Source organism: Lissotriton vulgaris, chromosome 5 (genome assembly GCF_964263255.1).
Source record: "Lissotriton vulgaris chromosome 5, aLisVul1.2, whole genome shotgun sequence".
Taxonomy (NCBI): domain Eukaryota; kingdom Metazoa; phylum Chordata; class Amphibia; order Caudata; family Salamandridae; genus Lissotriton; species Lissotriton vulgaris.
The window spans coordinates 1,930,191,075-1,930,263,163 of NC_141693.1; the positions used below are offsets into that span (position 1 = coordinate 1,930,191,075).

General features: G+C 45.5%; 1 protein-coding gene across 1 annotated transcript; it reads right to left on the reverse strand.

The window, feature by feature from the left end:
* Positions 1–6,527: 6,527 nt before the first annotated feature.
* LOC147717762 (uncharacterized) lies at positions 6,528–35,931 on the reverse strand. Its single transcript, XM_086924552.1, has 2 exons — positions 35,193–35,931; positions 6,528–12,020 (listed from the first exon to the last, which is right to left on the reverse strand). The coding sequence occupies exons 1-2, from the start codon at positions 35,733–35,735 to the stop codon at positions 11,445–11,447; spliced, it is 1,119 nt and encodes a 372-aa protein (XP_086780678.1). The 5' UTR covers positions 35,736–35,931; the 3' UTR covers positions 6,528–11,444.
* Positions 35,932–72,089: the final 36,158 nt, after the last annotated feature.

Here is a 72,089-nt window from a genome sequence, read left to right on the forward strand (position 1 = left end):
GGCACAATTCATTTTAAAACAATAAATAGTGAACAAATCAGTATTAAAGATAAAAATTGAATAAACTCAGCAGTTATCAAGAACCAAGTAATATAAAATTCATGATTGATCACAGGCATTATAAAAAGTTTTTCCTTCTGCGCCACATACCAAATAAAAAACGAGATACAGCAAAAACTATGGGGGAAGAGGTATCATACATTAGGACCCTGCAGGCCTGCGTACAATGTCTAAACCCCAGGTTCCTACATAATGGGATCAGCCAGCATTTCCTTATTGTTACGTACGCTGGACAGAAAAACATAACATGAGGAACATCTTCTCGTTTATAATTACATGCCGGGCAGGCTCCATTCTCAGATTTTGCCCATTTAGAGGTAAATTCCCTAATTGGTAGGCTGCCATGCCTTAGTTGAGTGTATAACTTCCTCGCAAGAGGTGGTTGGATTACACCTAGGAATTACTCTAGTCGTAGTTCCGATTTTACTAAGAGGAACTCTACGGACAGCCTACCCAGGGTAGCTGATCTCTGTAGGGCTAATAGATTTTGCTACTTCAGCAGATTTTGGAGTTCCGATCTGGATATCCTCAAGCAACTCAACTCAGGGGTCTCCCAAAGCTCAGGCAAACCTATCCGGGCGCTAAGAACCTTAATGTGAAGCAACCACGGGATATTTTTGCTTTTTAGAAGACCCCAAACCTCCAAACATTCCGCTCTATAGGGGGCCAGCGCAGGAACTGACCAGAACCTCTTCCAATGGAGCATAGGCCGTGCATCTACCAACTCCTCTGTTGACTCCAGGCCAAAATCAAATCGTAGAGGGATGAGTGGTGTACTTTGTGGTAAACCCACCAAATTCCTCATGAAACACTGTTCCGCCCTCAAAAGATTGGATGTATTCTTATGGCCCCAAAGTTCAGCACCATATGTTCTCGCGAGGCGAGGCTGTTCTCGCCTGGAGTCGATATATTTCAAGAACCGGTGCTCCCGGTTTGAAGTCTGATGTTCTATGGAGCTTGCTAATAACCCCTGCTATTTGTGTTAGCCTGAGAGCTATATAATAATTAATAATAGTTTTAAATATAGCTTGTTATGTTAAGTGATATAATAATAAATTATATTGTCAAAGCAGGTTGCTAGGTTTGTATGGGTGTAGGTTGACAAGTTAATTAAGTATCAGTAATTAATCATTCATTAATAATTTATTAATAATTATTTAATTTATTATTTATTATGTAAAGTATGTAATAATTATATTTGTACGTTATTTGTTAGGTGCAGGTTGCTCGGATTGCAGGGCTATAGGGTGGGACGTTAATTAAGTAATAATTATTAAACAATTAATTAGAAATGTACTAATTTTGTTTTGATTGATTATTAATTATGTACAGTTTGTAATAATTATATTTATTTATTTGTTAGATGCAGGTTGGTCGGTTGTAGGAGTTTAGGGTGGGAAGCTAATTATTAATTAATAAATAAGTATTCATTGATTAATGAATTAATAGTAATAAATAATTGATCGATTAATTAATGAATGGTTAAATCTTCATTGATGTTTGGTTAGTTATTAGTTATGTAAATTGCGTTACATTTATTTCTTTTAGTTTTTAAGTCTTTAAGTGTTGGCTGCTAGATTTGTGGTGGCATAGTGTGCTAAGTTAATTAAGTAATAAATAATGGCCATTTTTTTAAATTGATCATTAATTATTCAATAGTTTACTACTTATGTTAATTGTTTGTTTTTTACATATAATAGTTTTTTAAGTTCATTTATAAAGTTTATATTAAGAGTTTAATATTTGTATTAAATTAATAGGGTTACGTTTTATATATGTTATGTGTTTGAAGTCAAATACTTTCCTTACTGTTGCAAAGACTGGAGTAGGAAAAAGTAAATTATACTGCTCCAGAGTGCAATGCTTTCCCTACGGTTGCACAGATGCAGTGGGAATAGTAATTAATATTATTTTTTTTATGTTACTTCTCCAGAGTCCAACGCTTTCCCTACTGTTGCACAGACTGGACAGATTGAAGTGGGAATAATAAATTTAACATCTGTGAAGTCCAGTGCTTTCCCTACTTTTGCACAGACTGGAGTAGGAATAGTAAAAAAAGAAATTTCGAAGTTCAATACTTACCCTACTGCTGCACAGGCTAGAGTAGGATTAGTAAATGTTACCCCTTCAACACTTTTGCTACTGTTGCAAAGATAGGAGTGGCAATAGTAAATGTTACCCGTCTGAAGTCCAGCGCTTTCCCTACTGTTGCATAGACTGGAGTGGGAATAATATATATATTATTCTGGGACTTCAATACTTTTTAAATATTGTTTAAATATATTAAATATTATAATTAGTTTTTGTTTAATTTTACATTATTTGTTTATATATACATTTTGTATCATTTATAAGTAACTGTCTTTATTGTGTTTTTTCAATGTAATTAATTTGGTAATTTATAGCACGTTTTCCATTTGATTTCTTATTTTTTTTTATGTTTGTATATAAATATATACATATATTTATATATGCTTTTTATAATAGTAAATTAGAAAACAATTAATATGTCATATTTTTTATAATAGTATTATATTATATTATATATATGTATATATCAACATAGTCGCATATACAGGTGTATGTTAATATTTGCTTAAAAGTATATATAGTATTAAATATTATTTACATGTATTTAATTTACATTAAATAATTGTTACGTATTAAAATATTTAAAGTTTTACTATTTAAAACTAAATATCTATTAATAAATTATATTTTGTATGTTTTTTAACAATATTAGTGTGAAACGATATTTTTGAAAAATATTTTTGCACTTACCTTTATGAGCATAGAAAAATGAAATTGTTGTGACCAATATTGCTGACACAATATTTATGTATCATGATATTGTTGTGGTCAATATTATGTCAGTGATCGATTTCTGATGTGTTGCCTGGAGAGTTGACCATTAAAAAAGGGATACCAATTGATTTTATTTGATGGAGATTGGATTTGAGAGGAGAGTGGATAATTGTCAAAAAGAGTTTTGAATTTTTGGTATTCTGTTCTGTTGATTTGTGATTCGTGATTGAAACAGGTTTTTTCTGTTAATGGCACAGGGCCAGTTGGAGTTACAGTGGCCGAGACATCAAGAAGCAGTGGAGACGCATTGTTTGGACCTTGTATGATGACACTTTCATCAAACATATCTGTCTATGTGATTTGTTAAGCACAAACCTTGCATCGTACCGGTTCAACTGCAGATACATAGGGTCTCATTTATGAGGTTTTGCCGTAGGGCAGCGCCGCAGGGCTTCCTGTAGCGCTGCCCTATGGCAAAAGAAAAGGGCAGGAATGTGCTGTATCTATCATATAAGGTGCATTCCTGTCCTTTTGCCCTGTGCCGGCTCACAATGGGCTGGAGTGCACCAATGCAGGCACCTTTGCACCATGGTGCAAGGGTGCCTTGATATGCGGGAATGATTATTTTTGTACAGGAAGGGAAGCCTTCCTGTACAAAAACAATCACAAGAGGCCTCTTTCTATGTGAACTGCATAATGCAGCATACAGAGAAAAAGGAAAAACAAGGAGAAATAAAGATATTTCTCCTTGTTGTCCCTTACGCCTCCCCCGGGGAGGCATAGGTTTTTGACGCTGCTTTCTCGTAAATCTGGGACAGTGTAAAAAATCCATGGATGTTGCTGGGAACGCCCCCAGCAACACCCATTGCAAGCCCCTTTAGCGCAGAAAACTGTGTTAAAGGGAACAGTATTTCCGAGGCAGCATTAAGCCAAAAAAAGGGGCTTAGTGCTGCCTCATAAATATCGAGCAGGTTCCTGCGCCATGGAACGGCAACAAGGGGCCTCATAAATGAGGGCCATGGAGTCAACAAGTGATTGCAGGGGCAGCTGGGATCTCTGAAGTGGAGATGGATCAGGCACTCCTGATAGATTTGGTGATATTATTCCAGATCCTGCGTGCAGAGATGGAGCGCGCCTGTTGTCTTATCAAATAACCCATGCCAAGCTTCCTTGATGCCTCATGAGAAATTGTACATGACTTGGTACTGTTTTATCACTGAACACAGGGCTGCATGCAGAATGCCCCATTGTTGCCTAAAGAGTCTTACGGTAGAAAGGAATAAGACAGAGCATCCGTTAGGTACGTAGTGGGTAAATGCAAACATCTTGTTTGAGGAACTGTCATTGTTATAGACATAGGGCCTTGTTCTAAGACTATGCTTTAGGGTATGTAGTGTTATGAAGTGGAAAGTTCACTGTCTTTAAACAAAGCAAAGGTGCACCACCCAGAAATTCTATCAGCAAAAGCAATTCAATTGTCCATAACCAAAAAATAGAGAAGTCTTTGGTGTTTCTTTTATCTTTTCCTTTTTTCTTTTTTTTATTCCAGGAAAAACACAGCGTACAACACAACGGACAGCTGACGCATTTCGGCAATTTACATGACTTCTTCAGGGCGTAATGGTGTGCGGAACTGCTGTTCTTGCTGTTTAGTTCCGCAGTGACCGTCTGCATTACCATGCCCGTATTCTGGCTGGTTTTGAGATGCCATTGGGAATAACATCCGACAAGCTGATTTGTATAGGGACGCCCACTTTGTATGCAATAATTTTAGGTGCTATACGATACTGACAATATTAGGCTCACATCATGTACAAAAGGAATCTCCCTAAGAGCGCTACTAGGGGAGCAATCTGAATCGTTTTTGAAAGGTGTGATATGGTTCCCATTATTCTAGGCACACATCCTGCATTAAGGGATCGTTATATGGACTTTGTGTGCAATAATTTTAGGTGCTATACGATACTGACAATATTAGGCTCACATCATGTACAAAAGGAATCTCCCTAAGAACGCTACGGGACACAATCTGAATCGTTTTTGAAAGGCGTAATATGGTTCCCATTATTCTAGGCACACATCCTGCATTAAGGGATCGTTATATGGACTTTGTGTGCAATAATTTTAGGTGCTATACGATACTGACAATATTAGGCTCACATCATGTACAAAAGGAATCTCCCTAAGAACGCTACGGGACACAATCTGAATCGTTTTTGAAAGGCGTAATATGGTTCCCATTATTCTAGGCACACATCCTGCATTAAGGGATCGTTATATGGATGTAACAGGATGTTCAATGTACTGTCTTAGTAAGATATTTCTCGCCGCTGTCCCATTTATTGAACCTTGTTTGAGCTTGGCTGATTAAGACGCCTGTAAACCTGGATGTGGCCCTGCTGGTCATTTTTAACATTTATTGAGATATATATTCAGGGTAACATCTCTTAACCCTTTCCATGCTCATGACGAGCTCAGCTCGTCATGATGCACGGTTGAGCTGTGCTGATGACGAGCTGAGCTCGTCATGAATAGTAGGAATGACGAAAAGTTAGCATAGGAGGGGAAAACACCTAGCAGCCAAGGTGTTAATACAATACCTTTTTATGTCGGGGAACGACTTGGACGTGGCCCTGCTGATCAATGTTACCTCTTATCAAGATACGTACAGGGTTACTACTCTGAATACAATACTACCTTTGACGAGGAACGATATCCAGTAAGAAATCCCCCGCTCTTCCCAAAATACCTTGAAGGGCTTGACCCTATCATACCATTACGCCCTAGATAAATCCTGTAAATGGATGAAACGGGTCGGCTGTCTGTTGTGTTGTACGCTGTGTTTTTCCTAGAATAAAAATAAAGAAAAAAGAAACACTGAAGACTTCTCTATTTTTTGGTTATGGACAATTGAATTGCTTTTGCTGACAGAATTTCTGGGTGGTGCACCTTTGCTTTGTTTAAAAATGGTTATGGTTCCGGTTGCGAACTAGTACTGTGGCGGTGGGTACCGAACAGTGTGCACACAGCTCCCACCTTAAATAGTGGGTAATTCACTAATAGATGAGAAAGATCAGGTTAGGTGCTGCTAGACAAGAGGCTCCACTGTCAGTGCTTCTTCATCTACTGGAAGGTTCACTGTGTCTGAGTCTAAGAATGTAAAACAAATTGGTAGAGCTGCTGGAGAAAATATTACCATGGAGTCCCAGTGGCCGCCATTTCATCCCTGGGCCAGTGCGCCATATTTAGTGGTGCCCACCTTCCTGATAGGGATCTCTGTGATGAAAGTGCATCTGCCTTACCATCACACTTGAACACTGAGTGCAACCCCATGCTGCTGCGGCTCACCCGGCATTCTCTTTTTGCGTTTGAGCATCGGAGCTCCAAACCAGGGCTTGGTTCAAAAGCAAAAAAGACAAATGTCCCTTATGCATCAGAGACAATGATTGTTTAATTGTTTCCTTTACCTGCCTGGGAGTCTCATGCCTCACAAGATAGTTCAGACTGGCCTAAGCCAGTCAGTCAGACCGGCCGGTTTACACTCCTACCGCCTTCATTGTAATGAGGCGGTCGGACTGTAAATCTTAGATCTGGCTTTCCGACCGACATCATAATAGGGCCCATAGGGTTTAATGCCTGATGCCTAGGCCAGTAATCAGCTTTCATTCTTTTTATTAGATTGTATTGTATATGGATTTATATAGTGCTCTGTCACACGACGGGTATCCTGGTGCTTAAGATTATCCTGCAGACGCTGTGCAACCTGCAACTATACAGCAGAGAAGACAAAGGCACTACGATTAAGCCATGTTAGTCCCTGGGAAAGAGCCACGTTTTCAGCTTTTTTCTGAAGCTCCGCAGATTCTCGGTTTGTCTGAGATCAAGCAGTATTTTGTTCCACAGACAAGAGGCTGCAGAGCTAAAAGATCTACCCCCCCCCCCCCATCCGGGTCTACTGGGACATACCAGGAGAATTTGCTCTGCAGTGGTATAGGTCCCAATCTGTGTACTGCACTGTGGACAATGCACAGCGATTTAAACTGTACTCTCTGCAGGATCGGCAGCCAATGGGGATTCTTCAGTGATGAGGACGCCGAGGACCTAAAATGTCTCTTTACGGCTAGTTTGGCTACTATTATTTGGATTCTCTGCAATTTGTTAATCGGAAAAATTGGTGCTTCAAGTAGCAAGGTCTTGCAGTAATCTAGCCTGCTCATGATGACACTCCTCCCCGCCTGTGTCCTGGCGGATGGTGGCAGCAGCGGAATTGTTTTCCGTAGGGCTCTAAACAAAAACATGCAAGTGCCAATTGTTATGTTTATTTGCGAGTCTAGTTGTAAATTACTATCAAATAGTGCCCCCCGGATTACGTACTGTCTTTGATCGAATCAGCTGGTTATCTGTTGGAAGAGGCCAGAAATCAGCTGGGAGAGGGCAAGGTATCATATTCGCTGGGCAATGTACAATCTGTTTTACCCCCATTCAATTGCAGAGAGTTGTCCCCAAGCCATTTTGAGGTTTTTTGCATACATTCATAACATCTTTCCAGAGATACTGCTTTAGAGCATTCTTGTGAAAAAATAAGCTGTGTGTCATCAGCATAATTCACTGCTTCGATTCTGAAGGATTCAATAATGGAGATGAGAGGGCGCAAATAAATATTGAATAGGATCGAGCTTATTGCTGATCCTTGAGGACTCCATGCCTCATAGAATTGTTTTTAGAGACAAACGGAGGAATGGCCACAACTTGCTGTCTGTCTGACAGGTATGACTGAAGCCAGTTAAGCGCCGTACCTCGAATCCCAAATTCCCTAAGGCTTTCGAGTAGAATCTAATGATTCACTGTATTGAATGCAGCTGACATGTCCAGTAATATCAGTATAACCGTTTGACCGGTGTCAGCACGCATTCTGATCTCATCCAGGACAGTCACCAATGCTGTCTCCGTACCGTGTGCGGGCCGAAACCCGAATTGGACTTCATCTAATAGATGATTTTCTTCTAAGAATTGTGGAAAGAGCTTTACTAACTAGTCTTTCCACAATACTTACTGGATAAGGCAACAGAGAAATTGGTCTGTAGTTGGCTGGGCATAGGGGGTCCAGTGTGGCTTTTTTCAATAAAGGGGTCACCACCGTCTTCTTCCAACACCCAGGGGCCGTACCACTACTCAGTGACTGACATCAGATTTGGTAAAGCAGAGGAAATAGCTCAAGATTGAATTCTTTCCCCAGTCTATGCGGAAGGGGGTCCATTGGCAATCCAGATGAGACACTTAAAGCTGTTTTTTTTATTCTTCCTATGTGGGGATCTGAAACTGACCCATAGTTACCTGTGTATCTTTGTCTATTCCATCATTCTGCTTCTCTAACATTACTGATTCCAATGAATCATTTGAATTATTCATCCCGGCCGCCCTATTATGTTCCAGGCCATCAATGATTTTGTTCATTTTCTCCTCAAAGAACACTGCCAGGCCATCGCATATCTCTTGTGTGGCTACAGTCTTATTTTTCGTACTGTCGGGTTTGGACAGATCCTTCACTATATTAAAGGTTGTCCTGACCCTATCGGGTGCCTGTAGGATGAGTTTCTCATAGTACTCAGCTTTGGTTTTCGCAATTGTTCCTTTGTAAATGTACAGTTTTTTCTTAAGACTATTTTGTCCTTTTCCTCAAACAGTTTCTGCCATTTTCTCTCTGCCTATTTACAAATGTTCCTTTGTACTTTTAGTTCCTCGCTATACCATGGGGCTGAAGGTTTATCCCTATTTTTTAGCTTTTTTTATAGGTACCAAATGGTCAAGCGTGTGATTGATTTGCCCACAGAGGCTGAGGTAATTTTCTTCCACTGTTTTGTTGATATCAAAAGAGTCCCCTCCAGAGCATAACGGGGGGTGTTTCATTTTCACTAGCTTGGCCCATTCCTTTCCCTGGCGATAATTGCCAGATTGAGTAGTTTTATTACTCACTTTAGGAGGTGTTAGCAGAAAGTGAATTAAGAAATGATCAGTCCAACACATTGGCAATATTTCTCCTATCATTACCTCCGTGTGGTTCGCAAATATTAGATCTAAAATATGGCCACCCTGATGTGTTGGTTGTTGCACCAATTGTTGCATGCTCATATTTTCACATGCTTGTAGTAGTTCTTTCAGAGCTGAGTCAAGATTCCCGTTATCCCAAAGATTAAAATCTCCCTAAATAATCATTCTAGAGTGGGTGAGTGACATATTGTATGTAGTGTCATTCAAGGCTTGGTTATGGGGGCTTGATCCTCCTGGGAGTCTGTTACATACTATGCCAGAGAGCAATTGTCCTTTCGCCTCCTTGAGGGAGAATCCTAGTGTTTCAATACCTTCCACTTCTTCAATGTTTATAGACGCAAAGTTCCACTTCTCTTTGTGTGTCACTCCCGCCCCTCCTCCCCTCCCGCTTAGCCTGGATTTGTGGCATAATTTATAACTCGGGGCAGGCTAGCCTCAGTTCGACTTCCGAGTCAGGCCGTGTTCAAGTTTCAGTAAAAACAATGTGTCAAAATCATGGCCTTCCAGTAGCATATAGATCTCCTGATGGTGTTTTACATGGGATCTTACATTGATTAGACCACATTTGAGACTGATGTGGACTGTGATGAGGAGTCCCTGCCTTCTGTCTGTTCCTCATCTTTATGGCCCATGACACCCTGCTTACCTATTGTCAGTAGTTCCTCCCTCAAATAGCAAAATCTAGTATTTTCAAGTATATGGTGTTCTTATTTGGCAGCGTGGCTGGTGCTGTGCGCAGACGGGCACGGATGGGATTGCCTTAGGCGCGCCTGCGTGCTTGCATAGCCTCTCCTTAAATGGGGAGGAGCGTTAGGGGATTCCAATTGGAGCGCTAGACCGCTAACCAAGATGGCGTATGCTCGGTGACCCGCTCTAACAGGCGGAAGTACACCAGCTCACCTTGGCCAATCAGCGTGCTTTAAAGTGCTAGTGCAGGGCTCTCAATAGGTTTTCAATACTACAAAATCCGTTTAAAAACACAAAGTAAGAGAGAACACGATCACAGTTTTAAAACAAATTGGTGAGTGCGTGCAATGTGCTAAAGCTGATTCGCACTGTGTCAATGTCCGCATTCAGGGACGCGCCGAGTGTAATCTTGGATTCCTTGTGCTTGCATAGCCTCTCCTTAAATAGGGAGGAGCGTTAGAGGATTCCAAATGGAGCGCTAGACTGCTGACCAAGATGGCGTGTGCTCGGTGACCCGCTCTAACAGGCGGGAGTACACCAGCTCACCTTGGCCAATCAGCGTGCGTTAAAGTGCTAGTACAGGGCTCTCAATAGGTTTTCAATACTATAAAATCTATTTAAAAACAAAAAGTCATAGAGAACACAATCACAGTTTTAAAACAAATTGGCGAGCGCGTGCAAAGTGCTAAAGCTGAGTCGCGCTGTGTCAATGTCTGTATTCAGAGACGTGCAGAGGGTGATCAAAATCGTACAGCAACTTTTAGCATTAATTTGTTATCGCAGAGAGCTCGATGCTGCTTATACAATCTTTGTTGGTACGTGAGCTGCTAAGGCCTGAGGAACTTAGGTAAATTGTCCAACATTTAACATTGGGAAACATCCATTACAACTAAGGCATTACGACACAATGACTTTAAAAGGCAGCCAGTACAACGCACGTTTCATTACAACTCATGCTATTACAACGCATTCCATTACAACGCTGACCAGCACCTTCTCTGAGGTAAGCATCCGGCTGTGTTATAATAGTAAATTATGTTGTAATGGTGCATGCATTGTAATGACTTGCGTTGTATTAGCATGTGTAGTAATGATGCTTGCATTGTAAAAAACACGTTGTAAAAGCATGTGTTGGAAAATTTTGCTTTGTAACGTCGTACATCCTTTAACATTGCATCCAGAAGTGCCCAAGCTGTGAGCATGTTTATAAGAAAGGATCTCTGTGATCTTCATGCACCTCCATTTGTTGTGGGTCTGCCCTAACACAAGGCAGAGTTTTTAGCCCCTCAAGTTAGCTGGGAGATCCAACATTCAGAAGTTCTTTGAGTTCATGTTGGGGCAGCAGGAAGGCTGGGATTGTCCATATCAAGTTCACTGTAACACTCCCAACCGGTCATCCTTGGAGACCACTGCTGGACAGTCGACCCCTACTTTCAGCTTAGCACCCAAAAGTTACTCCGGTGAACCTGAAACTGAGCTGTTACTCCATGACGACATATAGTGACTACATCAAGAGTCCGTATGGAGCAGGGGGCTCTCATTCTTTCTGCCAATGGAAATTCGAGATGCACTGAAAATCTACAGTGCAACATCTGCAAGATACCCTGCCAAAACCATGTCGAGTTTGTACCCTGATGAGATATAGAAGATTCCAAATACCAACCCACAGGACAACTGGGAGAACCAATGGCATTTTGACTCAAGAACATGAGTCTGCTTTTGATTGACTCCTTGACATGTGCAGTGTCCGGGTGGCTATATTTGCTCCCTCTTTTGTTGCTAAATGTAATCCTAAAGAAAAACCTGGATTGACCTGGAAGCCTCGAGAAGGCAGAGCTCCTCACTCAGCTGTCCCACCAGCGCCACGGGATGCACTGCTGCTGGTGCAGAGTCTGGATTTCCAGGACATTGTGTTTCAAGATGACTGCTGAGGCTTTCTGTCTGCTGGCCTCCTGCCCTGTCAGCAGAGCCTCTTTAAGTATGGTGGCTGCTAGCTCGGTGGGTGTTGGAGGATTATGGCTGATGTCCTCAAGCTGCCTCTGTAGTGCTTTTTGCAGTATGGTGGCTGTCCGCTTGGTGGTTGTGGCAGGTTCTATGTTGGTGTCATCTTGTTCTGTGAGCAAAGCCTTCTTGAGTATGTTGATTGTCTGTTTGGTGGTTACTGACGATTCACCCCTGATGTCTATCAACAGTGCTAGTCTGGCCTCCTGCAGGAGGGCACCCATCAGGTGTGTGGATGAAGGAGCCTCTCGGCCAGTGCAATCCTGCCCTGTCAGCAACTCCTTCCAGAGTAAGGTGGGAGCTGGACCGCCCTGCGGAGTTCTATCCGGTTCTGCCATCAGACGCTTGTAGCGATGAGAGCCCTCTTCTTGTTCTTCTTTGAGGGAGCCATCTTCACTGCTTGAGCCTGCAACAAGTTCCTTGGAAAGAAGCACAGAAGAAATGTTTCAGGTATGTTAAGTTCAGCAGTCATTGCATTACATACATTCGGTATTCATTCTACCTATAGGGGTGACTTGATGTCTGTAGGACCCCACTCTGTGTGGTGAGTGGAAGAGTATGTGTAGCAGGTCAGCGTATGTTTCGTGGATGAATGGTATATGTTTTTGCACTTGGTGGTACTTAGTAGGTCCATCCAGGAGCTTTAAAGCAGCTGTATTAACTCTGAGTGCTCACAATACCTGGTATCAGTCGTTGGAGGTTCACCTTCATTTTACTTGGTGACTTTAATGATGCATCTATATGATCTACCCTCCTTTCTTCTTCTGATCTACAATTACTACCCTCTCCTTCCTTGCATTGTGAGAGGCTGTGTTGGACTTCATCTATTTGCTTTTCAAGTATTGCTAGTATTTCTACACTGGGTTCCATGGAGTCTATCTCGCCTGGACCTCCCAAAATTCCTTCATGTCTTTAAAAACTCCTTCAAGCTTTGACTCTGTGGTAAGGGAGACAGTGGCAGTGTCGACCGAGCTACTTGACGCCTGCCAGTGCTACAAGCATAATTGTAAATTTTAACAGAGAACTGTGAAATTTTCACTTTTAAAAATCGTACTTGATAAAATTGTACTCGCTCATTTTTAAATTGGTGTTTACCTGCTGCACACTACCTGAACTAAAACAGCCTGTTTTGCTGCTACCTGTACACATTTGTTGGGGGAACACTGGGTCGCGTTTTACCGGGACTACACCACTTCCGCTTTCCACATTAGCGGAGTGGTTAGCGCTCTAGCCTGCTGTTAGGAGGGGCTACTTAGGCAGCGAGGAGCCGGCCGCCGACGGTGGTAAGGGAGACAGTGGCAGTGTCGACCGAGCTACTTGACGCCTGCCAGTGCTACAAGCATAATTGTAAATTTTAACAGAGAACTGTGAAATTTTCACTTTTAAAAATCGTACTTGATAAAATTGTACTCGCTCATTTTTAAATTGGTGTTTACCTGCTGCACACTACCTGAACTAAAACAGCCTGTTTTGCTGCTACCTGCACACATTTGTTGGGGGAACACTGGGTCGCGTTTTACCGGGACTACACCACTTCCGCTTTCCACATTAGCGGAGTGGTTAGCGCTCTAGCCTGCTGTTAGGAGGGGCTACTTAGCCCTCTCGTCGCCCTGAGCGCGCAGCGATCGCGCGCAGGGAAGCGCCAGTGACGCGCCTGAGACAAGCCAGAGAGAGGCCCGTCTGCGCCCGTCCGCGACAGGACGTGGCCGGGGGCCGGCAACCATGTCCGATCAACGAGCACACCGACTACGATATACCTCACAGGTACTACTAAATATATTGCGTACCTCCGCCAGCGACTGCTCTAACAGGATGATAGACAATATTGAGGGTCCATTTTCCTGTTGTCACTGTAAAACTCAATTCGAGGCCCCCACGAGCATAGCACATATTTCCAATCCTCGCTTTCACATTGATCAACATGATACAAGGCATCCATCTGATGACTCTACCAATATTAAGATTAAGACCACCAGTAAAAACATACTTTGCAATATCAGGTCACTATCAAAACATGGGATCTGATCTCCAGTAGGGAGCCGGACCTATGCTTCTTGACAGAAACCTGGCTTAAACCCCATTTAACACCCGTTATAACACTGGGAATCCCTATAGGCTACAAAATAGCCAGGATGGATCGGCCATTGAAAATCGGTGGCGGGATAGCGATAGTACACAAGGAGGAAATCAATGTTAACATTCTGGATGAAATATGTACCCCTGAGCTAGAACTTATGATTTTTAATCTTAACTTTTCTACAAAATCTAGCAGGAAAGGAGCGTTAATATACCGCCCCCCTGGTCCGTGTAAAAACACCTCTGTGACATTAATGGAAGCTCTGGCGCCCTATGTATGTGACAACTCAGACTTCCTTCTCTTAGGGGACTTCAACATTCACAGTGAGGTCGTAAACAGCTCCGAAGTTAAAACTTTTGTTAGTGATCTAAGCTCACTAGGTTTAAAACAGATCAACAACGGGCCCACCCACAGGGCGGGACACACGTTGGACCTAATTTTTACTAACTCTTTATCTATTGAATGCTCCCTCCCTTACCAAGTAGACTGGACAGATCACTACGTTCTGGAATTCTCCACCCCCTTTCCCACCCCTCACACCCAAAAACATCAGACCTTACCCTGTAAAAGAAGACCCTGGCACAGATTAACTCAGGAAAACTTCTGTAAAGCATTTGGGAAGCCCACAATGAGTGGAAATGACAACATAGATAAAGCCTTACAAGAATATGAAGAAATGCTGTCACACACAATTGATAAGACCATCCCTCTGAGAACTTTTAAACCTAAACCCACTCCTAAACAGGAGATATGGTTCTCGGAAAGCCTGAGACTATCCAAACAAGCCACACGGAAGTTAGAAAAGAAATGGAGGGTCTCCCGCCTAGACAGCGACAAACATATCTACAAAGAGTCTTTGAAAGCCTACCACAAAGAAATCCGATCAGCACGGAAGAGCCATATAGCCTCACAGCTTTTGGCGGCCGGTAATAACTCTAAGACTCTGTATCAGATTTTACTGACCTTCACTAAACCTACTGCTTGTGAAAGTCCGGAAGTGGCATCGCAACAATTATGCGACAATATTTCCCACTTCTTTACAAATAAAATCGATGCCATTTATGAAAAAATTCTACTTTCCAACTTGATATACAGTGCTACAAACAACCTCATAATAAACCCTGCTAGCCCTCTCCCTTCTGAGAACTCCCTCTCTGTATTCCCCCCTATCCAGATTGAGGAAGTACTGGCGCTTACGTCCCAGATAAAGAGTGGCTCCCCCACAGACACCATCCCAGCACGTATTATGCCCACTCTAGCCAAAGCCCTAGGACCTACCATCCAGAGATTAATAAATCTCTCACTTAGTACGGGGCAGGTCCCACTTGGATGGAAAAAGGCATTGGTTAAACCTCTCAGGAAAAATACCACCATTTCCTGGAGTGAGCTTAACAATCTCAGACCAATATCCTTACTCCCCTTCTTGGGCAAAATCACAGAAAAACATGTGAATAAACATCTGTCGAGATACATTGAGTCTGCAGGAGTACTGGATCCATCGCAATCGGGCTTCAGGCCCAAACACAGTACGGAGACCGCTTTAATGTCAGTCGCAGACGATTTGCATATGTACCAGGATGGGGGGTTCTCCGTCATCCTGGTACTACTAGATCTGTCTGCGGCGTTTGACACCGTATCTCACCCCATTCTCATGACCAGGCTGGAAAACATCGGCCTAAAAGATGAAGCCCTCGAATGGGTAAGGAGTTTCCTAACCAATCGGACCCAACAGGTAATCATGGGCAATTTTCGGTCAGAGGAAGTTGAGATCACCAAGGGGGTGCCACAGGGCTCATGCTTGAGCCCAACTCTTTTCAACATATATGTGGCACCCCTGGCTAACATCTTGAGAGCATATGGATTTGTTCCTATATCCTATGCTGATGATACTCAACTCCTCTTTCCCTTTAAAACCTTAACACCCGAAGTCAGGAACTCCTTCTCCTTGGGAATGAAAGCGGTAGCATACTGGATGTCTTCCAACTTTTTACAATGCAATGTTGGAAAGACGGAAGTCATGTTGTTTGGGGGGGTAAAACAACTCTGGACTCCGGACTGGTGGCCACAAGACCTTGGCCCAGTACCAGAACCGAAACCATCTGTAAAATATCTGGGGGTCCGGCTGGACCAGGAACTTTCCCTCAAGCAACACGCCAACCAGGTGGTGGGATCCTGCCTCCACATAATTGGTATGCTACGCAAAATCTTCCCCCTCCTGCCAGATGCCAGCAGAAGAACATTGGTACAGGCACTAGTCATAAGTCGCCTTGACTATTGTAACGGCCTGTTGCTAGCTGCCAATGAGGGAGTCATGGCAAGACTGCAGGTAGTCCAGAATACGGCTGCCCGGCTAGTCCTAAATGCGCCCCCTCGCTCCCCTTCTAAGCCCCTACTGGAAAAGCTTCATTGGCTACCCATCAGACAGAGGGCTAAATTTAAGGTATGCTGTACCATACATAAGAGTCTCAATGGTATGGGTCCGACATACCTGGCCACCAAATTTGTCCCCTATCAGCCCTCCCGCCCTCTTCGCTCGAGCGAACAAGGCCTTCTAGTAGTGCCTAGGGCAAGGAAGGCAAGACAGGGCAGTAAAGCTCTCTCAATAGCTGGACCGTCTCTTTGGAACAGCCTTCCTAACTCCTTAAGGCTTTGCACAGAATACCTTCCTTTTAGGAAGATGCTAAAGACCTTCCTTTTCAGCTCCTAGACAGCTCACGTTCTCCCGATCGCACTGTGGCAGATGTCAAAAGCGCGGAGATGCTCCCATGGGAGTCGATACCAGCGCTATACAAGCCAGTAAATAAATAAAATAAATAAAATAAATATTACTGACTCTTCTGCTAACATGTTATTCTCTACCAGTCTTCAGTCATTACATTCACCCTGTCCTTGCCAACCCCATAAGCTCACGCAGAAACCTTGACTTACTCCAACTTTTGTTGCTCAGCTTTACTCTGTAAAACAGAACACCAGTAGCAAAAGTGTAAATCTCTATTACTTCTATTCTTCACTGTCACAGTTCTTATTGTCAGTCTCTCAAAAATGCCAAGGAGGGTAATTTTAGGTCTCTTATTTCTTGTTAGCACTTTTCTCAACTAAACTGGCTTCTTACCCCTGTTCTCTGATCCACTGTTCCCAATCTAAACTAATCTAATCTTTCTGCAAACAATTTGCCTAGTTTCCAAAATCCTGATGATTCAGGTGATTGATGCTTCTTTATTCATGATGCCACTGAGCCTAAAGTTGTTAACATTATTTCTTGTGCTAATCCCACTGACTCATCTGCCAGCTGATCCTCTTCCTACTGTTCCTATTAATTCTGTCTACCCTCTGCAGTTATTTCATCATTTATGTTCTTTAATCTAACCCTTTCGTCTGTATCCAAGGTTAAATGCTGAGAAGGTCTGTTGAGTACCTTTCTAGATCGCCTGAGGAATGAGCAACTCCTCCAAGTTGCCACAGTGTGAGATGATGAGCGAGAGGTGACAAATGCCTACTTCAGAGTGTCACAGTTAGGAGGAAAATCTCACAAGGGGTAAAGACTTCTTTGGCATCTTGTAGTCTTTGACTGCTGATGAAAATAGAAGAATTCAGAAAGGGAGCTAGACTATGTCAAGAGATGAAGCCAAAAGAAAAATATTTAACCTGCTGCAAGCAAACATCTGTGACAATGATGGAAGCTAGTAGTGAAGATTGCGATGAAAAATATGGAAACGAAATGCAGTGTGTAGTATCTTCCTCTTATACAGCCTCCATCATACATCACTTTAAACAGGAGTTGACATCATAGGAAAGGATGCTGCAACATCTTGGATTAGGAAACTCAGACATCCTCCAATGCCAGACCACCATCTTGGAAAGGGCTGTTAATATGGTTTATGTCTGCCCTTTCCAAGACCTGATGGTATTCATTTGACTATAAGATAGGTTGGGTTTTTATAAAGAGCACTAAAACCAAAAGGTATCAAGGCGCTGGGCGGGACGAAAGAGAGACTAGCACAAACCAACTACGAGGCAAAGAGCCAGGTCTTTTGGATCTTCTTAAAGGGCTCGAGTGAGTTTGCTGTGGTGATAAAGGGAGGCCAAGTATTCCTAAGTCTAGCAGCCGTCACAGAAAATGAGCGGCCACCCCTCCCTGGACCTATGAAATGTAGGCGAGACATGTTTTTTCTGAGTAGAAGACCTCAAGGTTCTGCCTGGGATGTACCAATGGAACAAGGTTTTAAGATGTAATGATCCTGTACAATGCATGGCCTTGTACACCAAGTTCAGAGCCTTAATGGTGATGCGCTTCCTGATCGGAAGCCAATGCAACGCACGGATTCCTTCCCTAATGAACTGATGTTAAGAATAAGTCTTGCCGCAGCATTTTGCACCACCTGAAGCTTGTTCAAGGAGCCTTTGCTGACATTGAGGTATAATGCATTGCAATAGTCTAGCCGAAAGCAATGACTAGGGCAATGATGGTGGGCCAATGTAGATCCGAAGGAATGTATGGCAGCACTTTCTTAACCCCTCCGCTGCGGCGGCTATTCCGCCGCAGCGCTAAGGGGGTGGGGCACCCGCGCGGCGGCTCCATACTAGTGGCGGAACCACTCCGTCACGGCTCGCGGGCGAGCTGTGCTTGTGACGGAACGGTTCCGTCACGAACCCGCCCGCCCATCAAAGCATCAGCGCAGGTGCGAAATCAGCACCGCGCAGGCGCGGCGAGCGGGCCGTGACGGAACCGTTCCGTCACAAGCACAGCTCACCCGTGGCTTGTGACGGGGCAGTTCCGTCACAAGCATGGGAGGGGTTAAGAGTTTTTAGAATATGTAAACAAATACTAACTGTGCGGTTCATCTGGGCATCAAAAGACAGGCTCTCATCAAAAATGACTCCCAGATTTTTAGCCATTGTCACTTGCACAGTAAGAGGACTGCAGCTTTCGGGCCACCAGGCGGCAGACCAGAATGAGGACTGAGGGCCGAAAACCAATACTTCTGTTTTGTCGGTATTGATTTTAAGAGAGTTGCATTTCATCCAACTTATTATGCTGGTCATACATAGATTAAACCTTTGAGCAACCAACTGCAAATCATTAGAGATGGAGATTATGATTTGCATGTCATCGCATAGGAGAGGACCTGGAAACCAAAAGATCTCACCAATGAGGCCAAGGGGGTCACATAAAGATTGAAAAGAGTGGGGCTGAGGGAGGAGCCCTTGGGGACCCCACAAGGAAGACAGAAAGACTTGGCTTTGAACCCGCCGTAGCTGACGACATTGGTTCTGCCATGCATAAAAGAGTATAGAAGCTGCAAGGCCTACCCGGTGACACCTACATCCTGCAGTCGCTGAAACATGCGGACTGGGAAAAGGGTGTCAAACGCCGCCGAGAGGTCCAGCAGAATCAACACAGCTGATCCGCCACGGTCAACCTGCATGCGGATGCAATCCGAGTCTGCAACCACGGTGGATTCAGTGCTGTGACCTGCCCGAAAACCATTCTGAGAGCTGTCCAAGATGTCATGAGTTTCAATAAATTTCATAAGTTCGATATTGATGAATGTTTTCAGCATTTTGGCAGGGCGGGAGAAGGGAGATAGGCCTATCGTTCTTCAACTGTGAAGGGTTGGCATTGGGCTTCTTAAGGAGGAGTAAGACCGTGGCTTCCTTCCAGATGTTCGGATAATGCCCAGATAAAAAGAATATTATTAAAAACTTTGCACAGGAAATCAGCTATACGTTCAGGCGCAAGTCTAAGTGTGGAAACCCTGCAAGGATCAGTGGGGAACCAGATTTGAGGCCAAATAAGAGTTCCTTTATGCAAGTGACTGTGATAGCAGGAAACGATGCCAAGTTATGCATAGGAGGTAAGGGCGAGATCTGCGTCAGGCTCAGTTTCCTCAGAAGGGGAGAGCTCGTGAAAAATGTTCAAGATTTTCTCCTGAAAGTAAAGGGCTATATCATCACAAAAGTCTTGGGTAGGATTCAGGAGGGGTGCTCCTGGAAGTTCAGCAATTTCTTTGATGACTTTGAAGAGCATGCTGGATGGATTATCAGCTGCCTTAATCTTGTCAGTAAAATGTTGGGATTTTGCCTTGAAAATGGCGAGCTTATAGTCCTTCAGCATGGATCTCTGTTTCACTTTTTCCCGAAAACAAGGGTCTGCCTGCCACCTCCATTCTTGCTTTCAACAAAGTTGTCTAAGAGTCCTAAGCTCATCCAAGAACCACGGGGCTGAGGGTTTGACTCTATTAATGACACAACATTTGACTGGAGCAACAGTATCCAGTGCGTTGGTAATCCAATTACAGAACCCCTCTGCTGTTGTAGGATAAGCAGAAGGGCTACTGGCCGAGGCTGAAATAAAAGCAGCCTTCCAGTCCGTGGCCATGACCTTATACATTCTTCTACTTAATATGTTTTTGGGGTAAACTTGAAGTGACCATAGTGGGAGTAGGGAAAGTAACATTGAACTCAACCAGCCAGTGGTCAGCCCAGCTAAGAGGCTGGATAGCCTTGATCCTAAGATTACTGTGGTAGGCAAAGATGCCGTCCAGAGTGTGGCCGACCCTGTGGGTGGGAGATTGAGTAAGTTGTTTGAAGCCCATTCAGGTCATGAGGTTGAGAAGGTGTACAGAATCAATGTCCTGGTTACATTCAAGATGGACATTGAAATCCCCAAGAATTGTGTAGAGTGCCATGGTGGCAAAAGGTTCAAGAGTCCTGCCCCATGTCTCAAGAAAGGTGGCCCTGGACCCAGGTGGAGGATAAACCAAAAGGCCAGAGAATTTGTGTTTTTTCCAGATTTGATACCAAAAATGGCTGCTTCTAGAGGCGTGCCAGGGAAACCCTCCGGAGGGGTAAGAGTGCAGTTGAGAAAGTCCCTAGCCACCAGGGCTAGCCCACTGCCCATTCTGCTGGGTCGGTTATATCTGAGGATAGTATAGCCTGTTCCTTAGCCCAGGTCTCAGAGATAAAGAGGCAGTCAAAATTAAGCTTTGTAATAGTGAGGGGGATTTCCGTCTTATGCCTAATCATGGAGCGAGCGTTAATGAGTGCTCCCTTAAGAATTGAAGGTCTACTGTTACAGGGGAATCGTGTGTATGCATCTTAGCTCCTCCAAGCCCCTGAAGCCATTCTGAAGGACCCAAAAAGGAGGCCAGACCATTAATGGGGCAGAAATTGCACTCCCGGCAATGATCAGTCTCTCTTTTGCAAGATTAATATTAGGTACACACCTCCTGTGTAGGGATTTAGGCCCTAATTCAAGTAGGTGTGACCTAGAGTACAGAATATTTTGGAATTCGCTGAATTAATTAAACAGGCAGCATGCCTGGCCACGGGCGCCAGCCAGGCAAGGACGGGGGCAGATGTGCTTGCCTTTGGCGCACCTTCGGCTTGTTCGCTGTGCGCTCGGAGAAGCATCCGGCAAATATGCCCACTTCACCGGAACCAGAAGAGAGGCAGGAGTGGTGAAAAAGAACTAGACCGTCTACTGCAATAATGGCAGCCGACTCAGACAAGCAGAGGAAACCAGCAAGAAGACTCTTTTCGCTCAAACTGGAAGCCCCGCTATGGACCGAAGAGTCAAAGAAAATGGAGAAGAAAGGAGAGGAGTGCTCCCCAGAGGACTCCTGAAGGTAAGTGGAGTAAAAGGGCAAAGCTAAAAGAGCTAGGTGAGATCACAAGTAATGTTAAAAACAACAGTAAAAACAGGCAAGGGCAAGTGTTCAATAGAGCAGCAAAATAAATGTCAGGATAAAAACTTTAAAAATAGAACTAGCAGAGAGTAGCAGCAAAGCGTATCTTACTCCTTAGTGTCTTAGATGTCAAACCCAAGTTTGACATCTTTCACTGCGTGCATACTTCTGCCACACTCCTGGAGTCTCACGGAAATCCTCTCTACATCAGCACAAGAATAGAAGTGTTAAGGACACTCAGCAGTGATCTGAGCATGGCACCTGACAACGCGCTAATGGAGAGCACATGAAAAAGGATCCCACGTGGATTCTGGCAAGCTCTTGGCCTTATCTTTTCTTGGCGGAATCTGGTGCAAATGTAGCAATCTCTTATCTTGTCTTCTTCATTTAAATCAACAAAACTGTCATCACTTTCCAAAAATAAATCCTCTTTTGATCCTTCACTGTCTTCTAATGGTTGACTTATTTCTCTGCTTCTATATTGGTTTAAGATTCTCCAACATATTTTTCATTCTCAATTTATCAATTTTTTGGGGAGCATAATTTAGCTCCTATATTTCAGTCAAATTGCCGTACAGGTCCCTCAACCAAGGCGGCTTTGCTCACAGTTTCTAATTTTATTCTTCTCTCTTGTCATCAGTAACTTTTCCCAGTACTGGTAGTTTTGTATCTGCTTTTGACATAGTGAATCTTCTTTCTATCTGCTCTGTAGTCTGTAGGTAGTTCTAATTTTTTTCTTTCTTGGTTTTTCTCCTTTCTATCCTGGAATGATAATGTTCTAATACTGCTCTAGTGTAACATACTAATACTAATCTAATACTGCTATAGTGTACCATGCGGTGTTCCACAGGGCTCTTCATTAAGCCCAACGCTTTTTAATTTATATGTGGCCCCCCTTGCCGAAGTAATAAGAGAAAATGGCTTTACACCAATATCCTACGCCGACGATACACAAATCGTCATTTCTATAGGCAAAGACAATAAAGCAACAGCCAAGAAATTCCAACTATGCATGCTAAAAGTTAGCCAATGGATGCAACAAAATTGCCTCAAACTCAACGGAGAAAAGAGTGAGGTAATGATTCTGGGAGGTAATGCTGACATCTGGTCCCCGGAGTGGTGGTCTCCTGAACTGGGAACAAGACCAGAACCCTCAGAGAAGGCTAAAAACTTGGGATTCATGATTGACACCAAACTAACATACGAAGCCCAAGTGAACAAACTGGCCTCGTCTTTCTGGCTGATATTAAAAATGATAAGAAAAATACTCCCATATCTGCCTCAAGACACACGCAGAACGGTAGTGACAGCCCTGGCACTATCTCGATTGGACTACGGTAACGCATTATATGCGGGAGCCAGAGTAAAAATCATGGATAAAATGCAGCAACTCCAGAATGCAGCGGCACGACTGATACTGGAAATTCCAAAGTTTCAGCCTATTAGTCATAAACTAGAGACACTCCATTGGCTACCTGTGGCCAAAAGAGTCAAGTTCAAATCACTGTGCCTGACATACAAGGCACTGCAGGGCAAAGGCCCTCACTTCCTGAAAACACACCTGAAACATTACGAACCTTCAAGGCTTCTCAGGTCAGGTAAAAAAAAAACTGATATCGATACCCAAGTTTAAACGATCAAGCTGGGGAGGAAGAAGCTTCCTCGTTCACGCAGCACGGACATGGAACTTACTACCACTTGACGTAAAAAACAGCCCAACTCTGGAGATATTTAGAAAGAGAATCAAGACTTGGCTTTTCACCGCATAAATTTCACTAACTCCAGACCTGCACCGGAAACTGGACAATTCATAGCGCCAAGACACCTCCGGGCATTCGTGCGCTTTAGAAATGGACAAATCAAATCAATCAAATCAAATCAAACATAGAGTTTCTCAAGACTCTGTGCTCGGTTCATTTATTTGTATTATTTATACTATTCTATTCTATGATCTTGTTATTTCCCCTTATAGTTTCCATGCACAAACACTTCTAAGTAGATAATACTCAGGTTTACTTCTCATTCCCTAACTCTGCTGCTAGTTTTCATGTTGACCTTTGTCTGCTTATAAGATGTTGGATAGCAGATCATTCTCTCCCTCTAAATTCTACAGTATTAGAAATAATTTTCTCTCCTGCAACACATTTTTATCTCTGCACCTCCATCTACTTCTGTTACTTGTTTTTCTAGCGTTACTACTAAGAGTGCTCATAATCTTGGTATAGTAGAATGGCCTACCAGTTATTAGAAACACATTTCTTTATTTTTTGAACAATGTTTAAAATAAACCAGCCAGATACTTGTGTTCCACGAATCAAAGTCTCTTGGTCTGCACTTGGCCTCCCTGTGCTGGTTCTTGTTTCAGGTTACTTCTTTGGACCTACAATTTGAAAATAACCAACCAGTTTGGTTGAGATTCTCCAAATTTGACTGTGGTTAATTCACATTTGAAGGATCATTTGCTGGACCTGACCTTACGTTGAATATAATGCTTCCTAATAGTTGTTTTATCTTGTGTAGGTTTTCACATTCTTTTTCTCCTGTTTCTCATTTTTACTTTGTACTGAAAATGTGTTATAGCAGTGCTTTGGATAAAATATATAAATGTAAATACAGGAATACATAAATAACCATTACCCAGCACGTGTGGACCATTGGTCAATGTGCCATGGCCGGGTGCTCGGTCCCTGTCGCCTTCCCTATTGTAAAGCTCCGGGGACATGGAACCTACCCTAACACCCACCATGTATGAGTGAGCTTAGTCGGTCATGTACGAGGCTATTGTGACGTTCACTTGGGCTGAGCCCCAAAGTTTGGCCGGATCTTTGGACTTCCCCAAAACCATGCACGTATTGAGTGGATCATTTGTATGGTGGTTGTTGATTCCACCACAGTAGAACCCATTTGTAGGTTCAATTGACCTTGCTTTAAGAATGTTGAGTCGCCATGTGTTTGGTTATAGTAGAGTTCCATATGATTTTTTTTCTGCATGCGGTTTTGGTTCAGAAAGCATCCACAACTCTAGGCAGGTGTGCCTGGTGGGTCATGCGCTTCATAGATATGGCTTTCCCTAGGGTTGAGTCACATAAAATTGTGTCTTCTGCCTTCCTTAAGACCCTTGTATGGTCATTTGTGATATGCTCGTGCTTACGCTGCAGGTACCGTTGTGTTAGTGTGAGTGAAGGGTCCGGTGTGAGAACCTAAGTGGGTATTGGTTGCCATTTATTATCTTGAACACTACAATCTGAAAGAAACCCCTAAGTCTGTTGAGCATTGACTTGCTGTTATGTTATGTTATTAACATTTTTAGAGCCCGAAAAAATACCCTGAGGTGTCTAGGCGCAACACATAGGGAGCATTTAACAAGTCCTAAGTTGAGGCTAAAGTTGGGGGGTTTCTAGAGCAGATTAGTGGTGATGGTCTTCAAAGTAAGACGTTGATCTAAGGAAGGATAGGGAAGGGAGCTCGATAAAGGAAAAAGCCACCTTTTTATTTTTTCTGAACGAGAGTAAGTTTGAGATTGATCTGATAGAAGAAGGGAGTGCATTCCATTCTTTGACGCTGAGCAACTAAGGATAAAATAAGGGTGATGTACTGTACATTGGTACACACAGCACCTGATCCCAGGGAGGTGCAGCCCATTGTGTTCATCAATAGTGAATGGCCCCAAAACTCTTACATATTGATAGACGTAGACATTTCATGGAACTGCCTAAATCCATAGGCATTTAGATGTGGACATTTGAACTGCGCGGAAAACTGTAGACATTTGTGAATGTAGAAATTTTCTAGAACTGCCAAAAAGCCTTAGAAATTAACAGATATGAATATTTCAGGATACTACCACAAGGCTTTACATACTAGTAGATGTAGTCATTCAATGAAACTTCTCCAAATCTATGTTCATTAGTAGGTGCGTGCATTAAATGGAGTTGCTCCACATCCTTAAATACTAATAGATGTGGGCCAAGCCTTTAGACTTCAGTGGGAGTGGACGTTTCAAGGAAATGCCCCAAACCCCAAGACATCAGTAGGACAGGAGGGTTGATGGAACTGCTAGGAGACAGCCTGAGATGTCACTGACACGTGGTGTTGTTTGGGTGTTGCATGGCACCTATTTGGTGTAACAGTGCTGGTGTTGCCATATTTTGGTGTTTGCATCTCACAGTTCCCACATCTTCCCAGATCTTTATGTCTCAGTGTTGCAGTCTCCTATGCTGAGTCCATGACTTGTTTCGTCTCCACGCTCATGTCATGCGTTTTCTGGTCTTAAATCTGAGTTCCTGTCTTCAACATCTAATAGTTCTGTGTGGCAAATGTGTATCCCTGTCTCCTAGACCCAACGTATCTGTCTCTCAGAGACCTGTTTTCTTGACTTCTAGGCCCAGTGTCTCAGTCTCCCAGCCCTAGTGTCTTTCTCTGGCAGACTCAGTGATCCTGGGCCTCTGGCATAAAGAGGCCGGTCTCAGTGCAGTGGTTTGAATTCCACTGCAAGCAGCTTCATCCTTTTGGGTGCAAGGGATTCTCAAAAATACCTTGCAGTGAAAAGGGGCTTTTTGATAGGGTTCCCCATAAATATGGAAGCTATGGAAATATTGAGGACAAAATATCAAGACTGTGATATTGAAAGGTAAGTAGGTATATATTTTCTATACCTAACTCCATATATATGTACCTTGATGATATATATATCTTCAAGGTGTGTAGATTTTAGGAACAGTAAATCTATACTTCCCTTACATGCACTTACCTTTTGTTACTTTAGACCTCAACATTTTGTCCACAATATTCTAATATGACAATATCTCCATGTTCGAAGTTCAGTAATGCAATCCTTTTCGCTCTGAGTTGTAACCACTCGCCTTGCAACTCATTACGACTAGTCATGAACACTTTGAAATGAGATATGCAAGAGAGAGTCCATCTCCACACTGTGAATGTGGCATACTGGAGATCAAATACCAGTCTGTGGGATACCTGCATGCAATGCTCAATGTCAGCAGCCTGCAGAAACACATATACACTGGTAAATATTAACAGCTTACATTTAGTGAAAGGGTACCACCAGTCCTCAGTAGATGTTAACCCTTCAGAATTTAGAATTCTGGAATTGGTTAATGTACACTTGTGCATACCACTCAAAGGAGGGGCACACTTTTACTGACCTTATTCCCCTTTGGCTTGCAAAGGCTCACACTATGCGCACTGTGACTTATGAATTGCAATGTACACTTTTGCACATGGTAAATTGAAGTTTCCATTTGCAAAGTCAGTGGCACTGGCCTTCCAACTATTCCCAGTATCACTCAACTCAGTGACCTTGACGCATATTTCCCATTGCCCGGTCACTCGTACTCGGTGAACCCGTCTCATGTTCCCTGCTTCCAGCCTCCTGGACTCAGTGACCCTGACAGATATCACATATTCTTGGATCCCATGTTGACACCTGTTATGTGCTGTTATGTTGATTTGTATAGCGCACTAATCACCCGAGAGGGTGTTCAGGCGAGGGGCTATCATAGCCTCTGTCACCGGGGTGAAGACTGATGGATATTTATTTTGCTGCATGGCTTTACATGATAGTTTTACCAACCATGTCTCTTTCCATCCTTACACAGTCACAACCACTGTAATAATAATAATCCACATTTGTAAAGCGCAAACAATCACCCGTAAGGGTCTCCAGGCGCTGGGGGCCATCGTAAAGATTAAGCAAGCTATTGCCTAGAGTCACATGGAGCTGAGCTAATCTACCGCCGGCGCCGGGGATCGAACCGTGATCCCCAGATTGCAGCGTCAGTCGCCCTGGCCGTGGCACCCACACTCTGCCACTGTGAGCCTGGGGAGACACCCACTCCCACAAAGATCACCCACCCAAAAGCATTCAGTACACAATTATGTGCATTTGTTCACGTAACAGAGTGCACAAAACGAGCTTCATCAGTGCCTCAGGATTGTTCCTAGTGCATCGCAGAGCTTTGTCAAAGCATACCCTCAGGCACAGCAGGACATGCAATGATGCACACTTTACATACCCAGATCATGCGTAGGGCGTTGGCCCACAAACATCAAGAGGCCGCCTGCCAGATATGTATGACCTTTGCAGCCCCTGTCCAGTGTAAGGAAACCCTGTACTAGGGTTGGGCTGTCAGTTAAAACAATGCCATGGTCACTCTCATAAACTCCAAGCTTCTCTATGCAAAAAGCCTGTACCTCGGTGCACCTATTTCGTCATACGCAAAATACAACTAATCCAAAATGCTGCCAAGAAGTTCCTTCTCAGCCTTCCCCCAATAAAAAATGCACCACTCCAGTCCTGCAGTCGCTCCACTGGCTTCCTATAGCCAAAAGGGCAATGTGCAGGGCTCTGTGAGTTGTCTACAGAGCCTCGCGAGGAAAATGACGGCTATATCTCTGAGTTACATTCAAACAGTATAAACAAATCACCACAAATCATCATACCACCTTACTATAACAAATCCGTAGGAGGCAGTACGAGCCGCCAAGCTCTGGTAGTCGCTACCAGCTAAGATTCAAAGCATTCATGAACATATACACTTCAGAAACAGTTGCAAACATGGGTATTTCCAAAATAACCACATCCTTCCACAACCCTGCGATTGAGAAGGGAGAAAGATGATTGCACTTTCAAGTTCAATCTACAGTTTACTACCCACAGGTATGTACCAACCCACCCACATCACTTTCTATATCCAGGTAAGCTAAGAAAGGCTGACCAATGGTTAACCTGGGCATTATAGAGTATTTTAAATTCATATATAACTCTTCTGACCCACACTAATACTAATGCCATAACACCCAGCGGTCAGCAGCCAAGTACAGCTGAATCAGTTTACACTCAAATAAGACATATACGATACTGGTCTTGTCCATCATCCAGTACTTTACCAGTCAGTAATCCAGCCATCAGCAGCTGAACAGGCTGGAATAACTGAAGAGACCTGTCACCCACTGCAAAGGGCTGTTATCTAGTCCCCATTGCAGGTCCCAACAAGCTGCACACTATGACCAAATCGTTACATCTAACAATGACATTTAGACATGAAATGATAGGAACAATGTACTCTCCGCAGGTACCCTTTGCAATTTATTTCCAACTATGCCTGCTCAGGACCAAAACAAAAATAGTAAAGAAAATATCAGGTTGGACAACCCAGTGCATCAACTAAGTGGTCAATTATTATAACAAAGCCCATAAGTGGACGGCCAGATCTGTTCAAAGCTGCCAGCCAACTGAAAACCGCAAACTACGCGTTTGTCACTCACACTGCTAAGTGCTGTGTCCCGTAACACAATCACCGCATCTCAGTGGTCATCATGCACGACATGGAAACACTTCCCACATAGAATCAAACCATACACTCATAGGTATAGTGTGCTGCCCATGCACGCAAGAGCTTCATCTCCCCACGTAGGGGTATAAGCACAATGTAAATTCTGCAATACAACATTTAAAGCCATGCACTGGGGCTGGACTACAAGCAAAGCTTAGCTGTTCAAGTGAAGACTTGAATGGAGCTCACCAGTTGCACCGGAGCATGACCGCGAGCAAAGCCTTGCACTGGAGGATGACCGCGGGCAAAGCCTTGCACCGGAGCATGACTGCGCGCAAAGCCTTGCACCGGAGCATAACCTCAAGCAAAGCCTTGCACCGGAGCATGACTGCGGGCAAAGCCTTGCACCGGAGCATGACCGCGGGCAAAGCCTTGCACCGGAGCATGACTGCGGGCAAAGCCTTGCACCGGAGCATGACCGCGGGCAAAGCTTTGCAATGGAGCATGACCTCAAGCAAAGCCTTGCACCGGAGCATGACCGGGAGCAAAGCCTTGCACCGGAGCATGGCTGCGGGCAAAGCCTTGCACTGAAGCATGACCGGGAGCAAAGCCTTGCACCGGAGCATGACCTCAAGCAAAGCCTTTCACCGGAGCATGACCGCGGGCAAAGTCTTGCACCAGAGCATGACCTTAAGCAAAGCCTTGCCCTGGAGCATGACCGGGAGCAAAGCCTTGCACCGGAGCATGGCTGCGGGCAAAGCCTTGCACTGAGGCATGACCGGGAGCAAAGCCTTGCACCGGAGCATAACCTCAAGCAAAGCCTGGCACCGGAGCATGACCTCAAGCAAAGCCTTGCACCGGAGCATGACCGCGGGCAAAGCCTTGCACCAGAGCATGACCTCAAGCAAAGCCTTGCACCGGAGCATGACCGCGGGCAAATCCTTGCACCGGAGCATGGCTGCGGGCAAAGCCTTGCACTGAAGCCTGACCGGGAGCAAAGCCTTGACTGGAGGAGCATGACCATGAGCAAAGCCTTGCACCGGAGCATGACCGCGAGCAAAGCCTTGCACCGGAGTATGACAGCAAGCAAAGACTTGCAGCAGAAAGCAAAGCCATGCACCATAGTATGGCAGCAGGCAAAGCCTTGCACCGAAGCATGACCACGAGCAAAGCCTTGCACTGGAGGAGCATGACCGCGAGCAAAGCCTTGCACCGGAGCATGACCGCGAGCAAAGCCTTGCACCGGAGTATGATAGCAAGCAAAGCCTTGCAGCGGAATATGACCGCAAGCAAAGCCTTGCACCGGAGCATGACCGCGAGCAAAGCCTTGCACCGGAGTATGATAGCAAGCAAAGCCTTGCACCGGAAAGTGACTGCAGGCAAAGCCTTGCACCGGAGCATGACCGTGGGCAAAGCCTTGCACTGGAGCATGACCTCGAGCAAAGCCTTCCACCGGAGTATGGCGGCAGGCAAAGCCTTGTACCGCAGTATGACCGTAAGCAAAGCCTTGCACCGGAGTATGACTGTAAGCAAAACCTGGCACCGGAGTACGGCTGCAGGAAAAGCCTTGCACCAGAGTATGACCGCAGGCAAAGCCTTGCACCATAGTATGACCGTAGGCAAAGCCTTTCTCCGGAATATGATTCTTGAAATGTGGTCTTTGTGTAAGAAAAGAGATGCATTGAGGCAGGACTAGAAGTAAATCACTGAAGAACTGCAGGTAAAGCTTTGAACTTATGGAAGACTACAGTCAGTGTCAATGACTAGAGTGGGACTACACATTGAACAGCTATAAGTAGGTTTATGCCCCCAGAATGGAACATAAGTAAACCATGCACACCCTTAGGACCTGGAATCTATGCACTAGGGGTTGGCTACAAGGGTGGAGATATGATAGGGGAGAGGATGTGGCCTAACGGCTAGAGTGGTCACACTCAGAGCTGGGGCACCGGGTTCGAGTCTCGACAGGGATGCTCAACATACTGTGATTCAGGGCAAATCACTCAATTTCCCTGTGCCTAACAAAAATGGATGTGTCCATCTGTAACGTAACTGGTGCTCATGTAAAGCGATCTGATACCTTCGGGTCTAGTTTGCTCTATATAAAACTGCAAAACAAATAAGGGCATGGCTGAAAGTAACAACTGCAGTGAGGCAGAACAAGTGAGGTATTGCACTGGGACAGAACAACAAGTAACTTAATGCACTTTGGCAGGACGCCAAGTAAAATGATTCAGTATGGATAGACTACACCTGAAGTTATGCACCTGGGCTGGACTACAAATAAAGCAGTGCAGTGGAGCTGGACACCAAGTAAAGCCATGCACTTGGACTGGCCCACATGTAAATCTACATACTGGGGATGTACTGCAAATAAAGCTACGTTCTGGGGCAGGACTACAAGTAAAGCCATGCACTGGGGCTGGACTACAAGTAAAGCCATGCACTGGGGCTGGAACAGAAGTAAAGCCATGCACTGGGGCTGGCCTACAAGTACAACCATGCACTGGGGCTGTCCTACAAGTAAAGCCATGCACTGGGGCTGGAACAGAAGTAAAGCCATGTACTGGGGCTGGCCTACAAGTACAGCCAAGCACTGGGGCTGGACAACAGGTAAAGTCATGTACTGGGGCTGGACTACAAGTAAAGCTGCGCACTGGGGCTGGACAGCAGGTAAAGCATGCACTTGGACTGGTCTACAAGTAAAGCCAGGCACTGAGACTGGCCCACATGTAAAGCTACATACTGGGGATGTACTGCAAATAAAGCTACGTTCTGGGGCTGAACTACTAGTAAAGCCATGCACTGGAACTAGCCTGCAAGTACAGCCATGCACTGGGGCTGGACTACAAGTAAAGCCATGCACTGGGGCTGGAGCAGAAGTAAAGCCATGCACTGGGGATGGCCTACAAGTAAAGCCATGCACTGGGGCTGGCCTACAAGTAAAGCCAAGCACTGGGGCTGGACTGCAATTAAAGATGTGCACTGGGGCTGGACTACAGGTAAAGACATGCACTTGGACTGGTCTACAAGTACAGCCATGCACTAGGTCTGGAACAGAAGTAAAGCCATGCACTGGGGCTGGACTGCAAATAAAGCTGTGCACTGGAGCTGGACAACAGATAAATCCATGCACTGGGGCTGGACTACAAGGAAAAAAGGGGGTGGTGATGGACGGAGCATCTGAATCAATCAAACACTCACATGGTCAGACTGATTTGCATATAGCCATGTCTGAACTGCGGTGGCAGAGTGGGCTAAAGAACGGTGATGGATTAAACCCAGATCTTTTGACTGGGTGTGAATGTTTGATTGATTCAGATGCTCCGTCCATCACCACCCCCCTTTTTACCGCTTTTGGCCGCCACAAGTGTGGCAGGGTATGCTCAGACGTAAGTCCCTTGCTCACTTTGCCACTGGATTCAAGCAAGCCGGGCTGAAGACGGCTGGAATGCCAGAAACCGGTCCTCAGAAGCTTGTTTCCGGTCCAGGGAAGACATGGCTTGGAAGTTCGGGCTGGACTGTTCCCATGAGGCACAGGGTCAGACTGATTTGCATATAGCCAAGTCTGAACTGGGGTGGCAGAGTGGGCTAAAGAACGGTGATGGATTAAACCCAGATCTTTTGACTGGGTGTGAGTGTTTGATTGATTCAGATGCTCCGTCCATCACCACCCCCCTTTTTACCGCTTTTGGCCGCCACAAGTGTGGCAGGGTATGCTCAGACGTAAGTCCCTTGCTCACTTTGCCACTGGATTCAAGCAAGCCGGGCTGAAGACGGCTGGAATGCCAGAAACCGGTCCTCGGAAGCTTGTTTCCGGTCCAGGGAAGACATGGCTTGGCAGTTCGGGCTGGACTGTTCCCATGAGGCACAGGGTCAGACTGATTTGCATATAGCCATGTCTGAGCTGGGGTGGCAGAGTGAGCTAAAGAACGGTGATGGATTAAACCCAGATATTTTGACTGGGTGTGAGTGTTTGATTGATTCAGATGCTCCGTCCATCACCACCCCCCTTTTTACCGCTTTTGGCCGCCATAAGTGTGGCAGGGTATGCTCAGACGTGAGTCCCTTGCTCACTTTGCCACTGGATTCAGGCAAGCCGGGCTGAAGACGGCTGGAATGCCAGAAACCGGTCCTCGGAAGCTTGTTTCCGGTCCAGGGAAGACATGGCTTGGCAGTTCAGGCTGGACTGTTCCCATGAGGCACAGGGTCAGACTGATTTGCATATAGCCATGTCTGAACTGGGGTGGGAGAGTGGGCTAAAGAACGGTGATGGATTAAACCCAGATCTTTTGACTGGGTGTGAGTGTTTGATTGATTCAGATGCTCCGTCCATCACCACCCCCCTGTTTACCGGACTACAAGTAAAGCCATGCACTGGGGCTGGACTACAAGTAAAGCCATGCACTGGGGCTGGAATACAAGTTAAGCCATGCACTGGGGCTGGACTACAAGTAAAGCCATGCACTAGAGCTGGACAACAAGTTAAGCCATGCACTGGGGCTGGACAACAAGTACAGCTGTCCACTGGGGTTGGACTAAAAGTAAAGCTGTGTACTGGGGATGAATTGCAGGTTCAAGCTATGTGCAAGCTACGTACTGGGGCTGAACTACAAGTAAAGCCACGCACTGGGGCTGGACTACAAACAAATCCATGCACTGGAGCGGGACTACGAGTAAATCCATGCACTGGAGCTGGACTACAAGTAAAGCTGTGCATTGGAGATGAACTACAGGTAAAGCCACGCACTGGGGCTGGACTACAAGTAAAGCCTTCCACTGGGGCTGGAATAAAAGTAAAGCCATGCACTGGGGCTGGACTACAAGTAAAGCCTTGCACTTTGGCTAGAATAGAAGTAAAGCCATGCACTGGTGCTGGACTACAAGTAAAGCCATGCACTGGGGCTGGACTTCAAGTAAAGCCTTGCAGTGGGGCTGTAATAGAAGTAAAGCCATGCACTTGGGCTGGACTACAATTGAAGCCATGCACTAGAGCTGAACTACAAGTAAAGCCATGCACTGGGGCTGGACTACAAGTAAAGCCATGCACTGGGGCTGGACTACAAGTAAAGCCATGCACTGGGGTTGGGATACAAGTAAAGCCTTGTACTGCGGCTGTAATGGAAGTAAAGCTGTGCGCTGGGGCTGGACTACAAGTAAAGCCATGCACTGGGGCAGGACTACAAGTAAAGCCATGCACTAGGGCTGGACTACAAGTAAAATCTTCCACTGGGGCTGGAATAGAAGTAAAGCCGTGCACTGGGGGGGCTGAACTACAAGTAAAGCCATGCACTGGGGCTGGCCTACAAGTAAAGCTACATACTGGGGCTGAACTACAAGTAAAACAACGCACTGGGGCTGGACTACAAGTAAAGCCTTGCACTGTGTCTGGAATAGAAGTAAAGCTGTGCATTTGGGCTAGGCTACAAGTAAAGCATTGCACTGGGGCTGTATTAGAAGTAAAGCCATGCACTAGGGCTGGACTACAAGTACAGCCATGCACCGAGGCTGGACTACAAGTAAAGCCTTCCACTGAGGCTGGAATAAAAGTAAAGCCATGCACTGGGGCTGGACTACAAGTAAAGCCTTGCACTGCGGCTGTACTACAAGTAAAGCCTTGCACTGCAACTGTAATGGAAGTAAAGCTGTGCACTGAGGCTGGACTACAAGTAAAGCCATGCACTGGGGCTGGACTACAAGTAAAGCCATGCACTGGGGCTGGACTTCAAGTAAAGCCTTGCAGTGGGGCTGTAATAGAAGTAAAGCCATGCACTGGGGCTGGACTACAAGTTAAGCCTTGTACTGCGGCTGTAATGGAAGTAAAGCTGTGCACTGGGGCTTGACTACAAGTGTGCCACAAGTGCTTAATTTGAGCCGGTGGCTTCAGGTACTCAGCACCTGCACTTAATCATCAACACTTGTGCTTTTCATGAGCACCATTTAAGGACACCTTAATTTAAGGGGAGAGTACGTGATTTGCCCAGAATCATAGGAAGTTGAGCCAACTGCGAGACTCGAACCTGGTTCCCCAGCTCCAAAGTATGCAGCTTTGGCCTTTACTCCACACCACATCCTCTACTCACTTCCATGGTTAGCAGTTGATTCTGTTTTAGGTGGTGCTAACAGGAGAAATGGGCTGGTGCAAGCAGCCTTCTGAGGAGAGCCCCACACTTATTTTTTTGTGTGAGTAGGAGTCCTGCGAAGCGGACGTGTCTGGGTGGTTGGTGGAAGATATGACTTCATGTAGGTGGGTTGTGAGGATGTAGTGCCTTGAATGTGTGTGTCAGAGGAGTTTGACATTACTTGTTGTGTATCAGGAGGCAGTGGAGCTCCCTGAGGTAAGATGTGAGCCCTGTTTGAGGTTGAGGATGAGTCTGGTTGCCTGGCAACAACTAGAGATGCTGCCACCTAGCAATGGGTCTGGAAACTCCTGTCAGAGCTTGTAAACAATCAAGGTCACGTGTCACCCCTACTGCTGTTGGACACCCTTATGTACTCCTGTACTTATGCTCTGAGGCGCTGCACACATACCTCAGCTTTCGGCTTCCGGCCAGAGGGTGTGAACTGAAACAATATCCCTGCGGTAGGTCTTCCCACCTTCCAAACCAGGGGCCACTTCCAGAGAGCCCGGCCCCCTGGCCCCATGACGAAGTGTAGGATGGGGTCCTTCCGGGCACTTCGCAGCGTTCGGGGGGCAGCGGGGACGCTGTGCTGATCCTGTGGGGGGTCCAGGCCTCTCCTCATCATCCACCAGTGGAAAACAAAGCGGGTCTTCCCCAGTTGCAGTGACCCCCAGGGTGTCCGGCTGCGTGGGCAGAATCCACCGCTCAAGATAGTGCCAAACGCCTGCTGAGCGTTGCCCCAGAGTCCTGCCGTGGCCACCTCGACCCTGCACTCCTGTCTCAGCCTGGCACCCCTGGCCTCATTCACTGCCCAGCGGCAGTGGCCTCGGAAGGCCCCGGGGGCTGTGTCGTGCCTGCGTGGCCTTTTCTCTATCACGCCCTTGGCTTGGAGCACTCGACGCGGGCACCGGGCGACGGCGGCCCTGGCAGAGGTGGAGGGCACAGAAGCCATTGGCACGGCTGCACACTCCGAGAAAGGGGCCGGCTGGACTCGGGGCTGCGCTTCCCAAGGATGGACCGTGTTCCCGGAGGAGAGCTGGGCACGATGCGCGCGTCCCCTCTGGATAGGATGGTGGCAGCCGGGGCCCCTCGCTGAAAAGAGAGCTCGGACCTCTCCAAGTGCATGCTGGGGGGGGAGTTGGAAGGACCAGGCGTCACCTTTCCAGTTGAATGATGACAGTCAGAAACTCCACCCTAAAAGGAGAGCCCGCGCCTCTCACACTGACTGGCATGTCCTTGGGTGGTGGGATCGGATGGGGAGGGCACTATCCAACCCTCCCCCCACTCAAAGTAGTGGTGACAGCCTCAGTGCTAACGGAGGGCCCAGCACTCTCCAAGCGCACGTGGGGGAGGGCCGAGGAAGCAGCATTCTTGACGGACAGCCAAGGCCGGCTGGCTGCGGGCCAGCAGCGGCGCATGCCAGGCGCATGGACCCTGCTTGCTGGGCCCAGCTGCTGACCGGCCCCAGCCGGCTCGGGCAAACTCCCCGAACCCGGCCCGAAATAGACCAGGCGGCAGCCTCGCCAGCCTGCGCTGCCGAGGACATCACGGCCGGAGCTTTCAACATAGACGCTGGAAGCAGGAGCACGGGGTGCTGCAGCAGCACCCCCAAAATAACCATGCTGAAGTCAGAAGGTGAATGAGCCATAAAGATCTATCTTGTCACATTTGCTGTGTTTTCAAAGAGAGTCAAAATCTCAAGCTGTCTTCTGACAAACTGCTGCTTATTCTTTTAACATGGGGGTCGGTGTTTACTTTGCCTTTGAATTCAAAATTTGAGGATTTTGTAAAGTGAACCATCTGACAATCTTACTGAGGTACAGGGAGTGTGAAAGGAAAGGCTATAATATATTATTTTTTTCTAACACTACAACATTTAAATGCCTGTAAATAAGCTGTACAAATGTTTCAAACTAAATCAGCAGTTAGGAAAGGAGAAATGAAGCAATTTGTTTTGTAATTTGAAGTGTAATGGGAACAAAAATTTCAACATACCAAAACAAAGAAAGGCACTCACTTAGTAATGTGCAAATGATAAATATTCGCAGAAATCCAGTATCCACACATTATCATTTGTGAGCTACACAGTAAACCTGAATGCCGGTGTGAATTCTGTGGCTAGTTCAACGGAAAATGTGCTGTCTGCAAATGGCAGTGTGCTTTCACTGCATGTTTTAATAATATATTTGCAACAGTGCATAATGCTAAATACCACACCTTTATCACTCTGCTGCTGGATGGGCATGGCTCATTAGCTATATTTTGTGAAATGCTTGGATTTTCACTGCCTCATGACTTCAGTGATGTAACATGGATGGCAGCACCCCCACTCTGAAAATTGCTTCAGCACCACTGCAGTTCATTCATTTACTGTTGCATCTCACATCGCGCTCTCGCAGCCAGGCTCCACAATGCCGGTATATGAGAAACCGCCCTCAACTGGATCTGATCCTTTCTCTGCGGCAGAACCCAGAGGGTCAGACCCCCACCCTTCTGTAGTGTAGTTCCTATTTTCCCTATAGGCCCTGCGCATTGGAATAACATAAACAGCAGTGTAGACGTAGAAGTGCGGTCTTCCAGGTCTCTACTGACTATGCTAAACTTAATTGGGTTTGTACCAACTAGCTCAGAGGTCACTGGAAACTTTCTTGACTGAATAGGAAGTGATCAGCTTCCCTGGTACAGACAAGAAGGGATTCAGTTTTCCAACAACCGCATAAACATGACAACTTTGCTCCTTAGAATAAGAGTCAATCTCTAGAGTCGTGTGAAACAATAGACAGCTATTTCACTGAGTCAGTTGTGCAGATTACTTTCACCAGGATGCAGAGAATAGAGAGACGGGCGTTTTCAATAAAAGGTATTATTTATTGAACAGTCTTTCTTCTCATGCAAGAGAAATGAATTGCCACAATTGCAAGACTTGTTATTATAAAAAGTGCGTACAGTAAGAGGAGGATTGCGAAATAATACTGTAAAAGCATTGATATGGTTTCTTAGCCATACAATGGTTAAAATGAATAAAATATATACATTCATATATACATTTGACTAACGTACTCAACTGGTGCTTCTAACTACGCCTACCCCAGTGTACCTGGCCTAAGCCTAATACTTGGGAGGGAGTAAGTAAGTGGCAGTTTAGTTAAGTTGGTTTTGCCAAAGGTTTGCTTCAAGAATTCTCTCTAAGGGTTTAGTCAACACCATACCTCTGGAATAGAATGTTGGAGGGCTGGTATCTCCTTTCAGGACTCGATATTCCAGTCACCCGCAAGGGTAGGCTGGAAACGCCGGAGCTGGATATTCTCGGCAGGAGAAAAGACAGCGTCTTTTTCAGCGCGTCAAGGAGGAGGAGGGGCAGCGTCCGTGGGTTTCTCGCATCTGCTGGGCTCTGCAAGGGACAGCTGTTCTGCTCCTGTATTCACCACACCATCACACTTGCTTAAGGCAACGTTGGTAATATTTATACCTGAAAGGTGCCTTGTTTGACGTACGTTTTTGGACATAAGACGTCAATAAAGATGTCACTCGGAACTGGTCGTTCTTACAGTGCTCATTAGAGTTCTATTACTAATAAAAACAAAGCAAGCGGGGCTTTCCCAGGTTGCTGGGGGTTTTATCTTGTTGAAGAACTCGGAGTGTAATCTAGGAATCTAAGATAGTGGCTTCTGCGGTGTCATCTACTGTTATGAGCTGCAGAGGCGAGGTTCTGAAATATGGCTCTGATCGTTTATGCCAGAGACAAGTTTCTGAAATATGTCTCTGATCGTTTATGCCATTATAGGGGTATGGATGGATTATAGCCGTATTGGGGCATAAGGTCACAATATTGATCGGGGTCCTAGAATAGAACATGACACCCACTCCACGAATTTATGTCCATCAAATTACTAAAAACTAAAGCAATAAGATGCACGTGTAACATTACCCACCCCAAAATACATATTGCATTTGAAATGGTGTATTTGAAATACATGAAAGTATAGGTACTGTACGTCTTTAAGCATAGAAATCATTAAAAAATTATAGCATATATAAACAGTTGAACGATTTTGCGAAAAAAGAATTACACATGAAATATCTCTTTATACAGAAAAGAAGGGCGAGATTATTTCGTCACATAAAATGCATTTGCTGTAAAATGTGCTAGAGGCTGAGTGAAAGTTATTTTGTCTCTAGATGTACTAAAAATAGAAGTTCTGTTCTTTATGAATAGTTCTACTTTAAGCAAAGGTATTTGTGCCAGGAAGAAAGGTAAATATTTTGAAAAAATGTTCAAATAAAAAAAATGTTCATGGTGAACGGGGGAATAGAGTTCCAAACGCTTTTTAGTAGTTTTTGTTGATCAAAACTGAAGGCCAAATTCAGAGTTCATGAGAACGCTGTGCGCCGGAATGTAATTCCAAAATTCATTGTTTCTGTTCAGGGGAGAACATCATATCAGACAGGCTCTCTAAGAATTGGTCTACAAAATCAGGTGATAGTTCGACCAAGTTCGATAATGCTGTAACTTGACAGGTGTGAGAATGATTGCTATCATCGATGTTTGGATCAGCAATGCTCACAGAAGGTTTTACCTGGGTGATGTTGCTTTTATTTCTCGCTCCACTGTCGCCACCTAGTCGTAGCACAGGAGTCTCAACGAATGCCGTCATCAGGATTGGTAGCCGCTGGGGACAACACAATGCATGAGTGTGGACTTGGGTGACGGGCGGACCGGAATAACAGGCGGGGAGGCCGGATATAGTGAGCTATTTCAGAGGTTTATTCAACTGTTATGCACAAAGTCAGAATGGAGGTAAGGTTGCAGGGTGGGCTTCTGGTGGGTTGTATAGGGCGGGTTGGCTCGGCTGATGATCAGGCTCGGTGGGGTCGTTGTGGATCAGGTCTGCTCCTCCGGTGTTCGTACTCGTCTCCACGGTAGGATACTGGGACTCCTCGAAGGCTTGGAAAAGGAGAGAAGCTTAAGGGCTTTAGTCCGAGCAAATAGTACTTCGGAACACTTCCACCTACACCAGGGAGTGAGGGTGTATGAAACTGCCCGTGAGGGAGGGACGGTAAGGGAAGGTGGAAAAGGTAAGTAAGAGAGGGGAGGGAAGAGGGGGTGCCAGGTGCTGGGGACGGTGCTCGGTCTCTTTACAGTGCGTGACAAAAAGGGTAAATGCACAGTGCCTGGGTGCTCGTGTATACTACGCTATATACAACTATATACAGGAAGGGGCACTGAGAAAGGGTGACGTGTACTCACGTGCCCCGCCGCAACTCTCGTCCAAGTTGCGGCCGCTCTCCAGCCACCTCCTGAGGACACCACCAGTCTTCCGTCCAGACGTCCTCCTCCTCGTCCTCGCTTCGGTCTTGCCGCTCTGCTCCGCTCACTGTCGGTGGTTCTTCGCTTTCCGCTGTCTCCTGCCACGAGTCGGTTGCTCGGAACGCCTCTCCTTCCTTCCCGAGGGTTTTTCTACCTTCCGGGTTGTTGTCTGTTCCACCACTTCCGGGGTCAGAGGCGGCTGTTTCCGGGTCGTCAGGGGTTGTCCCACTTCCACTTCCGGGGTCGCTGGAGAGTGCTTCCGGTCCTCCAGGCTCGGTTGTCGGTTCCTGCAGGGGAAGAAAAGGAGAAGGAGTCCTGGGTGACCGGGACGTTAAGTGACCGGGCGCGGGGGACAGGACCCCCGCGCTCGGACATCGCTGCAAGGAGGTATGTGCTGCCTCCGCTCCACAATGAGCCATTACAGGACTTAGCAAAGTATCGATATCCATTGGTACTGCTGATGGAAGTGCAAGACAGGTGTCCAACACACATTTTTCTCCGCATAGCATACATCGAAGCACAGGTAAGATGCAGGTCTGCCATATAGGTCTGAATGAAAGAAACCAGGTCATGTTCAGATCTCTCAGCCTGGCCAATCCAAGGACTCTAGGTATGCGGTCCCGGTAGCGTATTGCTAGGACCGTTTCTTCCATCCTTGCCGGAGTCATGTCTGTGTATTGGCTTGCCATATCGGAGCAGGAGGGTCAAAATAAAATGCCTGCTACAAGTCCCAAAATTAGGGGTATGCCGCCAAAGACTGAATGGACAAAATTAGGAATAATTCCTAGGATTGCTTTGAATGGTGTTAACAGTCCCGAAAAATTCGTCTTAAATACGCCTGAGATACCTACGGCATCTGACATATTTAGAATTTGGCTAAGCATTTCTGTGAAATGTACGGGGCAATTTGTTGGTAAAAGGTCATGTATCTCCGAAGCTGTCCTTGCAATTTGGAGATCATACGTCTCTTTTGATGACGTGATGGGCACTGTTGTCTGTAAAAGCACAGACTTCATTCTGCTTAAAGTATCAAGTCGTATAGAAGAGACATTCAAACAAGGCCAAATGGGAGTCTCGGAGTCTCCAGGGCCGTTTGGAAGCAATGCTTGCATACAGCAAGTGACCATGGAAGTTACGCTTACGAGATATGCTTTCCCTGGCAGCAGGCCACAACAGCTGTGATCCGTTATTAGAATGTAACTCCCGTTAGCAAGTTGCTTAAAGAAAGGCTCTATCTGCGTTGCAGGTGTGACATGTTGGTGGCATGAAAGGTTGTTTGAAGTTCCTTCACAGGCCCTGTGTAAATTAATACCCTGGCACAAAAGTATACTGCTTAGTGAATGTTTGCAATTTTCACCACTAAGAAATACATTTTTGTTGTTGTCACTATAGCATGTGTGTGTATATGGTAATTTCCATGCTGACTTAATGTACCCTTTACTCAATCGTTCATACTGGCCAGTCGGTATATACTCAAGGCAATTTTTAAATCGGAAAGTTGTTATCGGAATAGTGATAATCCCGTGTATTATCCATTCAATGACAGGTCTTTCTGACATTGTCAATGGTAATCTCTCAAGTTTTTCGATGCTCAGGATTGTATAGTCTGCTCCTTTCTGTGCCAAGCTGATTTGTTTATCAGTAAGGTTAAAGGTGGAAAACAATGACGTTGTGTTGATTAAACGCCATGGCACATAGCCTGAACGAAGATTTTGCAGCGTCCAACCTAGCTGTACAATAGAACGCAATTGCGAGTGGCCATGCTGTAACATTAGCAAGTCTTTGTCTATTATATCGATGGCAGATGATACAATACTGTCCAGTAAATATATTCTGGAGGACAGAGTCATTAACCCATTGTCCACAACAGAAAGTGATTTTTCCAAATTAATACGATCAATTTCTCGTATTTTTTCAGCTGTTTTAATTTGCATTACTTTCCATGCCTCGTTGTAAGCCGCATATACACTTGCCGCTATGAAACGTTTTTGACGCTGTTTGCGTGGTCCCATAATGAAATCACGCAAGTCAGCACCGTCTTTAAGTAAAGATAAGTGTTGCTTAATTTCTGCCAGTGTGGATGATTCTAGCCATTCAAGGCAGAGTTTCCCTACACTGTATGTTGTTACTATCCCTGGATGTTGTCTCTGGGAGTATCTAGGGTCTGGTCTGGTCAGTTTTAACCCCTGTGTTTTGTTCAGGAATCTATCTTGACAGTTATTCGTGTCAGTAGGCCAGATTAACCACTTTTTCCAATCAGGATGTGTTCTGTTTAGATGTAAAATTTTTGATACATCTATTTCAACTTCTGTTGTTTCATTATCAGGTATTGGCTTTGGAATAGACGGTTTGTTAAGGTCTTTAATCTTAGCTAGGCCAAGACAGGATGTTTGGTGAATTGTGTCATTTAAGAACATTATTTGTTCTGGGATCATGCAGGCTCGAAATAATGCTTCTAGGCCTTGCACCTGCCAATCTTTTGTACCTCAGATGGTTTTTGTTTCAATGTTGTTTTTCCAAAAATCAAAACTAAATGTCATAATTTTTTCATAAAATGCTTCTGAATATATCAATTTAGTATTTGTCAGCATTGTTTTTGTCCCTGTTTTATCCAACAGTTTATAATAAAACGTTTCTGCATCACTGGTGTTAAACCCTGAGAAGTATTGGACTCTCTCATAGAATGTTTTTGAACTACTTTTAGGTGGAGTAGCACAATGTTCCCATTGGTTATACTTTAAAACATTTCTAGGTTGTGCAGATTTATGTAAGTAATGATCTCCGTAATGTGAGAAGCAGTACATCTGTTCATAATTAGTAATCATGTTCTGTAAATCTTGCTGACAACACTAAATCAGACATCATATTATTTATACTTTCAAAATCCCAATCATCAGAAAAAGTACTTGGTTTTACAAGGTCACTTAAAGAAACCTTGAACTGGTGAGGATATTTCAAGATCTCGACCAGGCCATATACTTCATAGTCAGTTTTGTCCCATACTACCCTGCCAGGTATTGGAATGGCTGTGACATTTACCGATGATAGTCCTCTTTTCTTCACGTGAGATGATTTGTGTGGTTTTAGAACTAAGTTGATGTTCTGACTTGCTGTGTCCATTGAACTATATTTCCATTCAATGATTTTTCCCAAACAAAGTATCATGATGAGCCAAAGCAGGAGAAAAAATACACCTAGCCCAAACCAAAACTCTAACCATGGAGAAATAAGGTAAGTTTCCTTGAGTTGATGAAAGAGTTCTGTTGCTTTTTCTTTAAAGGTTTTTGTTTCTGGCGTCACTTCAGGGTCGTTTTGATCTTCAGAAAAGGTATCGAAGTTGATGAAGTAGCCAGAGGCAGTTCTGTCAATTGTTGGAATTGTTTTATCAATTTGTCTTTCGGTAGCACATTCTGATGCCACATCATTGTAGACTGGTGTTTCATGACGAACTGTTTCTATCTGTGTCTCAAGAGGCACGAGTTCCATGGCATTATTGCATAGTCCCTCTCTGTGCACTGCAGGTTTATCAAATGTGATTAGTCTTTCAGTTTGAACCTCTTGGATTGTTGCAAATTTGGGTATTCTGTTATTTCTTGGGAGTCCACTTGGCCTACTGTTGATTATAGGCCACATGATTGTGGTTTTATCAGGTCGATTGATACAACTCTGTTCTCCTTTTTACCAGCAAGGGGCGGTAGTACTACTGATCTTGTTCCGTTGATTGCTAAGACAGGTACTGCTTTTCTGTAAGAAGGCCCAAATTCCTTCTTCACCGCTATTTTTTCTCTGACTAGATCCCCAATCTTTGGAATCCAGACAGGTCTTGCTGGGGCTGGTGGTGCCTCTTCAGTGGTAGTTGGCTGTTGCTTTATTTTTATGTTGCTTAAGGATTTTCTTGTTTCATTTAAGTCCTGTAAAACAGCCAAACGATCTTTGATGTCAAAGTCTTTATTCTTATCTTTTACCACTGATGCCTGACTATCAAGGTCCTGAACATGCATTCTAGTTCCGAACAATAGTTCGTACGGGCTGAAACCTTTTAGAGAATTTCTTGGCAAATTATTTAGACTAAGTTGGGCACTTATTAAATGTTTGACCCACCCATCACCCGAACCTAATACCTTCGCTGTTATAGATTGCTTTATGTCTCGGTTTTTTCTTTCCACTACACTGTTCCCCTCAGGGTGTGATGGACAAGAGTATCGCAACCCAACACCCATACTGGCCATGGCCTCCTTATAAGCTCGAGAGCTGAAAGCGGGACCCTGGTCAGAATGGAACATGGCAATTGCATATGTGCCGATAAAGACTCGCAGATCTTTTATAACAGTTTTGGCGTCAGCCGAGCGCTGGGGCCACATTTTCTAAGTGATTTTTAGTCTTAAACAATTAATAGGACGCTGGTTTTCATGTAGACAGCATTCTGCTACCTACATACAAGGCCATGGCATTACTGCGCTTGTCTCGCTGCTGCGGTCTCTGTCGCAGTCTGGACAGTTCTTTACATATCTATAGTGGTGCAGGCTCATCCCCGGCCACCAGTATACTGATTGTAATTGAGTCAGAGATTCCTTCATCTGTATGTGCCTTGGACCTTCACCCATGTGTGCGTCTACTATTAATAACTTTCTCTGGTTCGTGTTTAGAATTACCCTATCCCCCACTCCAGGTATTCGAGCAAAAGGAACGGAGTTTGCATCAATTACGTATGCATAATTGAGTGGATAGTTCACGGGTAGTGCTGCACAGTCGCCTTTTAAGGACGTTTTTACTGCCAGCATGGTTTCTCCGTCTATGCATTTTTCTGAACGCTTTTTTGTGGCTACGGAAGCCGGTTTAGTTGCTTCCGCTGTGGCTGTATTAGCCAATGAATTCCCTGCAACGTGAACGCCATCACGTTGATGACTCAGAGTGTGTATCACGTGAGTCTTTTGTAGTTCTTTCTGTAAAAGAACTACCTGTTTCCAAAGCATTTTATGCTTGATTGTAGCACCTATGTCATCTTTGTAATCATTTTGAATCCAGCTCTGCAACTTATTATTATAAGAGTTGACGCAAAAATGCGAATTGCACACGATTAGTGTCGGGAATTCACGCTCTGCATTTTCAAGCGCCATCTTTAGAGATCTGATTTCAGCTTGCTGAGCCGAACAGTTTCTCACTGATTCAGTTTTTGTTATTTTCGGTCTGAATTTACCGCACAGCCAGCGACCCTTAACAATCGCACAGGCTGCATCGTAGGATTTGTTTTCTACATTGTAATGTTGTACAAATCTGTCTGTGTAGATTATACAGGAGTATTGTTGTAGAGGAAGAATTTCGATTGGCAGAGGATATTCTTGTTCATAAGTCAAATCATTCAGTTTTTTCATGTGCAGGGCGAAATAATATTTCACGTCTTCCGCCGCAACAGAATTTTCCCACTGTATCCATTTCGGATCCAGTGACACTGTAGGCAGGTTTACTGGGCTGAATAGCGCCTCGAAGGCGGATTCCGCTGTGAGGACAATCATCCTTTTGCCGTGTGCTTGTTCTCGTTCATTTGCTATTGCAGTTTGTACTGCTTTCACAGTATTTTCTGTGAGACTGAATGTTTTTTCTGCTTGTGTGTACAAGTGAGATTTGCAAGCCATTGGTACCTTTTCTCCCTCATTAGAGGTCTGGTACGTGAATCTGCATCTTCCTGGGATGACTCAGATTACAAGGTTGCGTGTGTTGTCACGTGCTTCTAGTTTTGTTTTTGCTAACATGTCTGTTTGCAGTGATCTCAAAATTTCTGTGTGTTTTTGAGTCCAGTTGATTGGTTTAAAATCAGGTTTAATTAATTCGTAGAGAGGTTTAACCCTCTCTGCGTAATTTAGAATGTAAGTTCTTCAGAAATTCAGGAAACCTAGAATCGATTGTAAGTTCTTCAGCGTTTTAGGTGCTTGGAGTACAGCGCACTTCTCTAAGAAGTTGTCCGCTAGGCTTTTTCCTTCACTTGGTAATTCGTATCCTAAAAATAATACTGTCAGATGGGCAATTCGAGACTTTTTAAAGTTGAATTTGTAACCCTCTGCTGCGAACCCAAGTATTATGGTGTTCACCCTTTTCAAGTGAGTCTCCAAGTCGTCGTCTGTGAGATAGATATCATCTACATAAGATAATGCCTCATCATCATACATTTGTAGTAACTCTGTTACTCTGGCTGAGAATAGTACTGGGCTGTTCTTGAATCCCTGTGGGAGCCTATAGAAATTTTTCTGAGACCCCATTACTGAGAAAGCGGTCAAGTATCTGCTTTCTGGTGCAATATTTTGACAAAAGAAACCATTAGATATGTCTAATGTCGTTTTATATTTTTTACGAACTATGTTATTCATTAGTGCAGCACTATGCGAATGTTGTACTCCAAATGTTTTGCAACATGAGTTAAGGTGTCTGTAGTCCAAGACTAGACGATATGAATCGTCCGGTTTGGAGACAGGAACCAAAGGATTGTTCATTTGAGAGGTGCATGTTTCAATCACCCCCTGGTATTCAAGTTGATCTAAAATCTCCCTGACTTGTTTTTTAGCTTCTTGCCTAATTGGATACTGCCTTTGTGCAGTCGGTTGACTTTTTAACTGGATTTTGTGAGGAGGGGAGTCCTCATCCCATCCTACATGATTTTTATATAATGCTGGTGCCTGGGCCACTGCCCATTTCCTTGCATATATATATTTTGTGTGAATCGGAATGTGATTCGAGAAGGCAGGCATAATCATTTCTTCGCCACGAGGGCACTCCCTGACAAACTCCGGGGGCCAATCTTTTTCAGCTAACCGGATGTCATAGCCTTTTGAGAGGTTATCCCAAAATAGACCCCTTATTTTCCTAGTCTTATCACCCTCTATACGCAGTGTTATTTCGTATATCTTATGAGGTTCGCTAACTCTGGTATCTGCAGTTTCTACTTGAATGTATTCATTCGTGTCCACTGTCTCCAGATGACTCATTAGGATCTTGCGAGCTATGGTGATTTCTGCTGCACTGTCTAGCATTGTCTGTGCCCACTCCCCGTTTTTCAGCTGTGTCCTCAGTATTCTCGGCATGTTTGATTACTCTAATACTGGCTACCTTCTTTCTTGGAAATTGTGATTTTTTACTTTGAGCAGGTTCCTTGTCTTTGGACTTGGTGTGCTCTCCTGGGTCTGACCGTCCTCTTCTTTCCGATTTCAACGAAAAAGATCGAGAGGGACGTGTATCAATACTTTGATATCTATCAGGCTTCTTCAAGTTATCCCTATTTCTAAGGTTATATCTTTTCTCAGAGGGCTCCCTCTGGGGAGACTGGTGTTCTCGAGTCAGAGTTCTTTCCCTCCGTCGAGGAGACCTTCCTCTGGACTGGAAAACTTTTTCCTTGGGAGTGGACTGTTTATTTCCATCCCAGTTCTTTTTAGGAGTGTTTGAATTATTTTTAATAAAAAATTTTTCAGGATTTTTGAGTAGTTGGGGTTTTACTGGTTTCCCACCCAAGTTGTCTCTACCTAATTCATCATAACATTTTTCTATAATTCTGGCAAGCTCAATTGGTTGATCTGTTATGTCTGTTTCCTTCAATTTCTGGCGGATCGCCACAGATGCTGCTTCTCCTTTTATATTGGCTAGTAATATAGCCGAGACCTGCTTGAAGTCTTTCAGTAATTTCATACCAAGAGTTAAAGCAGGTTCAGGACCGTATTCATTCTGAATCTGTTTTAGCACATCTGGTATTACCGCCATTGACGGAACACCGTGTGTTTTTGTGTAAATGGAAGCAAAGACTGTACCCCAAGTGTCACAGTCCTCCACGTGTGGTGCGACCCCCATTGGAAGGCAGATGGTCAGGATTCTGTGTTTCTCAATAGGGGTAGTATTTGGAAATACTGCCTCTATTTGAGTAATTTTCTGCGCTAACCAGAAAGGAATTTGTTCCCGTTTTATGGGTGTTTTACCAAGACATGATTGTATGTTCTGTGGTGTAATTTTATTTGTGTTCCCCTGATGAGGGGTCAGCTGTGGGGCATTAACAGCTGTTTGGACTGTTGCAGTCCGCAGTACATATTGGACTAACTGTCTATGTATTTTGATTAATGTTTTTAGCTGTGCTAAAAGTTCTTCTTTTGACATTTTTGCAATGTGCGGGTGTGGTGTGTAGCTGGCTAGAACCGGCCACCTTGCTCCTGGTCTACCTAGTGAACCGAGCCTGGTAATATGATCATTGTGTTTTAGGGCGCCTTTAAACCAGAGCAGATGCTCTTGGTATTTTAATGGGATTTCAATCTCCTCAAAAGGAGCGTACTCTTCCGGTGGATCCTCTATTTTGTAATAGTGGAACTCGTGTGTTGCAGCGATTGCCGCTGGAAATTTTATCCATGAATAGAATACCTCTGTCTGCCGATATTCGTGTGCCTCTATCACGAAGACGACTGTGCCACCTTGTGTGGTCAGTCCGTTTTCTATAAGTTTTAACGTTATAGTTTTTCTTATGTTGACCGAGATGATTATCGCACCCGATGGGTAAATCCCTGTTTCATCGTAATCCTGCTGAGTCGCATTTACTGCGGCACCAGTGGTTCCGTTGTTCCCGCCTTCTCCTGGCATTTTACTGTCAGGAAGGTCTTTTGTTGCAGATCAGGTTTCAAGGAAACAAAGATTAGGTGCACAATATTTTGGAACACTGTATCCTTCAACGTTGAATAAACCAGAGCTTTATATAGGAATCTCTTCCTACTAAGTTCGGGCGGATTTTAACCTTTCACCCACTCCAGACGTCTATTGGAGTATTTACAGTAGAAAGGGTCTGTGTGAAAAAGCACGACTGAGTTACTCTAACGTCTTGCGTTAGTTTTATCGCCTTACCAAACGTTGGGCGCCATGTAGTGTAGTTCCTATTTTCTCTATAGGCCCTGCGCATTGGAATAACATAAACAGCAGTGTAGACCTAGAAGTGCGGTCTTCCAGGTCTCTACTGACTATGCTAAACTTAATTGGGTTTGTACCAGCTAGCTCAGAGGTCACTGGAAACTTTCTTGACTGAATAGGAAGTGATCAGCTTCCCTGGTACAGACAAGAAGGGATTCAGTTTTCCAATAACCGCATAAACATGACAACTTTGCTCCTTAGAATAAGAGTCAATCTCTAGAGTCGTGTGAAACAATAGACAGCTATTTCACTCAGTCAGTTGTGCAGATTACTTTCACCAGGATGCAGAGAATAGAGAGACGGTAAGCATGGGCGGAAAATCCGTTACGCTCGCGGATTTTGCGGATTTTCGGGAAATCCGCAATCCGCGAGATTTGCGGATTTCCCGCAAAATCCGCAAATTCGCACGCAGCGGATTTTTTTGGCGGCGCGCGGCGTTGGTGATACAATTTTTGCGGCGCGCGGCGTTTATCATCGTTTGCCGAGTTGTTTTTTTCGATAGTTTGCGAGTGCTGCGCCATTTTGGATCTTGCTGTGTGATCCCGCGGGAATTGGCGAGCGCGATTACGTCATCGCGGCTTGCCAGCGATAGTTTGTCAACGCGAGTACGGCGAGATCACGTCTCGCGGTACTTCGCAATTGCGAGATTTGAGATGCGGCGAGCGAAAATATAAATTTGCAATTCTGCACAAGAAATCCACCAGCAAGCAGCATAAACCTTCTAGAAATGATGATTTTTATGTGAATAACTCCTTAGTTTGACATTTGCCTGCACTTTTTTAGCGAGGAGTCCATTTTGGGGAGGGGGGCAGGGGGGTGGGAGGAAGGAAGTGCCCCATAGTCTTCAACTTCCTGTTCCTGTTCAGCAGGCTCCTCCCAGTGCTTTGTCCATCTCCTGGTCACTTTTCATTTGGATGTGGAGCTGGAAGGATTACTTTTTGTGGATGCTGCTGGATCTTTGGATTTGAGGCCTTTTTGACTTTCTTTAGATCACTGTTGGATTAGAAATTTTACAAGTAAGTTTGTTTGGGGCATTACAGTTGCTGCAACTAAAATTTTGGAATTTTCGATTTTTGGGCTGTTTTGGGGCCTTTTGTCCAGGGGTACTCAGTGGTGGGTGGACTGATTCTTTCTGTGGGTTGTCTTGAACTTAAACATCATGGAGGCCATAGATGAATTGGGATTGTGCTGATTTTTCTGTTTTTCGATTTTTGACCTGTTGTTGGGGCCTTGACCAGGGGTAGTGAGTTGTGCATGGGCCTAGTCTTTCTGTGGGCTGTTTTGAATTTAAACATCATGGAGGGCATGGATGGAATGGGATTGTGCAGATTTTTCAGTGATTTTCGTTTTTTGGGCCTGTACTTGTGGCCTTTTCACCAGGGGTATTTGAGTCTAGCATGGGCCTAGTCTTTCTGTGGGCTGTCTTGAATTTAAACATCATGGAGGGCATGGATAGAATGGGATTGTGCTGATTTTGCAGTGTTTTTCGATTTTTGGGGGTGTTCATGGGGAGGGACATGCCATGTGGCTGGTGGCCATTTTGAGTGCAGCTACAGGCACTGGCCATGTGCTGGCAGGCAAGTGGCCATTTTGAATGCAGGCTTTGTTGTTAGGCCTCCAACCATTTTGCCTACTTTTCAACCTTTATTTATGCCCAGGGGTAGTGAGTCTTGCATGGGCCTAGTCTTTCTGTGGGTTGTCTTGAATTTAAACATCATGGAGGCCATGGATGGAATGGGATTGTGCAGATTTTTCAGTGATTTTCGTTTTTTGGGCCTGTACTTGTGGCCTTTTCACCAGGGGTATTTGAGTCTAGCATGGGCCTAGTCTTTCTGTGGGCTGTCTTGAATTTAAACATCATGGAGGCCATGGATGGAATGGGATTGTGCTGATTTTGCAGTGTTTTTCGATTTTTGGGGGTGTTCATGGGGAGGGACACGCCATGTGGCTGGTGGCCATTTTGAGTGCAGCTACAGGCACTGGCCATGTGCTGGCAGGCAAGTGGCCATTTTGAATGCAGGCTTTGTTGTTAGGCCTCCAACCATTTTGCCTACTTTTCAACCTTTATTTATGCCCAGGGGTAGTGAGTCTTGCATGGGCCTAGTATTTCTGTGGGTTGTCTTGAATTTAAACATCATGGAGGCCATGGATTGAATGGGATTGTGCTGATTTTGCAGTGTTTTTCGATTTTTGGGGGTGTTCATGGGGAGGGACATGCCATGTGGCTGGTGGCCATTTTGAGTGCAGCTACAGGCACTGGCCATGTGCTGGCAGGCAAGTGGCCATTTTGAATGCAGGCTTTGTTGTTAGGCCTCCAACCATTTTGCCTACTTTTCAACCTTTATTTATGCCCAGGGGTAGTGAGTCTTGCATGGGCCTAGTATTTCTGTGGGTTGTCTTGAATTTAAACATCATGGAGGCCATGGATTGAATGGGATTGTGCTGATTTTGCAGTGTTTTTCGATTTTTGGGGGTGTTCATGGGGAGGGACATGCCATGTGGCTGGTGGCCATTTTGAGTGCAGCTACAGGCACTGGCCATGTGCTGGCAGGCAAGTGGCCATTTTGAATGCAGGCTTTGTTGTTAGGCCTCCAACCATTTTGCCTACTTTTCAACCTTTATTTATGCCCAGGGGTAGTGAGTCTTGCATGGGCCTAGTATTTCTGTGGGTTGTCTTGAATTTAAACATCATGGAGGCCATGGATTGAATGGGATTGTGCTGATTTTGCAGTGTTTTTCGATTTTTGGGGGTGTTCATGGGGAGGGACATGCCATGTGGCTGGTGGCCATTTTGAGTGCAGCTACAGGCACTGGCCATGTGCTGGCAGGCAAGTGGCCATTTTGAATGCAGGCTTTGTTGTTAGGCCTCCAACCATTTTGCCTACTTTTCAACCTTTATTTATGCCCAGGGGTAGTGAGTCTTGCATGGGCCTAGTCTTTCTGTGGGTTGTCTTGAATTTAAACATCATGGAGGCCATGGATGGAATGGGATTGTGCAGATTTTTCAGTGATTTTCGTTTTTTGGGCCTGTACTTGTGGCCTTTTCACCAGGGGTATTTGAGTCTAGCATGGGCCTAGTCTTTCTGTGGGCTGTCTTGAATTTAAACATCATGGAGGCCATGGATGGAATGGGATTGTGCTGATTTTGCAGTGTTTTTCGATTTTTGGGGGTGTTCATGGGGAGGGACATGCCATGTGGCTGGTGGCCATTTTGAGTGCAGCTACAGGCACTGGCCATGTGCTGGCAGGCAAGTGGCCATTTTGAATGCAGGCTTTGTTGTTAGGCCTCCAACCATTTTGCCTACTTTTCAACCTTTATTTATGCCCAGGGGTAGTGAGTCTTGCATGGGCCTAGTCTTTCTGTGGGTTGTCTTGAATTAAACATCATGGAGGCCATGGATGGAATGGGATTGTGCTGATTTTGCAGTGTTTTTCGATTTTTGGGGGTGTTCATGGGGAGGGACATGCCATGTGGCTGGTGGCCATTTTGAGTGCAGCTACAGGCACTGGCCATGTGCTGGCAGGCAAGTGGCCATTTTAAATGCAGGCTTTGTTGTTAGGCCTCCAACCATTTTGCCTACTTTTCAACCTTTATTTATGCCCAGGGGTAGTGAGTCTTGCATGGGCCTAGTCTTTCTGTGGGTTGTCTTGAATTTAAACATTATGGAGGGCATGGATGGATTGGGATTGTGCTGATTTTGCAGTGTTTTTCGATTTTTTTGTGCTCTATAACTGAACTGATGTTCCTCTGTCTTCCATTTTTTTTAGGTGCACAAGACTCAAGAGAACCACCAGTGCCAGGAAGAAGTCCTGCAGCGGTGTGTGTGTGCAGCATAACGTCACGCGACGTCACGTCTGGCCTCAGACAACTCTACAATTCGTGCAACTGCGGCCTGCTGTCTGACCTGCTCTGAAGAAGATGGCCCCGCCCCCAAAGAAAGTTCTCCGTAGCTCCTCTAGCAAGAAAGTTGCTAGTAAGGAGCAGAAGAAGCAAGTTACCAAGGAGGCTGGTGTGCCACCCGCCACTTTTTTTGGGAGCAAAAAAAAAAGTACGCCTGCAGCAGCAGGATCTGCTGGGGACCAAGCTGGGAGCAGCACCCCTGCTCCATTGGGTTCAGTGCCTCCACCACCACGCCAACTTAAGTCAAAGCCCTTGAGTGCTTCAGAGGCAGTCAGTGTACTTCTCCAATCACCATCGACCAGTGATGTTGGCTCATCGCAAGAAAGTAGCAGCAATGTCCCTGAATCAACACAGGTTGTTGTAACTCATCTGACAAGTGTTGAACAACCACAGCCGCAACAACAACACCATGTGCAAGTACACGCCCAAGTACATGTGGAAGGAGAGGCAGCAAAAGGAGATGCGCAAGCAAAGGTGCATGGAGGTTCACAAGTGCCCACAATAGTTGGTCCTCCCGAAGTAGGGGCACATTTGGAAATCGACAATGAAGCCGAGGTATCATTGGAAGCCACTCCTCCTGATGATCATTCATTGTCTTCCACATCCCTAGCAAGGAAAAGATCAAGGGGGGTGTCTACATCTTCTTCAAGCCCACCTCGTTCTGATGCAAGTGATCCGTCTTGGGAACCACAACTGCGGTCTGACAGTGAGGCACACCATGATCTGACACCGGTACCTAAGCGTAAAAGGAAGGTCGTCCAAAAACTCAAACCTATGGATTGTGATGAGGCTCAACAAGAAGTGACAGATACTGCTGGTGATGAAGCCTCTCACGATGACGACGAGCCAGTCATCACAAAGGTCACTGCAGCCCCACCGGGCATGCAGCAAAGAGACATTTTGACCCTATCCCGAGAAGCTGCTGAGCGTGATGATGATGTCGGCGAGGAGGCAATGGAAATGGAATCATTAGATTTGGAGTTAAGTAGTACACCAAAACCTACCGCTTCCTTATTTCTTCGCAAGAAGGTACCCACCTCGTCCTCGACCTCAATTCGTGGTGGTGAAAGTGCAAAACGTACTGAAGTTCGGCAATCCACATCCTCCACTTCATCTGGCTTTAGCAGCAGGACCACCACCACCAGTATCGCCGCCTCCTCCGGCCCCCGAAGACATTTCAAGTCTCCAGTTTGGGACTTCTTTAGTGTTTGCCCAAAAAAGGAAAACGTAGCCATTTGTAGCCTTTGTAAGCTTCGATTTAGTCGTGGTAAGCTTGGTTCTAACTATGGTACCGGAGGCCAGAGAGGTCATCTTGAGAGAAGGCACGCTGTCCAATGGTTTCCGCACCTAGAGGCGGTCAAGAAAGCCGGAATTGCACGTAATTAAAACGTTGATTTTTCATCTGCTGATGACGAGGAGGTAGAAGAAGACGATTCAAACACTTCACTTACACCCAGTTCCCATGTCAGCAGCACACCCCATGGGAGCCACACTAAGAGTGTGGGAGAGAGTGAGACATCAATGCGGAAAAGTTCATCAGCGAGCGTAACTGGGTCGAAGAGATCATCATCATCCCGTAAATCATTGGTCCAGGGCAACATTAAAAAGATGTTGTTTACAGAAGCGCAATATGAACGCAACCACCCAATGACCCGTCTGTATAACACTAAGCTGGCTAAAATGCTAGCTCTGGACCTTCTCCCTTTTTCTTTTGTAGAAGGGGTTGGTTTTCTAGAATTAGTGACAGCGCTCTGCCCTAAATGGAAGTTTCCTAGCCGGTTCTATTTTGCCCGAGTTGCGGTTCCAGCACTACATGAAGATGTTCTGAAGGTGATTGGGGCAGCTTTGCAGAAGAGTGCTGTTCACACTATACATCTGACAACAGACATGTGGACCAGTGGCGCAGGCGCTGATTACATGTGCATCACTGCACACTGGGTCTCTTTTTCAGGGGCTAAAGCAAAGCTAAACTCAGGTGTTGACACTAACATTGTTTTTAAAGGTGCTCGGAAACATGCAACACTAGCCATGTTTGGTTTGGAGAAACGTCACACAGCAGAAAACATTTTGGATGTCTTTAACACAAAGGTCCTTAACTGTCTGTCCCCACTAAAACGCAAGGTTGGTTATGTTTCCACGGACAATGGCGCCAATATAGTTAAGGCCATGAGGGACGGTTACTATTTCAGAGTGCCGTGTTTGGCGCACTGTATAAACCTGGTTGTCCAAAAATTCTTGGGTAATAAACGCAGTGCAGCGTACAGTGTATTGGAGACCTGCCGAAAAATTTGCAAGCATTTCAGGCATTCTTTTAAGGCCCGGAAGCAGCTGAGGAGCCTGCTATATCAATGTCAAATGCCAGTGAAAGCACTCATCCAGGAGGTGGTAACACGTTGGAACTCAACCTTCTACATGCTTGAGCGTCTGTATGAGCAGTATACGGAACTCGATCAATATTTCTTGAAAGAGGGTATAGAGGAGCTGAGGATGGGTGGGCCGCAATGGAACATAGTTGAAAGCCTGACACGCATGCTTCGTCCTTTTGAGGTCTTCACGCGTGCAGTCAGCAAGGAGGACTCTAATTTGGGAAAAGCTATCCCATTGTTGTACATGCTGGAGGACCAACTGAAGGAGGTGTGTTCTGTGTTTGGAAAAGATGACAAAAAGCAAGACTCTTTGCTTCTGGCTGAGCAATTATTAGAGCTCCTACAAGGTGATGAACGTCTTAAAAAGATCCACTCAGAACAGCATTACATTTGTGCTACTATTCTGGATCCACGCTATAAAAAGGCGCTGGCAGGCCAAGCATTCTTTCCTTTTGATGGTGAACATGTTCCAAACGTTGGCTAGCCTTGTCAGCCAAGAAGTTTGAAACAGAACGGCTGGAAATTGAAGGAAATGGCAGTACATCAGCAGGCCATCCCCAGTCAAAACAATCCACTTCTGCACCTGTGGCTGTGGCACAAGTGACCTCTCAGCCGTTAAAGACACCGGCAACCGGATCATCTGCACGAAAGACAACAGAAACATTGGAGGCTGAAGAGGATTGGCTAGCTCTGCGTGGGTATGGTTCTCAAAAGGTCAGAGGCACAGCAAGAGCTAAGCAAAGTGGAGGAACCTTGGATGAGGACCTTGAGTCGATGGTGAAGGACTATCTGAATGACTCAACAGAGGTCTATGTTAATTCTGACCCATTGGCGTATTGGCATGGGAAAAAAGAATTGTGGCCACAGCTCACCAAGCTGGCTTTAAACTACTTGTCTTGCCCACTCGCAAGTGTGTCTTCTGAACGGGTTTTCAGTGCGGCTGGTGGGATTGTAACTCCCAAACGGAGCCGCCTCTCGCCCAAAAATGTGGAGAGGTTAACAATGATCAAGATGAATCAGCACCTCATACCACCAGATTTCAGAGTACGAGAGAGCGTGCCGGATGAAGAGGAGGTGGCCAGCAACATAGATGAGGGAATTTCTACTCTGTCAGGTGACACTGACCTCACCCTGCCTGAATTCGCAGAGTATGATGACGAAGCCTTATTCTTATTCCTGGACCGTGATACCGACTTCGAGCCCTGAAAATGAGACAACGAATCAATAACTTTCTTTTTCATCCTTATTCACTTTTATTCCTGTGTGTCTGTCTTTCTTTGTTGTGCACAGTTAATATAATTCAAACTTTAATCAGATAATCACAAAAACAAGCCCATCAGCAGAACTGTCTTCACTTGTTTGCTAATTTATTTGAAGGTGCCGCAGTCTGCATTCCTCAGGTTCACAAGTTCAGAAGAACATGCTCCTCTATCCTCCTCCTCCAGACTCCTATTTCCATCAAAGCAGAGGGCTGGTTTACGCCCAATGAAGAAAGACTCAGCACTTGTGGGGGTGTTGTTCTACCTCTTTGCAGGTGAGTTGACGGGTCTGGGGCCATTGCTGGGAAGCACTAAAAGTGGTTTGGACCAAATCCGAGGCGGAATTTTTTTTGTGTTTTTGATGACTTGCTTGCCTTTGAGGTGCTCTTAGGGGGGGTTCCGTCTGTTTGTGGGTGAGTTTCGTGGTCTGGGAGCATTGCTGGGACACTCTAATCTTGATTGCATTTGCTTTTCAGGAAATCCGTTGTGCCAACCCCGACTTATGGCCTAGCTACGCAGCGCGTTTGGACCGAAGGCCCAGAAATATTGCAAGTATGAGATTTTGCTTTTGGCCTGTTTGGGGGTGTTATGCTTCTTGGCGGGTGGGTTGACGGGTCTTGGGGCATTCCTGGGAAGGTCTAATACCGGGTAGAAGTGGTTGGGACAAAATCCAGGCCGATTTTTTTTTGGCTATTTCTGACATTTTGCTCTATGTAGCGTTTTCGGGGGTCCTGTTTGGGGGGCTTCCTGGTGTTTGTGGGTGAGTTTCGTGGTCTGGGAGCACTGCTGGGACACTCTAATCTTGATTGCATTTGCTTTTCAGGAAATCCGTCGTGCCAACCCCGACTTATGGCCTAGCTACGCAGCGCGTTTGGACCGAAGGCCCAGAAATATTGCAAGTATGAGATTTTGCTTTTGGCCTGTTTGGGGGTGTTATGCTTCTTGGCGGGTGGGTTGACGGGTCTTGGGGCATTCCTGGGAAGGTCTAATACCGGGTAGAAGTGGTTGGGACAAAATCCAGGCCGATTTTTTTTTGTGGCTATTTCTGACATTTTGCTCTATGTAGCGTTTTCGGGGGCCTGTTTGGGGGGCTTCCTGGTGTTTGTGGGTGAGTTTCGTGGTCTGGGAGCACTGCTGGGACACTCTAATCTTGATTTCATTTGCTTTTCAGGAAATCCGTCGTGCCAACCCCGACTTATGGCCTAGCTACGCAGCGCGTTTGGACCGAAGGCCCAGAAATATTGCAAGTATGAGATTTTGCTTTTGGCCTGTTTGGGGGTGTTATGCTTCTTGGCGGGTGGGTTGACGGGTCTTGGGGCATTCCTGGGAAGGTCTAATACCGGGTAGAAGTGGTTGGGACAAAATCCAGGCCGATTTTTTTTTTGGCTATTTCTGACATTTTGCTCTATGTAGCGTTTTCGGGGGTCCTGTTTGGGGGGCTTCCTGGTTTTTGTGGGTGAGTTTCGTGGTCTGGGAGCACTGCTGGGACACTCTAATCTTGATTGCATTTGCTTTTCAGGAAATCCGTTGTGCCAACCCCGACTTATGGCCTAGCTACGCAGCGCGTTTGGACCGAAGGCCCAGAAATATTGCAAGTATGAGATTTTGCTTTTGGCCTGTTTGGGGGTGTTATGCTTCTTGGCGGGTGGGTTGACGGGTCTTGGGGCATTCCTGGGAAGGTCTAATACCGGGTAGAAGTGGTTGGGACAAAATCCAGGCCGATTTTTTTTTGTGGCTATTTCTGACATTTTGCTCTATGTAGCGTTTTCGGGGGCCTGTTTGGAGGGCTTCCTGGTGTTTGTGGGTGAGTTTCGTGGTCTGGGAGCTTTGCTGGCTATATATACTTTACTTTGCAAGAGGTTTGAAGCAAATCCATGGTGGCAGAGGGGACTTAGGGCCTAGCTGCAGAGCGCGCGCGGAGTGATTTTGGAAATTTGTGAAAAATTGACTAAGTCCCCATTTTTGTACTTTTGCTCTTTGGCTGTTTGGGGGTCTTCTACTCGTTTTCTCCTGGGTTGACGGCTCTGGGGCCATTGCTGGGAAGCTCTAATACCGGATAAAAGTGTTTTGGACCAAATCCCAGGCGGAATTTTTTTTGTGTTTTTGATGACTTGCTTGCCTTTGAGGTGCTCTTAGGGGGGGTTCCGTCTCTTTGTGGGTGAGTTTCGTGGTCTGGGAGCATTGCTGGGACACTCTAATCTTGATTGCATTTGCTTTTCAGGAAATCCGTCGTGCCAACCCCGACTTATGGCCTAGCTACGCAGCGCGTTTGGACCGAAGGCCCAGAAATATTGCAAGTATGAGATTTTGCTTTTGGCCTGTTTGGGGGTGTTATGCTTCTTGGCGGGTGGGTTGACGGGTCTTGGGGCATTCCTGGGAAGGTCTAATACCGGGTAGAAGTGGTTGGGACAAAATCCAGGCCGATTTTTTTTTTTGGCTATTTCTGACATTTTGCTCTATGTAGCGTTTTCGGGGGCCTGTTTGGGGGGCTTCCTGGTGTTTGTGGGTGAGTTTCGTGGTCTGGGAGCACTGCTGGCTATATATACTTTACTTTGCAAGAGGTTTGAAGCAAATCCATGGTGGCAGAGGGGACTTAGGGCCTAGCTGCAGAGCGCGCGCGGAGTGATTTTGGAAATTTGTGAAAAATTGACTAAGTCCCCATTTTTGTACTTTTGCTCTTTGGCTGTTTGGGGGTCTTCTACTCGTTTTCTCCTGGGTTGACGGCTCTGGGGCCATTGCTGGGAAGCTCTAATACCGGATAAAAGTGTTTTGGACCAAATCCCAGGCGGAATTTTTTTTGTGTTTTTGATGACTTGCTTGCTTTTAAGGTGCTCTTAGGGGGGGTTCCGTCTCTTTGTGGGTGAGTTTCGTGGTCTGGGAGCATTGCTGGGACACTCTAATCTTGATTGCATTTGCTTTTCAGGAAATCCGTCGTGCCAACCCCGACTTATGGCCTAGCTACGCAGCGCGTTTGGACCGAAGGCCCAGAAATATTGCAAGTATGAGATTTTGCTTTTGGCCTGTTTGGGGGTGTTATGCTTCTTGGCGGGTGGGTTGACGGGTCTTGGGGCATTCCTGGGAAGGTCTAATACCGGGTAGAAGTGGTTGGGACAAAATCCGCGCGGAAAAGCCTTTAGTTTTGGCACTTTTTGTAACTTAGGGTTCGTTAGGGTTAGCCCTAGCAGCAGGATTGCATGTGTTTCGGGGTGTTCTAGATTTTTCCAACTGAGTTCTGGGGTCTTAGAGCACTCGTGAGAATGTGTAATTTTGGTTGCAAGTCATTTGAAGAAAATCCATGGTGGGAAAGGGGGGATTTGGCATAGTTAAAGAAAGCCTTTGCCACTATTCTTAACTTAGGGTTCGTTAGGGTTTGCAGTATTTCTTTTGCATGTGTTTGAGTGGGGGGGATTTCGAGTCTTGGAGCGATGCTGGCTATGGCTACTTTTGCTTGGTTGCTTGCAAGTGGTTTGAATGCAATCCACGGTGGGTAATGGGTAATTAGGAAGGGGGTACTTTGGCCTACTTTTACTTTCAAAGTAAGTTTTGTCACCAGTTTTCTGCTAGGCCTCGTTTTTTGAGATTTGATTGGGGGTCTTCTACATTTTTGCGACTGGCTTTAGTAAGGGTCTGGGTGGGAGCACTGCTAGGAAGATCTAATTTTGTTCTAAAACACAGTTTACAGTACACCTAGCTTGAGGGGCAAGATCCGCTACATTAATTTGCCCATACTTATTTATCCTTCAAAAGGTGACTCAGAGTACGCACTTTCAAAAATATTGTACTGTCTACTAGGAAAATCAAATTGTGACTTTTTGCACTCCACAGCCTACATACCTTATATTTATTTATCAGTGGTGTTGTAATATTATATCACTTCCTGTTTTTCGTTGAATAATTACAGGCCGGGTTTCAGTCTCTGCAATGGGGAAAAAAGGATGGAGTCAGGCTTCACAGTAGCGAGCCACAATTCAGCATCAGGCAGGCAGTGGACAGGGTGTCTTCTGGTGACCAACATCGATGGACGAAGCGTCGGCTGCAATGGAGGAGTGCCGCTAATAGGAGGATTTATTTTCTGCAGGCAACTTACTTACCACTTCCAACAGGACCACTACAACCACATAGATACAGTATCCCTTGCCTTTTTCTCTGACTGTGACTGCATTTCTTGGCTCTCTCTCGGCTTCTACATTGATCCCTTAACACATCACTTAGTCCACTCCACTATCACATCTGCACCACACATAGTCATTTGTAAGTGCTCCTACGTAATTCGCAAGTCGCAGCACGCCCCAGGCCGTAGAGGACTGGGATGGCCCCAATGATGAAGCATGTCACCAAGGGGCAACCCTGGTGAGTGAGGGGACACCTAGAAAAAAAGCAATTTCTCCTTTTCTATCTACTATACCTTCCAGACCAACCCCACTGAGTGTTGTTGTGAATGGATTTATAGTGACCAGCAAGGCTCTCGGGTATCTGGCTACAGAGACCTTATGTTGAATATCGTTATCAATAATTTACACATAGGCCCTTTACTGTTGCATTCTTTCTTCCACAGTTGTCGAATGTACTACTTACTTTTCACTGACATGCATGCAATAGTGCATGCACTTTCAAAGATTGATGGATAGGTTTGTAGTGTACCCAAAGAATTGTTTATGTTCAATTGTTTGTCTATGCTGTGCTTTTTTTTGCAGGGTGTCTTCTGGTGACCAACATCGATGGACGAAGCGTCGGCTGCAATGGAGGAGTGCCGCTAATAGGAGGATTTTTTTTCTGCAGGCAACTTACTTACCACTTCCAACAGGACCACTACATCCACATAGATACAGTATCCCTTGCCTTTTTCTCTGACTGTGACTGCATTTCTTGGCTCTCTCTAGGCTTCTAAATTGATCCCTTAACACATCACTTAGTCCACTCCACTATCACATCTGCACCACACATAGTCATTTGTAAGTGCTCCTACGTAATTCGCAAGTCGCAGCACGCCCCAGGCCGTAGAGGACTGGGATGGCCCCAATGATGAAGCATGTCACCAAGGGGCAACCCTGGTGAGTGAGGGGACACCTAGAAAAAAAGCAATTTCTCCTTTTCTATCTACTATACCTTCTGTCAGGTTACGCAGCCCCTAAGCGCCTAGCGTACTATGAAACTACATTTCCCATGAGTAGGCGGGAGACTTGCAGGAAGTTTATCTGGGGAACAGACGCGCTTCCTGTTGCGCGTTATTCTGGTTTCTGTTCTGCACCGGCATGAGAGCGGACGCTCTGCATGCTTTTCTATCGTGTCTCCTGTGGACTATCACCTTCCCCCCCCCCCCCCCTGAGGCTCAGTGGGGAGCGCTTCTGTGTTCTGTCCTTGGCGGTAGACGGACTTCACGCGTCTTCAGGTAAAGCCGCTCTAAACTCTTCGGCCGCCCGTGCGGTCAGCTGATTACTGCCTGAACGGATTGTTAAGGGAGGTTCTGTCACTGTTTTCTAACAGAATTCTACCTTTGATGAATTCCTGTTTGGTTGAATTGTGTGTGGCGGAGCACAGTGGCGGTCTATACCACGTGTTAGCGTTCACATCGGGGATCGTTTTTGTACTATTAAAACGGAGCGCGGTAGTAAGGACAACTACGCGTCTCCGTTGTATAACTGTGTATTTCAAAGGAAATCCATAACTGGGCATGTAGTGAGGTAACTACAGGCTACCCCAGTTCTCTTTGTGTAGTGCACCGTGGGGTGTGTTGTTGGCAGAATTCAGTGGTGGTCGCAACTACGTTTTTCTGTTTGACCTTCACCAAAGATTCTCTACTGGGTCATTACTTAGAGAGCGCAGTGTTGTAGTTCTTGCTTCCTACACACTACCGTTTCCCTCTTCCTTTTTGTTGGACCATACATCTTTGCTTTGACTATTTGGAACCCCCTTTGTACATTGAGTCCTCTACCATGTTTGTGGTATGTTGTGAGTAGTGGGTTTGATGTCTTAGTATAACGCGAGTGTGTTTGGTGCGACAGGAGTGTGTTCGTTAACTATATGTTTATGTGTTTCTTAGGCCTTCCTCACAGATTGTGGCAGAAGGGCTATAGTATTTCCTATCCAAGGTCATGTTTTCTTGGTGCTCAGGTACTTGTCTACTTCCTTGGTTATTTAGTGAGACTATATGAGAGTACCCTTGTATGTTAGGACAGCACTTCACTGATGCCTGTCTTGTCTTCTGTTACAGGTATCCTTTCCCTGCTGACCCTACCTTTACCCATCCCACATTTTTTATTTTAGTTTGTTATTTTTCTCCCCCGCCTAATGGCTCGAACACCCTGTGTTTACACTTCTGGGTGTTGGTGACATTTGGAGGTGGAACCATATTTGCATCGACTGGATCATGGGGAGTAAACCTGACACCTTCCAGACCAACCCCATTGAGTGTTGTTGTAAATGGATTTATAGTGACCAGCAAGGCTCTCGGGTATCTGGCTACAGAGACCTTATGTTGAATATCGTTATCAATAATTCCACACAGGCCCTGTACTGTCGCATTCTTTCTTTCCACAGTTGTCGAATGTACTACTTACTTTTCACTGACATGCATGCAGTAGTGCATGCACTTTCAAAGATTGATGGATAGGTTTGTACCCAAAGATTTGTTTATGTTCACAATAGTTTGTCTATGCTGTGCTATTTTTTCTTGTCTCCCAAAACCTTTCCCAAAAACCCCCGTACCCATCCATTTTTCAAACCCTAACCCTCTTCCCCCGGGCTGTGTGGTTTTGATTGATGTGTGACTAAATTATTATGACAGCAATAAATCCACACACTTGCTGGGGAGGATAAGGTGATAGCAACAGGCTGGTGAAGAAATCCGAGGATATATTCTTACTCTGCTTGACAAAGAACCATTGCTAATGTGAAAGAACTTCAACCGAATTAGTAGTTATACTTTACCATTTGTTAGGCTACAATGTGGCACTGCTCTACTGTACTTCTGTCACCTGCTATATTCTCAGTTGTACCGTTGAATTGCTCAGGAGGACAAACCAGATTTCATTTTCTTTTTTTTCATAGGCATGCAACTGCCACTGTGTCACACCACTAGTACCACCGCTATGAGGAAATTTTATCCGACCAAGATTGCCAACCTTATTCGGTGTTTCCCGTGGAGCCAGCCCTGGGTCTAGCCCTACTTTCAAACACAAATTACAGGTAAGATAAGCGTTTGGTGGTTTGGGGGTATAATGGAGTATTAGTACGAGAGACGAGAGACTGAAGGTAGTACTACTAAAGTCCTAGGACTCTTGGATTCACTTCACTTAGTCTGTGAGAGGCACTTAGTGTTGAAAACATTTGGGCATTTACACTTAAAGGAAGAAAATGGAACTAAACTTTCAGGAAAACAGTCAACGTTAAACCCCCACCCACCAGGCAAGCAGTAAAAAACAGGTATGCTCAGATAAAGTTTGAAAAAGTATATTTATATCCCTAACAAAATAATCTCCCGCAAGACCCTCCCTAACCCCAACGATTGTCCTTCAAAAGTCCCCAAAAACCCAACTCCCAATTCCCACCCCCCAAAAGTCTCTAAAAAAGGGGCAAGGGACACTATGGGTGGATGCTGTTAACTTTTTGGGCCAGGGCATCATGCTCCTCGCGGAGCAAGGCGAGCTCCTGCTGAAGGCGGGACACCATCAGGGTAGTGCGGCGCAGGCGTGCCTTCACTGCCTTGCAGGTGCAATGCCTGTGAGAGGCAGCTGTTGGCCTTGCTGCTCGGCGGTGGCGTTTGCCTTTGGCAGCCCGGCTCAGTCTGGGTGGACCACTGTGCTGGGTGGCAGCCCGTGGGGCCACGGAGGTCGATGCAGACGACGTTGTTGTTGTTGTCGACTGCACACTTTCCTCGTCCTCCAGGGCCACCAGCCGCCGATATTCCGCAACAGTGGCCTCGATCCTCCGTTGCCGGGCCGCTCTAGCCAGCTCCTTCCTCCTTGTTCGTTTGGAAGGAGAACCTATATGAAGAAAGAAAGACATAGTCTGTAACCAATGCTCTTTAAGATTAACTCAATCATTCAGCAGAAATTTGTGTTGCACTACAACTAGCAACTTGCAAGCGCATTACATAACTATTGAGGCCAGTATCTATCTAACCTCACACTTCTTCATCCTTGCTCTAACATTAGTGGGAGTTTAAGGAACAAATTCTACGAGCACTGTGGACTTCCATTGGAGTCGACTATGAAAGTACACCAGTCTTATTCTTCTTCTTATCTCTTGTTTTGGAAAATTGGTACGTTATTTTCTGCAAGCCGGCATAATGCCAGCGCAGTAAACTTGCACCCGAGAAAAAGAGACGCACGCCATGAGGAGTGACCTAGACTTGCGTTGCCGTTGCGTTACTGTACCCATCCAGTACATGCAGGTGGTGAAGCTCTTACTTTTCTATTACGGGTGGCACTGAGAATACTCTGTTACAACTCAAGGGCTACTGCTTAATTAATGTTACTTTCACCCTACAGTGGAAATGAGTACTAGAAATGGAAAATTGAAGAAGATAAATAATCTGATTATCTATCACTTCACATGGGATGTTTTTGCTTATATATGGGATGACTTTAGGTGCTTTGCTTTTTATTGAGTGACCAGTGATACATCCACACATGAATGACTGAGTACTACTAAACTTATTAAGAGAGGTAGGGAGTGGCCACCATAATATCCGGATCTATGCAGTGCTTGCAATACAAACTACTGCTACTATTTATGGTAGTATTTGGACAAAATTAAAAGTTCGTTTCCTTGCCTTTCCTACACTGGAACGGACGTGCGGGTGCAGCAGTGTTACATGCTCTTCAAAGTTACACTTAGTTCATCCACTGACCGTCTACTCTCTCTAGATCATGGGTACTCACAAACTTTCTCTCAGGGGCTACATTTACAGTGTAGTTTGGGGCCGAGGGCGGCACTGGTGGGGGCGGAGTCAGAGGGGGCGGGGCTAAAGCAAAACGATAACTTGTGACCATGAGGTTGCACACAGGTCCCTGCAGCAGATGCCCTCATCCACTGAGCCACCAGACCCAGCATTTACATACATCTCTCTCCCTCCTGCTCTCCCTCCTGCCCTCCCTCCATCTCTCTCTCCCTCCTGCCCTCCCTCTCCCTCCCCCTCTGTCATCTCACTGTGTGAGTGTCTATCTGTGTCAGCCTTCAGCCCGGGTTGAGACCGCTTCCTCAACGCGCACACACAGACAACAACACCAAAGTACTTAACAGGTCTTTAAAAGACCATTAACATATTATTGAGGCTTTGTTTGTTGTAGCGCCCCTGCTTCTCCACCCTGACAATCACTGCTTGCCCGGCCCCACAGAGCAGAGGCTTTGTTCTATTTCACCTCTTTGTGGCCTTGCATCTCCACTCTGCTCTGTGGGGGCCGGGGGAGCAGTGATTGTCAGAGTGGAGATGCAGGGGCGCTAACAGGTGAAATACAAAAAAGCCTCTGCTCTGTGGGGGCCGGGGGAGCAGTGATTGTCTGCAAGGTCTGCGCACCGCCAAGGAAGGCTTCCCGGGCCACCACCGGCCCGCGGGCCGTACTAGGAGTACCCCTGCTCTAGATACACATATGCTATCTAAGAGTCAGATAGTAGCATGATCCAGGTATATGGACACATACAGTTTCTGTGTCACCCACCCAGGCTGTTGTCCTTCCACCCATCATTGCTTCATCATTCACCCAGCCATGCATCTCATATTCTTGCCTTCCCAGCTAGTCTTCAATCTCAATAAGTAAGGAATATATAAGAGCTTACCTCTGGCCGCCACCACCACCGTCTCAACTCTCACAGCCGCCGCCGCCGCCTCCTCCCCTGAAGAATCGCCCTCCGCCTCCGTGTCGAGCACCACCACCTCCACACTGGCCCCGCCACCAGATGTTCCACCTACAAAGTACATTTAAGAATGTTAGAATAAAGCACTCACTAGTCACTAGTCTTTGGTCTAGGAATGAAGACATGTGAAAACAATGTAATTTGTGACTGTCTACGTGAAAGTTAAAAAAAAATGTCCCTTTTTCCAGGGAAGGTTGTCTTGCTGCACTTTTTGGCACAACTGATGAAGGCTGTTTTTTTAACACGCACCATTTTTCTCCACACAGACAGAAGATGGACTTCTAACAACAAGATCAAGTTGAAACCAGGTGAGAGCTCGGCTCGACCACAAGAAATGTCTTCAATTAATCGTCAGCACTAACCACTTTTCCATTATCAGTTAAACGTTTAGTTTTATTATGACTTCATTTTAATAAATGTGTTTACTTTTAATAAAGCTTTTAAACTTAAATACAATCTGTGTTTTTTGGTCCAGACTAGAGTGACTGAGCGAAAGGTTTTGCAATTTTTGCAAGCATGAGTCCAGATAGAACACTTCAAAAGACATTATGGACAATCCCAGAGGACTGCACTAAGTTGATAGAGCTATTGCTGACTAGAATCATGGGAGTTTCGCCAACCGTGCAATCTTAGTTAGCTACACAGACAGACTAATAAGAATAATCTAGTAATACCACAGGGAGTCATAGTAGAGGCAGGATAAGAATTTAGATACAGTCTACAAGAAGAGCAAAGACAATTTTGAAAAAAGTCAAATGAGGAACGCTAGGAAAAATAGGTACTAGTCTAAAATGAAAACTTACTGGGGCCAGCAGAGGAGCCCTCGCCTGCCCGATCCTGGCCCTGTTGAACAGCATCCGCCGCCTGCTGCTCCTGTGTCCTCCTCTCGCCCCTGGGGGGAGCTGACGTACAACATGAAAGAAAGAACAGAAAACATGGATGATTGTTGCTTGTCAATGTCAACCAAATCAAACATTTCAAAAGAACAATAACAAAATATTTCTGCGAAATTATATTGATTATGGTTACTTTTCATTTATTTGCGGACCTGTGACTTCGAAAGTCACGTAACTCACTAAACAAAGTACTGAAACGTTCACCTAGGACTGGCAGGCAGCAGTCCGCAGGCAAGACGCAAAGTGACAGACAAACTCCATTGTGATTTCAGTCAGATCAGTGACAACACTAACAGTTGCCTGCTACATTACCAGTCATTTAAATAGTCAAACTATCAATCCACCGCCACTATTTTTCTTATTGTCAGGGGTACAAAGGAAGGGGCAGATTTAAGCCCTTGCGGCTCTTTTGCGCCGTTCTTGCGTGACTTTTGTGACGCAGCAGCTAAACAAAAAAGGGCGCCATGGTGCGGCGTATAATATTATAACAACGTGACGCATTTGGGAGATGCATCCCGTTATAAAGCCCTGCGCCATCAGGGGGCGTTCCCGGCGCAAGGGAGGGCATTCCTGCGCTGGAACACATCCTAATAGTGGCTGAGGGAAATCTACAAAATATCAATCAGTCACCTTTAGGACAATGATGCGTCACACAAACCCTGCACCTGCTTGAAGCAGACGTACGGCTTGACCCAGCATTGGGGAGATAGGTTACCCCAGAGCATTGATGGAGCTGCGCCATCGTTGCGACGCAACTCCAGCAGTAAAGCTTCGGTGACGTTTTGGGCCCATGGTGCGCCGCATTGCAAATACGGCGCACCATGTTTGGTGGTGGTAGCGGGCCGCACAATTAATGGCGCATCCCTGCTACTTTGCAGGGATGCGACGGTAATTGCAATTCTGCCCCTTAGGGGCATACTTACTTACGCGTTCTGGCGCATCTCCAGAGATGCGCCAGATCAAATGCGTCACGCAAAACTACCCTTGCGACACGGCAGATGTGCCTCATTTACAATGCGCAAGGGTAGGCACTTGCGTGAGGCATCTCGTCACGTAAGAGCGGCGCATCGCTGGAGTCACGTCGCCAACGCAATGCAACTCCAGTAATGCTCAGGGCCACCCAATACTTAACATGCTGTGTCAGTCCTTTCGCCTGCTTCGAGCAGACATAAGGAATTGAATTGACGTAGCAGCGTCGCAGAAGTGCCTGCGTTAAATCTTGTACATTTCACGCAGGCAATTTTGCGAGGCGCACAGCCGCTGGACCGCCCACCCTGCGTACTAGGAACGCACCCATTGTGGTGCAGGCCCATGGCTTTATAACGTGACGCATCTCCCTAGATGCGTCATGCTGTAAATGACTCGCAGGGATGCGGCACGTTTACGCCGCTGTTGCGTCACGCAAGGCAACGTAAACGTGGCGCAAGGGGCTTGTAAATGTAATCTGCCCCCTAGTGTCTAGCATTACGCAGTTCTGTAAAGTACACTCATACATAATAGTTACTCAGGCCAATGAGACCACGAAATAGAAAACAAATAAGCATAGTAGCAACGCCACTGAGAAGGAGAGCAGTGCACCTGAAATGCACAGAAGATTTTGAAATATAATTTAACTACAATGTAATCGTCATCAGCGGCATTATTGGCTTGCTCCATGTAAAAAACAAATATTTGCAATACAACAACACAGAGCAGGAGAAAACATCATAGTAGTGAGTGATTAAATGGCTACTACTACTCACCAAGCCCGGGGATCTCCAAGCCGAGCTGGTCCAGCAGGTCGCGCTCGCGGTCCAGGAGGTCCGTCCAGCGATGGGTCACCTGGCTGTAGGTGCGCTGGACCCCGTAGAGGTGGGATATGGCCCAGCACACCTTCTCCCACCGCTTCCGGCGCTCCCGCATGTTGTAGCCGCCGGCCGCGATCCTGCCGCCTCCCGCGATGGTCCTGGGCAGGCGGCGCTGGACGAAGTAGACCAGCGCGCCCACTTCCTCCGGGCTGAATATCTCCCGTCGCGTCACCTGCTCCCCCCTCAATCTCCCGCATGCTGTCCTGCCACTGGGTCCAGCACTACTCCCCGCCGCCGCTGCGGCCCTCAAGTGCCTGGGCAGCTTCACGGCGCCTGGCTTGACCATGGTCTGGGCAGGTAAGGTAGGAAGAAGTAGAAAATTAAGAAAGAATAGGATAGGGAAGAAGAAAAGAAAAGAGTTTAAAAAAGTAGTTTAAAAGTAAAGAAAAATAGCAGAAAAGACAAAAATATACAGCTAGGAAAAGAGAGGGATAGATAAGAAGCAAAATCGTAAAAAAAAAACTGAAAACAAGCAAAGGATGGCAAAGATACCAAGAGGATTAAACACCATGCCCAGACACAGGAAATGAATGAAAAACAAGATGGCCGGCGCCCGTTCACGAGCGCAAAAGTAAGTTCGCGCGAGATTTTCCTCGCGATCTCGTGCGAACCTCTAGATTTCCCGCGCGATCTCGTGCGAACCTCTACTCGCAATGCGCTTACTGCGCGAGATTATACATAGCGGGCGGAAACGGAAATACGTCACGCAAACAAAATGGCCGCGCCCGTACTCGACCTTGGGGTAAATTCGCGTGTTGCGCTGCAAGCGGCTCGCGAATACTGCAAAAAAACTCGCGAAACAACAAGCCGCAAAAAAATAAAATGCTCATTCGTACGAATTGGCGGCTTCCGCGGTCGGTTTCGCACGACGCCGCGCCCCGCGAATAGCGCGAAAAAAACCGAAAAACGATTTCAGCAAAAGCAAAAGCAATGAGCAGGTGCAAAAGGTCAACCTCATGATTTGTAACGATTCTTTGTAGTGCTTCCTGAGGGGGCCCTCCAGAATTCGGTTGCCTGCTTGCAACTATTGTGTGACCCTGCTCTGACCTTAACTGTATGCCACAAAGGTCCTGATTTACAGCTAAAGGAGCAGACAAGCAGGTGCCAGGCTGGAACTTTAAATTCTTTCAGTGACACATTAATTAGCCCCTAATTCATTATTGTCAGTTGGGGCAGGGCAGGTGTTGTTAATAAACTAACCCCAAATTAATTCATGTCAGTTCAAGCAGGGCAGGTGGGCTTGCTTTTCCCCCCCATCTTCTACAGTGATGATGAACCAGAGGGTGGCATTGATGTAACAGAGGGTGGCATGGGTCAAAGAGAGGGTGCCAGTGGTAAAACAGAGGGTGCTGGGAGGCTGTGATGATGAACCAGACGTAGAAACAACATAGTCGCGACCGTTGCGAGCCGACAAGTAAGTTCGCAATTGCGAACTAGTACCAAATCCTCGCGAACTGGCAGAAACAATTGCGAACACAAAAAAAAAATCCGCAAATTCGCGGGAATTCGCGGATTTTGCGGATTGCGAGTTCGCAAATCCGCAAAATTCGCGAACGCGAGATCCGCAAAATTCGCCCATGCTTAAGAGACGGGCGTTTTCAATAAAAGGTATTATTTATTGAACAGTCTTTCTTCTCATGCAAGAGAAATGAATTGCCACAATTGCAAGACTTGTTATTATAAAAAGTGCGTACAGTAAGAGGAGGATTGCAAAATAATACTGTAAAAGCATTGATATGGTTTCTTAGCCATACAATGGTTAAAATGAATAAAATATATACATTCCTATATACATTTGACTAACGCACTCAACTGGTGCTTCTAACTACGCCTACCCACAGTGTACCTGACCTAAGCCTAATACTTGGGAGGGAGTAAGTAAGTGGCAGTTTAGTTAAGTTGGTTTTGCCAAGGGTTTGCTTCAAGAATTCTCTCTAAGGGTTTAGTCAACACCATACCTCTGGAATAGAATGTTGGAGGGCTGGTATCTTCCTTTCAGGACTCGATATTCCAGTCACCCACAAGGGTAGGCTGGAAACGCCGGAGCTGGATTTTCTCGGCAGGAGAAAAGACAGCGTCTTTTTCAGCGCGCCAAGGAGGAGGAGGGGCAGCGTCCGTGGGCTTCTCGCATCTGCTGGGCTCTGCAAGGGACAGCTGTTCTGCTCCTGTATTCACCACACCATCGCACTTGCTTAAGGCAACGTTGGTAATATTTATACCTGAAAGGTGCCTTGTTTGACGTAAGTTTTTGGACATAAGACATCAATAAAGATGTCTGGTCGGAACTGGTCATTCTTACAGTGCTCATTAGAGTTCTATTACTAATAAAAACAAAGCAAGCGGGGCTTTCCCAGGTTGCTGGGGGTTTTATCTTGTTGAAGAACTCGGAGTGTAATCTAGGAATCTAAGATAGTGGCTTCTGCTGTGTCATCTACTGTAATGAGCTGCAGAGGCGAGGTTCTGAAATATGGCTCTGATCGTTTATGCCAGAGACGAGTTTCTGAAATATGACTCTGATCGTTTATGCCATTATAGGGTTATGGATGGATTATAGCCGTATTGGGGCATAAGGTCACAATATTGATCGGGGTCCTAGATTAGAACACAACACTTCCTCTCCGAACCCACTGAGATTACCTGCTGAGTACCCCAAGGATCCTCGCTCAGCCCCACGCTCTTCAACATCTACATTTTTTTAAAAATCTTTTTATTAGCAAAGTTGGAGAGCAACAACAGAATATAGGTGTGCGTATACAATACTAGCGTTAAACTCCGTGGTACATGTATACGGTCGCTCATAGCAAATATACAAACTTGGTAAATTCGATTTTTCATTTTGTTGATGAATCATAACAACTAACAAACCCCGTTCATTCCCGCTCCCACCCTCCACCCCTGCGAGTTCCCACCTTTCACTCTCTAAATAGGCACATAATTTAAATATCGCTA

Excerpts from the sequence above, each read along its gene's own strand:
- LOC147717762 (XM_086924552.1), bottom strand. The coding sequence starts at position 35,735 with ATGGCTTCTGTGCCCTCCACCTCTGCCAGGGCCGCCGTCGCCCGGTGC. Across the intron at positions 12,021-35,192 it reads GCCGGAAGCCGAAAGCTGAG|GAACTTGTTGCAGGCTCAAG; the intron begins GTATGTGTGCAG and ends CTTCTTTCCAAG.